This window comes from Rosa chinensis, chromosome 1 (assembly GCF_002994745.2).
Source record: "Rosa chinensis cultivar Old Blush chromosome 1, RchiOBHm-V2, whole genome shotgun sequence".
Classification (NCBI taxonomy): Eukaryota; Viridiplantae; Streptophyta; class Magnoliopsida; order Rosales; family Rosaceae; genus Rosa; species Rosa chinensis.
In genome coordinates this window covers 65,652,966-65,707,413 of record NC_037088.1, presented here as the reverse complement: position 1 = coordinate 65,707,413, position 54,448 = coordinate 65,652,966, and the positions used below count along the sequence as shown (strand labels likewise).

The window sequence follows — 54,448 nt, the reverse complement described above, 5'->3', positions numbered from 1 at the left end:
TTTCATTGCACTTTAAGCCCTTTTTTTTTTTTTTAACTAAGGATATATGTACAGGTCCACTTACCAAGGTGCATCCTCCTAAGCCTCTGAACACCATAGCCTTTTATGGGGCCTCTCTTGGTGGAGCTGCTATTATAGATGCTAGCCAAAGACTTCGTGATATCCGTCAACAAGCTGCTACCGCAGTTTGTGAACAAATTGAAGATATGATAATGAAGCACTCCTCGAAGAGCATTCTTTCTAGCAAAGGGGAACTTGACAAGCTGATAGCGGAGCTTAGCCTTTATGAGATTGATCCTTCATCCGTAAGGGACAAAGTCGAAGGATTGTTGACTAGTGCTGACCAATACAACTTAGCACGGCTTACTTGTTCACGTAAGGCTACTCCAGGCACACGCAATCAACGTCTCGCTGACACAGAATCAGAAATTGCAAAGGTGATTTCAATTCGTCAAGCTGACTCTTATCATCGCTAATCTGCACTCAAGTCTTTAGAGAAATTAAAAGATGAGCAACGAAAATTGGAGCAAACAGTGACTTTACTAGACGAGAAACTTCTACTACAGGAGAATAAGCTTGTCGACCTAGAAAAAGAGAAGACTAAAATCCAAGAGACCCCTGAGGTGACCACTGCAGAGCTTGAGACGACAGAATCATTGCGAGATACTTTTGAGAACCACCGCAATAGTTTCAAGGGTTTGACTTGGGTGTGAAGAGCTGTTCTCCGTTCATAACTTATGATGATTTTTTTGTTCATTTTCCTTTATCGCTTGTAATAAGTCAAACTTTGACAGTCATAAAAAATAAGTACTTTTCTACTTATTTACTTCATGAATAGTAAACAAACCCTTAATTTTTTATTTAATTTGACTGAACTTGAGATTGTTATTCCCAATCTGCCTACATATTCTTCCAATGAATGAATCAGTCCTCTTTTTTGACTTGACCACTAAATCGTTGACATAACATTCCACGTACTTGTGAAGCATGTCTCCGAAGATTTTCTGCATGACACGTTGATATGTTGCACCAGCATTTTTCAACCCGAATGACATGACTTTGTAGCAATAAATTTCTTTGGGAGTACGGAACGTAGTAAGCTCTTCATCTTCTAAGGCCATCCTAATTTGATTGTACCCAGATGACCCATCCATGAAGGAAAAAGCTTCATGCCTTGTTGTTGCATCCACCATGAGTTCAATGATGGGCAAAGGGAATTCATCTTTCAGACACACGTCATTTAAGTCGCAGAAGTCCACATATACAAGGAGTTGTCCTTTCTTCTTCTTGATAGGAACAATGTTTGTAATCCATTTAGGATATTGAACCTCTCTAATGAAACCCGCAGCAATCAACTTATCAACTTCAGCTTCAATTTGAGGAAGAAGTTCTGTCCGAAAGCGTTGTTGTGTTTGCTTGATCGGTCGAGCCTCATGTTTAACTGCGAGACGATGAACCGCTACCTTTGGGTCAAGACCAGGCATTTCTTTATACGTCCATGCAAAGACGTCTTTATATTAAAGCAGCATATCATAGTATTTCTTTTCTTCTTTAGGACTCAGCGAAGCGCTCACGAAGATAGGTCTTGCATCTTCCTTAGTTCCCAAATTGAGCTCTTTAAGCTCGTCGACAGTAGCTTGCCCCCCATCTTCAAGTTCTGGAGGAGCTTCATCTACTTCATCCTAGGAATGATCATGGTCATCTTCTTCGAAGGCCTCTGCTTCTGCTACCTTGATATGATAGGCAAACTGTACAATCTCATTTTCGCCATTGCCATCAACATTACGAGTTCCGACTTGGCCAGTGAGTACGATGGTGTGCTCCTTCACTTTCAGTTGTTCGCTTGAGCTCACCTCTAACATAGAGCGTCGCTTCATGCGTGACGGAATGAGACTTCGGATCTCTTTGTCGTTTCCTTAGTCGTCAATCCCCTTTCTCTTTCGCCTTTATTGCTCTTTGGGTGCTTGTATCTTCTCAAGTGCTGACTTTCGAGGGGCTGACTCAGATTTCTTATTTCCTTCATCGAAAGATGACAACCTATTGAACACAAAAGCTCGAGTGGTCGTTTGGGTGATGCGATTGAAAATTGAGACTCGGCTTGTTGAAGTGTTGACATGATCGAATACAGAGACTCGAGGTGCCAGCTCATCAACTTGTTCAGGCATCGCAGCTTGAGAATTAGGACGAATGCGATCAAGTGCAGAAATGCGAGGAACAAATTCAGATCCTTGAGTCTCTTCTTCTATTACTTCAACACTAATGTGTTGTGTGTTTGCCTTCACAACTTTTCTTCTTCCTGAAATTTTGATTGGTTTGCCTGGTACAAAACCAAGACCTGCTTTAGCAGGGTCAGGTGTGCATCCTTGCTCTCTCAACCTCCTTTGAGATTCATTAAGCTCATGCACCTTTTTACCAGAGATGACTTGGCCACCTTGCTTGCTTGACGAACCGAAGTCATATCCAGCCTTTGCTAGCAGCTTGTAAGCGTTAGGGTCAAATCCTTCCTTTGTCCTTTTGTTAGGAAGTGTCCCATGCTCTGTCTTGCCTTGAATCAGTTTGACAAACCCCTTTAGCGGCTGCTTAGTGGGAGTTGTGTTGCTTAACTTCGTCAACGGTATGGTTGATGTTTCTTTTAACAATTCTACGTCCTTCTTATCTAGCTTCTGCGGGCGTTCTTGCTCATTTGCCTCCACAAAATTATACTCCCCTTCTTTTCACCTATACCTTGGTACGTAACTAAGAACTGGAGCAGATGAGCTGATTTTGTTCTTTGAAGCTGTCACTTTAGTTTCCGACGAAACTTTATGTGGTTCCTCAGTGGAATTTCTTGCCACGCTAGATTCCACTTCCTTATTACACACTTATGCAATTTTCCTTGTAGAGGGTACTCTAATTGGGAGAACTTCCTTTACTATTTCATCATCCATGTAGAACTTGGAATCCGCAAAGTAAGATTCAGCTTCAGTTAATGGTTTAGTATCACCTGCTACTGTTTTTACTCCGCCATTGTAGAACTTGAAGCATTGATGAAGAGTGGAGGGTACAACACCATTTTCGTGAACCCACGGTCGTCCTAACAATAAAGTGTAGGAGGTATTTGCATCGATCACGAGAAATAGAGTATTCGACTTCATTTCTCTAATCATCATATCTACTCTGATCATCCCTATGGCTCTTTGTCCCCCTTGGTTGAAGCCTTGAATCATGAGACGACTTCGGGAAAACTCCTCCACGTTAATGGCAAGATGCTTCATAGTTGATATAGGCATGATGTTTACAGCGGACCCTCCGTCTACATGCATGCAGTTTATCTTTTGATCACACACATACCCTGACACGAAGAGAGGTCTATTATGCGGCTTAGAGCCTAACTGAAGATCTTCATCCGTAAAGTGGATGGCATCACAATCTGCAACACAAGTGACGCATTCCTTCGGTTTCACCTTGTTAATGTATGTGGAGTTCTTGCCCATGTCGATCAACACCTGTACCAAAGCACATCTTGTCAATTTTGGCAATTGTAGTAGATCAGAGATGCTAAAGTGCAATGGTAGGTCTTCTAGCTGCTTCAACACCTCGGTCTCCTTTGACGTTTGGTTCGTATTGACAGTGCTTGACTCAGCCTTGGCAGAATCCTTCGTACCAAATTCATAGCTTGTTGTCATATGGGCAGCTCTCACCTTTTCTTTTTTGTTGCCTTTCTTGGGAAAGGCTTTTGTTGATGAAGCCACACCATGGGGTCTTCGAACAAAAGGATTGCCCTTTTCTTTGACAAATCTTGTCTTATCTTTCTCGAGACACTGGCGATTTTCTTGTGACTGCTTATATTTTGCTTGAGTGATAGGTACACATGGCAATGAGCTCTTGCGTGCCTTCTTTCTAGTGACAAGTATCCATCCCTCGTCATCAACAACTGAGTCAACTTTAGGAGTAGCAACAGGCACGAGGCTCGCTTGCTGGATTGGCTTGACTTTCTCTAACTTTGACTTTATGCATGGCTTCTGGAAAGTTGATATGGTACTTTCATTGGAAGAGAAGGCAACGGGGCAGGTTCGAATGACCTAAACACGATGGTAGTGCAGTTTACCTCAGCAACATCGTCGACATCCAGCTCAATCCTTCCTTGCTTGGTGAGATTCATTATTAAATCTTTCAGAACGAAGCATTTCTCCACTGGGTGACTGACGATTCAATGGTACCTACAGTATTTCAGGTCCTTGACACGATGCATTTCATCGGGCAACTTGCATTCTGGGAGCTCTATCACATTCTTCTCAAGTAAATCTTCTAGCATGCCTGCCACGTCAGAATCTGGGAAGGGATATGTCTTTTGTTGTCATTCCTTCAACGAACGCTTTGTTCTGTAGTAGGTGCGAGTTGGCTCAGCTTTCTTAACCTCCTTATCTCATGTCGAGATTTTAACTGGGGCAATGTTAACGGTCATCGATTCTTTTGCAGATTTCTTCAGTGCCTTATCAATCTTGCTTTCGAAGACCTTGTCTTTCCTTTGGTCAACAATTGACTCCTTCTTCCCTTTATGGCTAGCTATACTCAACTCCATGTCGTGTGCTCGCGTAGCCAGCTCTTCAAACGTGCGGGGGCTTGATTCCCTATAGGATGTATAGCAAATCAAAGTGCATACCTTGGATGCACATTGCCACTGCAAATACTTCTGACAATCGATCTTTGCAATCAAGACCCAACGAATGCCACTTATTGATGTAATCAATTGCGCGTTCATCCTTCCATTGCTTGGCTCTAGTAAGTTCCATCATGCTCACGGTGCGTCTCGTGATATAGAAACTATTCAGAAACTCATGCTCCATCTGATCCCAACTGTCGATTGACTCAGGTTCCAGATCAGTGTACCATTTGAAGGCGTTGCCTTTTAATGAACATACAAACTGCTTAACAAGATGATCTCCTTCCGTTCCTGTATTGTTGCAAGTCTCGACAAAATGGGCAATATGTTGTTTTGGATTGTCCTTCCCCTCGAATTGCTGAAACTTGGGCGGCTGGTACCCATATGGCATCCTCAGGCTATCCATTCTTTTTGTGTATGGCTTGGAGTATGTGAGAGAATCACGAGAGGTACCTCCATATTGAGCTCTAATGGAGTTGTTGATCATGTCTTGCAGCTGTTGGACAGACAAAGGACCAAGTGGACTTTCATTGTCTTTGTCATTTGTCTTTGAAGTTTCTTCTTGTTTTTCTTTGTCATTCTTGTATGGAATCCTAGCAGAATCCTCATCATTTTGTTTCTCGAGCCTGCTCCAAAGCTGAGCAATCTGCATATCTTTTTTTTTTCGACAGTATTAGTGAGCTTTTGAACCTCCTTCATCAGATTAGCTACCTGCTCTTCGAGCATGGTTGCCCCAGTCATCATGACTTGCATTGCTGAGAGGTGAGATGCACTGTCTGACCGGATCCCAGAAGTGTTATTTTCTTTAGGATCAGGACTTCCATGGTATGATCCGGTGCTTGAATTGTCATAAGAGGCAGGTGAGAACGCCTGCTCCTTTTATTTTGTATTTGGAGCTTGTCTTTCTTCACTTCGAGGGACATGCTTCCCTGCCCCTAAACTTTCTAGGGTGATGATTGGTTGGCGAGGCTTAGAAGGCAAAGCCACAAATGTTGTAGGCTGAACCTTTGCCATGCTTCGAGTGACGTGACCTGATGAGCTGCTGCTCGATTTTGAGGTTATTGTCTTGGACTTGTTCTTCAGGATGACTTGAGTGTTCTTGGAAGCCATTGCTCGAATGGATTTGTTTGGAATCGTCTTACGGAGAAGGAGATGAGAGGTAAAGAGGTCTCACTGGGCGTGCCAATTTGTAGACACGAAAATCTGAAAACAAACAGGATGCAGACACGTGTACAAAAATAATTTTATTAATTTAAGGGCGGGTTACAATCTTTGGTAATCCTCTGATTCTATCTCCGACGATAAATTTCACTCAATGGCTTGACGCTTGATCTTAAGTTGTTCGATGGTCATGAGAGTCGACACGTGACGAATGTTTTGACTTGAGGTTGGTGAGGAACCGGCTATTTGGCAGCTTGAAGGTTCTTCACACGTGCTTGGGAGGCTTCAGGAATTTTGAGAGTATTTTCTTCTTCTTTTTTTGGCCGAAGTCTTTCTCTTGATTTGAGAACGGGTATTTATAGTGTCGGCGTCTCTGTTGATTTGGAATGCCTTGATGACACGTAATTAATTACATTTTCCTTAATAACATTATCAAATCAATCAGCGTTAATTAACTGATTTAATCACAATTATGAAGGAATTAGCCAATCAATTTGATGACTGATTTTAATTGTATTTCATTAATAGCATAATCAAATCAATCAGCTTTAATTAATTGATTTAATCATGACTATTAAGGAATCAGCCAATTAATTTGATAGCTGATTTTCATCTTGATTATCAATTTAAATAAATTGACCTTTAATCAATAGACGAAATTTAATACTTGATTTGACTCAAAATCAATTGATTTAATTTGATTGATCTGCTTTAATATCAGCTGATTAAGTCGGAACAAATTTATTTATTGCCGTTAGGCTTTTTGTATGCTGCCACGTGTCATTCCCTGAGTCTGTTTAGTCTTGCTTACTCATAAGCCACTTGCACATTTTGTGGGACCCACATGCCAACTAAGTTTGTTCGATCATAATTTTAAGTGTTGACCGAATAATTTAATGAATTTTATTTTCATTAAACTTTTGGTGTCTACACTCAGCTCATTTTCTTAATTAAGCTTACTATTGAGTTCAAACTCAACTCATGTATATATGCCGAAGGAGCTAAAAACGAGTTGAATACAAATCAAACTCGAGCTATATTGAGCTTATTTACAGCCTGATGAGTGAATAATAACAAACACGTTGTCTAAAGGCCGTTTTGATATCCGCCGTTGGATCATATTGTACGTTGGTGATTTGAAAACCGAAGTTAACCCGCCAAAGGCCGCATTCCCAATTTTCATTTTCCCACCAAAACGAAACCTCCACGACGTCGTTTTGCTTCACCCCCACACTTCTTCTTCTTCTTCTTCAACCCCCAAGTCAGTATAGCTCAGTGAGATTTGTGTTTCAGATTGCGATGGCGGCCGATTCAAATTCCGGCGATCCAATCTCCGACTACGGCCGAACCCACCGGATCGTGCTCCTAATCGACCTAAACCCACTCCTCCATCTCCAAGACCCAACCCCATTTCTCACCTCTCTCCTCTCCTCCATCAAAACCCTAACCTCCTTCCCTCCTCTCTCTTCCTCTCTCTTCGCCTTCAGACCCTTCTTCTCGTCTCTCTCTCCTCTTCTCTCCTCCTCCAAGCTCCCCGCTTCCTCTCTCTCCCTCTCCTTCAACCCCCGGACTCTACTTTCCTCTCGCTCTCTCAAACCCTAGCCTCTCTCTCCTTTGACCGGAACCCTAGCTTGACCGGATCCGACTCGCCGCGGGCTTCGTTCGTCGCGGCGGCGATGCGGCAACTCGTCCACGACTACGCTTGGGACGCGCCGATCTGCGATCCGGCGACCGGTACGTTTTCGAATTGTGGTGCTTTGAGGTCTAATTTGGTTGTTCTGTTTTCGCCGGTGTCGCCGGTGTGTGGGTCTTTGAAATTTGTGAGTGAGTTCTTGAATGTGGGAGTGGGTGATGAGTGTTTGGAAGATTTGAATGCGTTTTGTGAGAGATTTCGAAGGGTTTTCGAGAATGTGGACGAGGCATTTGGTAGTAGAGATATTCAATTGAGTTGGGTTGATGTGAGGTATGAATTGGAGTGTGGTGAGAATGAGGTTGGGTTGAAATGTGGGTTTTTCGAGAGGGGGATTAGGAGTTTAGGGTGGGGGTTTTGTTCCTCTGATTCGATTGTGCTTGGTTCGGCTCTTGTTCCGTTTGGTTTGATATATCCAGAGATTGGGGTTTCGTCGAAGATTTTTGGGGATCATAGTAAGAAGGTTAGAGGGCAATTGAGTCTTGGAATATCAGATGTTATGGGGATGCCTTTGGAGTGCAAGTTTTGTGATCTTGAGTTGGCTGAGTTGAAAATGTTGCCTAGAAGTAGAGCTGATGATGGCTTGTTTTCCGTGGAAAGCATGAAGTCGCAAACAAGAGGTCATGAGGTGAAGAGGCTGTTCTGGGGAAGTGTTGGCAATGGAGTGTCAAAGATTCAGGTTAAGGCTTTGCAAAAGGACAGTGAGTCTGTGAAATTCAAGGGGCGGTTATCGGATCCGATTCTTGTCTATGAAGTTTCGGGAAGAGATGGAAAAGAAGTTTGTGGTGGTTTTTTTGTAGATAAGGTTCTGGAAATGCTATCAGTGGAATTGGGTGAGTTTGTACCCAGGAAATTGGCGCCTGTTTGGCAGATTCTGTTGAGTTTTTTATACAGGGATGGTTGCTGGGCATTGGTGTCCATTTCAAATGATAGTGGTGTATTACATACTGGAATCCTTAAGCCTTTTACAGTTTCTTCAGCTCTTCTGTTTATTTTGGATGAAGGATTTCACCCTTACAAAAAAGTGCATGGCATTGGTGGGGTGAATGTGGGTCAATCTCGTCCAAAGATGAACAATGAGATATGCAAACCCGATGTTGATTTGAACAACTTGTGCGGGTCGCAAACTGGATCTAATAAGCATTCTGCAGAGATTGATGGAAAGAAGAAAAGTAGCAAAAGAAATTCACATTCACTCCAAGACCTCACCTGGTGTGCTTTCTGTAAGGCAGCATTTGAATATTCAGACTTACATTTGGAAGAGGTTTACTTTGCCAGGCAACGCAGCATCTCAAAAAAGTTGAAATTTCTGAAATGCTGGATGAAGCAGATAAAAAAAGTGAAGTATCCAATAATGGAGGAGTCCAAGACGCACCAGGAAAACCAAAAAGAGATGGGCAACAGGTTGGATGTGTTGCACCAAGAGAGCGAACAGCCGATGTCATCATCGGGTTCAGCTGGAGAAAATTCTTTGACAGTGGCTTTTGGAGTACAGGATGAAGCTGCTCAGGAATATAGATTAGAAACCTCGGAATCCTTTTTCAGTAATTTCTCCAATAAGATCCGACAAGGGCTTGAATCTGAAGCAGTAGACTTGGGGGCTTTCGCACATCGGCTTGTGAGTCAATCTATATCTTTGTTGAATCAAAAGCATAGCACAATAAGCCCTTCAGAGAATCAAACTCTTGTAAAATCTGACAATATTGATGATTTGGTTGCTGCCGAGCTGTTAAAACTTTTACTCAGAGATCCCAAGGATATGGTTGCAAGGCACAAAAGCTATGATCCATCTTTTCAAGCATCTGATCCAGGATCTGAAGGATTTACTTCAGAAATAATAGTTCGAGAGTATCCTTTCACATTTATCACTTAATCTTTTTCTTTTCTTTTATACTGTGCATAATCAATTCTTATGTTAATACTACGAACACTTTGTCTCTGGTTACTGTTACACTTTTCCTTCACTAGCACAAAGATATGAATTACAGATATTTTTCCGGATGGAGATTTTACAATCAGAAGTTGGAGCAAGAATCAAAGGTTCTGTGAAACAGAAGTTTGTGAAAAATATTTGCATGCTTTTGGAGGCCATTCGTGTTCGGTGTCATCTGGATGGAGGCTTCTTTGGTGACTGGACCCTAGAAAATTATGCTGGAAAGATTATAAAAAACAGGTAATATTTGTAAATGTAATTACCCATAAGTATTATTTTCTGATGAAATTAGTACTAGTGAGCACTGAAATGGTAGATATTCAGTTATTCACTATGAAAGTCCAATATCTATTTATGTTTTGCCTGTTAATGATATTTTTATCAGTAATTTGGATGAAACATGTAGTAGTAAAACAATGATGTGAATGTCTATTGGCTCTAGGTGATTGATTTGTAAGCCTTCCCCAAAGGTCTGTAGGGGTTTTAAGAAGAAGGGAGAAGTATCAGAAGTCAAAATGTTTATCTTCTTATTATAAGTACAAAAATTGATGACTCCTCATCAGGCCGTTGAACTAAGGCTGAGTTTACGGACAAAGAAAAGCTAAAATCCTCCTTTGCATAAAAGGATGGCAAATGCATAATCTTTGCTGACGATTATCAGGCCAGGGAATAAAGCTTGACTACCACTGTGTTCTTGATCGTTCAGTATGATGGAAAGAACCAAATAAAGCTGTCCATTTGTATGCTTCAGGTTCTCATTATCTCATATTTGTACATGAAACCATAATCTTTACCTTTAATTCCTACATGAATGGTTTGTTAAGATTTTCCCCTCTAAGTGGATGAGTGCTCTATGGAGACTTCATGGATTTCTCCGAAAGCCTAAACAATAATTCATTCAATCTACTGTTTACATCTCAACAAAGGCACATTCTGGTGCCAATTGTTCCACCTTCCTGGATAAAATGAGTCATTTAAAAATCATGTTATATTCGCATCTTTTTCATTGTGAAATTTAAGGGAATTGATTTCTATATTTTCAGATGACTTTAGCGACTTTCCTAATTAATCTAGATTTGCAGCCTTTTTTTTTCTGGCACTGTGTATATACATACAACTTTTGCAACAGTCTTCTGTATGTTTGTTGCAATGGTCAATTCCTTTATTTTTCTGACCAACTAAAATCTGCCTCAATTCATGTGAAAACACTGCATTTTTGTTTGAAGAAGTATTATTAGGCAGGTAGCTTAATGATTTGAATTCTGAAATTTTCAGGTACTGTCAGACTGTTGAAGATGTGGTTCATAAAATCTACACAAAAATGGATCTGTTGCTGTTTGATGATGAGGAAGAACTCTCTAATAATCTATTCAACAGTGAGGATAGCAATCAATCCTACAGAGAAAAACCAGGGAAAGATGAGGTGGGTGAAAATAGTAGAATCAAGGAATTAGTATCAGCAGAAGATGAATCCCCTGATCTGGGAAAACATTACAATGGAAGACCAAGTGCTCAAGTGGTTAAACAAGAGGAGCATGCTCGCAAGTTGATTGAAGCTCAAGAGAGTAGAGAGAGGGCTAGGAGATTTGCTTCTTTTACAAGTAGGGTAGCTGATTTGCAGCGAGTTTGGGCCCCAAAACAGCCTAAGGCGTTCAAGCCAAAATCAAATTCTCTTCCAAAGCCCGCTAAGAGGAAGGACCATACAGATTCCTATTATGAGAGAGTATTAGAAACCCCAATGACAGAAAATAAACGAATCCACATCAATGATGAAGATTACCAAGACTATGGAAGCCGTTCTGTTTCTAAATCATTGTTTCAGGATGACTAGTAAATGGAGCTGTAGCTTCTCCTTAGATGCAATAGCATGGAGCTTTTCTCAGGTATATGCCAAATAATCTCTGGAAGCTATTAGGATGCTTAACCAAAGTTGGCTAATCATAATCTTTACAAGTGTCTGATAAAGAAAAACTAAAAAAAACATGAAAAGTGTAATTCTCTGTCAACTCTAATTGTGTTACCAATTTGCTGTAAATGATACAAATTGAATTTTACTTTATTGTGATATTAACATGCTAGTGTTGCATTTCTCAGCTTGTTGATCATTTGCTCAGTCCATACATAATATACATCTGAAATCTGAGCAATAAAAATTAAGCAAAAGATACTACTTGCTCCTTTTTCCTGCTTGTTAATAGGAAAATTTTGGTTTTATAATGCATGGTGTTCAAGTGTCAGCAAATCATTATTCTCAGAGATTTCAGACTGCCGAGACATGAATGTGTGATTGTGTGTGTGTAATAAGGTTAACTCAGAGAGTGCTCATCATAGCTCAACGTACTGTATATGAGAGTTTTCAGACTACATAGCATATCCTCCTAGCTTGCTCATGGCTCATCGTGTTCATCTATTTTATATGCTGGTGATTGCCGTATTACTGCTATGCTTTGTTTTCATCATCCTCGTTGTTATTCTTCTCAACCCGTTGTCAGTTTTCTTACACTCAATGTATATATATCTTCAAAACATCCAGAACAAACATTGTTTATTCCATACTTGCCCTGTCAAACCTTTCAACATATTATAGATTGGAGTCATTGGACACACCAAGTAGCAATATTCATATTGTATATCCGATAAATTGTCACTTGAATATGCTGGGTTTTAAGAATTTATGGTTAATTGTTTTAGAACTGAGCAAATTATTTGTCAGTTTTATTACATTATCTTATGGCACGTAGCAACTTTCATTTGGTTATGATTTTCTTTCTTCTTTTGTAAATAGATTACCAAACGAGATGGATTGACCCTCCTATAATATCAGATGATTAGGGCTATTGAAAGCTACTGCGTTTGAAGAAGGTGATCTAGAGAGTCACAAATGCTCTCATTTGTTGAAGAAGTTTTGTCACATAGTGGACCGGCAAGATCAACGCCATGTGAATGGTCAAATCTTCAAGCCAGGGGGGGGGGGGGAACTCCAACCCTTACAAAAAAGAAGCAAACAGCTGCATGAATCATGAGCCTCGAACAAAAATGGCCACTTCTCTTCATGTATCACTCCTTGTCCCAATCTCATCGCTGGTTCTAATCAAACCCTCTCACACTGGCAGCGTACCCGTGTTCTCTGGGAAAAACCAGGTATGGAGGAACTCTAAGGCAAACTTGCGCCACCGGAAAATACTCTTATGTGAACAGCTTTCCTCAACGTATGCGGCTGCAGTCAAGTCCCACAACTGAACCTAGGCATCTGCAACCCAGCCTCCAATGCCCGGAAATCACATTCTGCCAAAGCCTAGGACTTAAGGTGTTCCTCTCCATTGGTGGCGGATATGGAAGGTACTCTGGTTTCTGCTGCTGATGCAAGATATGTAGCCAACTACCTTTGGAACAGTTTACTAGGCGGCACAGGAAATGGCAGAGACAACTTTGCTTCACGTCCCTTTTTGGACGGCATAGAGAGCATGGCACAACTCAATGCTGGAACCCCTTATCTCACGGCGTATAGCAGCCCAAGAAGAGACCTGTTTTGGAAAGCACGTAGGAAAGCAACCGAAGCACAGAGAACATCATCCCTCGATTCCAATTGGATAGGCTATAATCATACGAAGTCATCATGGTGGAATGGAAGATGACAAGAGTTATGTGGGCATCTCTTTTCTATAGAAACATTTTATTATAGATCAGATACACCAAGTAACAATCTTGATATGGTGTATTCAACAAACCGTCACTTGTGCCAGAGTGTTGAGAATTTAAGGTTGATTTAGAGTCAAGCTGACGTTGTTTATCATTTTGATAACATTGTCCTACTTACGGAAGCAAATTTCATTTCATTATGTCAGGGTTTTCTTCCTTCCTTTGTAAAGAGATTATCAAAACGAGAGGGAATGACCCACTTATAATATCAGATGGTTATGCCTATTAATAGTTTAATACCAGTGCTTTGGAAGAAAATTATCCACTCTAATATCAAATAGTTATGACTCTCATTTCTCGATGATGATAGCATCATGTATATGGACAAAGTGGATCAGCACCCCTCGTCTTTTGGCCAACCCCATATGAAAGCAAATCGTTTCATCTGTTGAACTAGGCACAGAGGGCGTAGCTGTTGTGCTGCTAAACTATATTTTTGGTCAGCAAACAGCACATATGTGCCACTACAGAGTAACAACCGTCCCTATTCAACTAATAAAAGCCACATGTGGTTAATGGGTTTGGCCTTAAGCCAGATCATCTGGTCAAATTTTCAAGCCTATGAGCAACTCCAAACCCCTATAAAAAAAGAAGCAACCACTATCATCATTCATCAACCTCAGCACAAATGGCCACGTCTTCTATTCTCTCACTCCTTGTCCTAATCTCATTTCTGGTCCTAATCCAACCCTCTCACGGTGGTGGCATAGCCATCTACTGGGGCCAAAACGGGAACGAAGGTACCCTAAAACAAACCTGCGCCACCGGAAAATACAAGTACGTGAACATAGCCTTCCTCAACGTCTTCGGCAGCGGCCAAACACCACAAATCAACCTAGCAGGCCACTGCAACCCAGTCTCAAATGGTTGCGCCACCGTCGGCCCCGAAGTCACATTCTGTCAGAGCCTAGGAGTCAAGGTGTTCCTCTCCCTCGGCGGCGGAATCGGAAACTACTCTCTATCTTCTGTTTCTGACGCAAAAGATGTAGCCAATTATCTATGGAACAGTTTCCTGGGGGGAAAAGGAAACGGCAGAGACAAGTCAGCTACTACACGTCCCTTCGGCGACGCCGTTTTGGATGGGATAGATTTCGACATAGAGCAAGGTGCAAATCCATATTGGGATGACCTTGCACGTTATCTCAAGGCGTATAGCAAACCAAGAAGAGCTGTGTACTTAGCTGCAGCTCCTCAGTGTCCATTTCCCGATGCGTTCGTCGGCGGTGCGATTAGTACAGGGCTTTTCGACTATGTTTGGGTTCAGTTCTACAACAATCCTCCATGCCAGTATAGCTCAGGTAACACTGACAATATTCTAAACTCGTGGAATAAATGGACTACGTCTATACAAGCAGGGAAGATATTCCTGGGGTTGCCGGCGGCTCCAGCGGCGGCTGGAAGTGGGTTCATTCCGGCTACGGTGCTGAATTCTAAGATACTTCCGGTGATAAAGAAGTCGTCGAAGTATGGTGGAGTGATGTTGTGGTCAAAGTATTATGATGATCAAAGTGGTTATGGTTCCTCCATTATCAAAAATGTATGACTTTTAATTAGTTCCTAAATAATGAGGATGAATAAATAAATTGGACGCTCTTATCTTTCCAATATGCTTCTTTTTTGTCAAAGTCAATGTTTTTTTTTGTTTTTTTGTGTTAGATGAGATGATCAACATCTTACACATTCTCTAACCCGGGCGGTTGCCAGAAGTCAGCATGGGCTTCTGGTTTGATTGTCATAAACAATGAGAAAGTCAACATTAAGACGGCAATTAATAATTGATAATTTGGTGTGTATTCATACATCTGTGTATAGTAGAGCTTTACCTTGAAGATTGCTCAAACAAATCATGAAATCAAGTAAGAATATATGCACATAGGAACACAATCACAGAGAACTGGATCAATGTTGAGATTACCTTTCACCTTATCTCAAGGAGTATAGCAAAAGCTCCTCAATCCATTTCCTAATGCTTTTGTCGGGATTATTAGTGGAGGGCTTTTCGACTATGTTTGTGTTTAGTTCCACAACAAGGGAATCCTTCATGATGCTAGTTAACTCAAATGAAAACATATAGTAAGAAAAAGAAAATTAAACTTCTATTAATTGTGATTTCCATTAATTGTATCTATATAAATTTGCATAGTGGAATAAATTAAGAAAATTTAAAATAAATTAAAAGACTTAAATGAAAAAAAAAGGTTGAAATAGAAACTAACAAATAAATAAAATAAAATAAAATAAAAACAAGAAATTTCGAAAATATTATTTTGCAACTAAGGCAACGCTATGCTTCAAAAAGTTGCAACTAAAGGCACTCGTTTTGTTTAGGATGTGGATTTGTAGGATTTTGAGACTGATGGAATTTGGTTTTGTACTTTTTAGGCCTTGGACAAAATTAGAGTCGAGAGCCTTACAGATAAGAACAAGCTTGATGCTCAACCGGAGCTTTTCATCAGGCTCGTCCCTGATAAGACCAACAATACCCTCTCCATCATTGATAGCGGTATCGGCATGACCAAAGCTGGTAACTACATTGAGTAATAACTTTCATCCTGCTGTTCTGTGTTTTACTAAGAAAATCCAAGTATTTGGTTACAAAAGATCATTAGCTGTTAGTTGTGTTGTAATCTTCTGTTGAAATTTTCCATTAACTATTTAAACAAGAGAGTTATGATTTGTGAAGTCTGTTGTTGAAATTGTCTATCAAATGATTAATCAAGAATAACTATATTTGATAATATAAGAAGTAAACAATTATCTAACTGTACAAACTAAATAACCTAGCTTTTGCGATTTATGAAGGTCATTGGGGGTTCGACCTAATTCAAATATACTCATGTATATGTAGATTTGGTGAACAACTTGGGTACAAGGTCGGGGACCAAGGAGTTAATGGAGGCATTGGCATCCGGAGCGTCTGATGTGAGCATGATTGGAAAGTTTGGTGTTGGCTTTTACTCGGCATATCTTGTTGCGGAGAAGGTCATTGTGACTACAAAGCACAATGACGATGAACAATACATTTGGGAATCCCATGCTGGTGGTTCCTTCACCGTGACGAGGGATGTCAATGGTGAGCAGCTTGGAAGGGGAAACAAGATTACCCTCTTTCTCAAGGAGGACCAGGTGAATATCTAAACCAATTTGTGGACGATGGTTCCATATGATTGAATGGTTTACTGATTGATTATTTGTTATGTTGTGGAACAGTTGGAATACTTGGAAGAGATGAGGATCAAAGACCTTGTGAAGAAGCATTCCGAATTCATCAGCTATCCCATCTACTTGTGGATTGAGGTCGAGGAAGCCAAGAAGGAAGAGGAAGGAGCTAGTGGGGAAGTTGACGAGGATAAGGAGAAAGAATAACAAGAAGATTAAGGAAGTTTCTCACGAATGGGAACTCATCAACAAGCAGAAACCCATCTGGCTGCGCAAGCCGGAGGAGATTACAAAGGATGAGTCTGCTTTATTCTACAAGAGCTTGACCTATGATTGGGAGGACTACCTTGCAGTGAAGCATTTCTCTGTTGAAGGCCAGCTGACTTCTAGTTGACCTGCAATGTTTCATGAATTTATTTCCTGATTTGAGGAAATCAAATGCCAGTTTATTGTGGTGCACACAAAACAAAGTTGAGTCCAAATTTTCAAGACACGGGATTTGAACTAATTTTAAGAATGGGTTGCTCAAACAAACCAATTAAGCAAATAGGCAATTAAGTAAGAGTGTTAATGTGTTAGACGTTTAATTCCAAACAAACATTCACTCATTGTGCTGCTAAAACATTATCACAATAAACTAAAAGGGGAAACAATAGGAGTAAAAAAATATAGCACATAAGAAAACAACCAAAGCACGAAGAACATCATCCGTGGATTCCAATGGAAATGCTATAATCTTCGTGGTGCACGGGCAGATAACAAAGTTATGTAGGCATCTCCTATCTCTGTAATCTAGACTTTGCGCACTTGAATATTGTGAGTGGACTGGAGCCGCCAAATGGGCTGTCTGCCACTCTGAACGAGTGCGACCTCTTCTCCTGCCTTTACCATTCCTTGATTCTGTATATAACATAAAAAGAAAATGAATAATGTGGTGTGGATCAATCAAACAGTTGACATGTAATCCATTTGTAAGGGCTTTTAGATGGTTGGCATTGCTAGGTTAGTTCAAAAGTACAGCATTGGCCTTGGCTAAAAGTAAAAAGTGTCTGCCAAGAATGACCCTAATATGAACATGCCCACTTGATAAACCCCAAAAGGTTGTACAAAGTTATTAACAAATACCAAGTTATAGTTTATGGCAAACGTATATCTAATCAATGTTCCATCTAAACCTTACCTGCAGTACGGCCAAGGCATTAGTGAAGCTTTTTTCAGCATCATCTGCAAACTCCATGTGTATGGGACATACACCTTCATACAGAGCCAGTCTCTGTTGTATCCTCTTACTGCATGGTCATCAAAGTACAGGTATTGTGATTAAGTCAAATATCAAATTCATATTCCTAACTACAGTAACGTATATGACAATATCACAAACAATGCCTTTTTGACGAATAACATAAAACTCACTCGTTTGTAAAAGCAAATATTGTCCCAGAAGGACGAAAATGGCTCAATAGAATAGCCATGAAACCAGATCTAGTGAACACGACGATTGAGGTTCCAAGAGTATTGGACATCATGGTTGCATGGTAAGCAAACATCTCGCTCATATGATTCTACAGTAATGAGAACAAATATATAAATATAAAAAAAGAAGAAGTTCAGATGGAGGACACTGCAGATAAAAAGCTGAAAGATGACATATATGTTGCCTAACCTTAAAAGCTTTGCCAAGATTGGCTGGCATTTGGCCATCTGTGACGGTTGCCTCTGTCCGCAGAGCAACAGTGTGCATAACTTTCACGGCTTTCAGCGGATACCTGCATGGATATGAAACCTGTATTGAATATCCCACACTCTAAAAATTACACTGTAATCCAAACCTTCCCCCTTAAGCATAATTCCCCAAGTCACGACAACTTACTTTCCATTAGCAGTTTCTCCCGACAGCATAACTGCATCAGCACCCTCCCGGACAGCAATGGCAATGTCTGATACCTCAGCTCTGGTTGGGGTTGGGTGAACAATCATGCTCTCAAGCATATTTGTTGCAACAATAACAGCCTTCCCCATGCTACGGCATAGCCTGATTATCTCTTCCTGCATTATGAGATAAAAAGTGGAGTTAAGGATGTAACATTCTATATCAACTTATTGCTATTATCAACCATATTTGTTTGCCATATGTTTGTCGTTAACTACCTGCAGAAGTGGGACCTCTTCAACAGGGAGTTCTGCACCTAGATCTCCTCTTGCAACCATGGCCTAAAGTAGACGAGCATATGTTAGATAAATCAGGTAAGTAAAGTGTCTATAACCGGGATCTATAAGTTAACTTGCTAACTATACTTATAGTTTTGCTCAAATTATATTCTATATGTAAGAGACAACGTCGATAATTTATTGATCCAAGTCTATAATGTTGTTCTTAATAAATCAGGATCCAGGACAACTAGCTTGCAAATAGTTTTCTGTGCAGGAAGTTTATACCCCATCAGATGCTGTGATAATCGAATGCAAATTTGGGATCGAGTCTGCACTTTCAATTTTTACAATAACATGTATATCCGCATTACAGCCTGCAACATTAAATGAAACATACAATTATTTGTAATAATTAAGTAAAGACTACGCTATTCAACTGTATTTTTTGAATGTATGATAATAATGTTGGAATAATTACTTCGCAGATAATTCTTCAATTCATGAACAACTTCTGCATCTTTAACAAACGAAACTGCATAGAAGTCAACTTTATTATCCACTCCAAATTTGATATCTTCCCAATCTTTCTCTGCAACAAATTAGTTTAGACAAAGGAAGTCTGTTAGCAAAATAGATAACTCCTGAACTTGCAAACTCTTAATAAATAAAAGGAAATAAACATATTATAGAAATATAAAGGAATGAGTTAGGAACCGAACCAGTGATAGAAGCCAATGTTGCACTTTTCCCTCGCACATTCAAGTGCCGCCTAGACTTAAGTTCTCCTCCATCGACAACTTCACATTTCACTGAGTCTGCCGTCTTGGACTTCACCAAAAATGACATCATACCACCTATAGAACAAGTCATGAATCAGTACTCAGAATGCAACCATGAACTTAAATGTTTAACAGAAAACTATGATTTTGCATACCATCAACCAGAAGCATGTCACCCACTTCCACATCATTAACAAAATCATCATAGTTCACACTAACACACTCTGCTGTTCCAACCCCTCTCTGAATTGTAAAAGTAAATTCCTGCCCAGGGGCCAAATTAATTGGCTGGGGCAGGTCACCACTCCTAACCTCAGGGCCCTGATACATAACAACACATTTCTTAGTGGAACAGCCCCAATAATTTCAAAAAGTAACACTTAATATGTTCAGTATAACCTAATAACAAAACAATACGCGAAAGTTCACCTTGGTATCAAGCATGATTGCAATGACATTGTCCTTGGATTGCTCATTATATTCCTTAACCAAGTCGATAACCTTCTGATGAGACGCATGATCTCCATGGGACATATTCATCCGCGCAACATTCATCCCCGCCTCAGCCAACTTCCAGATCATTTCGCGAGTGTTGGTGGAAGGACCAATTGTGCACACAATCTTGGTCTTACGTCTCACTGTTGGCTTTGACCACATCCCCACTGAAGTGTTCCCATTTTGCTGAATCGTCTGTAATTGCTGGAATTGCTCCTTTATCTGACCAAATAACAGAAATCTAATAAGCTATACATCCTATATCGCATTCACATTCAGCTCGAACAAGCTTAACATCTAGAGACCAGCTTATCCACTATCAATTTACCATTCCAAAACAAGAATTCACCCCTTTCCTCGGTTCTAACGCCACAATAAGAAACTAAGTTTAATTCCCTTCACTAATTACAGAGCTAAGAAGACAAAGCTATACATCCTAATTTGCATTCACATTCGGCTCAAACAAGCTTAACATCTACAGCTTATCTAATATAAATTCACCATTCAAAAACAAAAATTCACTTTTAAGTTTCAATTAGAGAGCTAAAAAGAGACTAGGGACTGAATAGCAGACGAACCTTGGGCAAGTCCTCGGGCGACATCGGAACGACCTCGGTCTGTAACGGCTGCTTGGCGGCGATCTCAGACCTCATCCTTCTGCTGCCGACCACTTTCCGGCTGGTGCTCTTCTTCTCCTCATTCGCCAGAACTCTGGAAGCGAAGCTCGGCGGCTTGAGCTTATCGGAGCTCCGTCCCTGGGTGGATCCGGACCCGGGGCACAGGATCGAGCTCTGAATCGCTCTCATAGCCACCACCTGAGCCATTTTTCTCGGTTTGGAAAAAAGTGTGAAAGGTATGGAGGTTTTGGAGAGAATGAGTGGAGTTAAAAAGCGAGGGGTGGTGTTGTAGAAGTCGCCGGAGAAAACTAGGCGGAGGTTTTGAGGGGGGCGGATAGTGAGAGCGGTTTGGGGGGGCTTTGGTCGTATCGAAGAAAAATGGAAATGTAGCGCTAAAGAAGAGATCTTTGGGACCCGTGACGGGGACGAGAAGCTGTCTGCTACTTGGCAATTTTTGGTTCAACCCTAATTTTTGAAGGAAGGATCAACTGTTTAACCGATAGTAACTACTGAAATATTTGAATACGGACGGAATGATATATAGCACCGACGTAGATTTGTACCGATAGAAACATTAAGTGTGGATTTTTTCTGCTTCTTGTACTTCGGATTGCTGGATCACTTATACTGGCGGTGCAATGGATAAATAGGAATGGGAGATCAATTCTAAAGCTAAAGAGTTAGTTATGTTGGTAAATTAATTGTCTCTATTACAGTGATCAGAGTTACAATTTTATAGCGTTTAAAAACCTTTTTTATTTTTTTAAATGTGTTTGTCGTGTGAACAAGTTTCGATAAAGTGTTATGATGATTCGAGTTCGTGATATTACAGTGGTGTGTTTAATTTGGAGTTGTTGCTAACTTATACTTAAAAATCTAAAATTAGCCACATACTTATTGTAGTAAATGTAAATGATTATGAATATCCGTGAGTAAATATGATTTTCTCAAATTTAAACTATAAATTTTTAAAAAGTAAAAAACTTTATTTTTAGTCGAAAATTGATGTTTGTCAATTGTACTTAGAATTTGACTAAATTTGTGTGTGACACACGTTTTTTTTTCATGAAAAATAAATTTTCTTCAATATTTTGATTTTATTAATAAATGAAAAAAGAAGAAGAAGGAAAATGCAAAATACTTAAGCTACTCCAGCAGTAGCAGATCCTAAACCACCAGAAGAGCGCGGGAAATTCATATCTATATTGGCGCCACTACGTGTACCCCCCCAAACCCTCTCTCTCTCAGATCTAATCGCCTCCCCCTAAATCCCTCATCTCTCTCACTCTATTCGCAAATCCCTGAACCCTAATCTCCGACAAGGTATGGATTTGCAAGGCTTATCGGTGATCTGCAACGGCCTCGGAATCGCCCTGGACGACGACGACGGAAACCGGATCGGTTACAGGAAGCACAAGTACTGCTTAGGTACGTTACCGATCTCTCCGATTACTCTCCGATTATCAATACTATAGAGTTCTCTTAGATTAAAGTGCCGATTGCTTCAGATTATTAGGGATTGTTTTTCTGAAATGAAATTTGATCTTCAGTTTTACTGTAATTGATTGTGCCTATTGATGTTTTAGTTACCGCTGCGAAGTTAATCTGCTGATCTATGTATAGTTAAGAGTTGCATTTCTGTGATTGAGTGATAGTAATTTGGCTTATTCTGCATTTTGGCTCAAATTGACAAGGAAATGGACTGGGTTGGGTGAATACTGAAGTTTCGATTTCTATTATGTTCGACAGATAATTTGAAGGATTTGCTGAGGTTCTTGAGGCGCGATGATCCGCAGAACCGGGATGTTTTCAAGGAAGTATGCAAGTGGAATATTGTATCCAAGGAGCTGATACCTATTATTGAGCACTGCCAAGATGATCGCAGCTTGGTTTTAAATGCAGGCAAGTTCTTGTAATGTGATTATTACCGCGTGAAGTTACTTCCGAATCGCATTGTTTAATTATTCATTTGCTTTGAATTTGCAGTGAAGGTTCTGGTGTTCCTGACTATGCCAGTGGAGGCTACATCAAATGACATTTTACAACAAATTGAATTTCTATGGGAGCTGAAGTCTTCAATTACGTCTAGTGACATTGTTGCGGTTATAGTTTCACTTCTGGAAAGTCCACTAGAAAATCTGGAAAGGTGAGGAAAAATTATACGTGTTTCTTATTTGGTATCATTGGTTCACTGGAAAGGTGACTAATACTATGCTACACAGTGATGTGTTCACAGAGGACGATTGGAAATTGGTACAGCTGGTACTTACTCTATTCCGAAACATTTTAGCCATTCAAGACATTTCATTGCAGCAGAAGTCTGGGGGTACTGCCAGTCAATTTCTATCACGCAGAGATAGCTTTCTGGAACTTTTGTTTCGTGAAAATGTGATGGACTTGGTTTTAGCCATAACACAGCATATTGGTGATCATCGTAGTTATCTCTCTCATGATAACTTGCTTCTATTGGAAATTTTCCATTATACATTTATAGGGCAAGAGCCAGAGTTGATTGCAAATGCATATTCAAAAGGTGCTAAGGTTGGTGTCCTTTCATATCTTTCTTATAAGTATATTTCTTGGTAGCTAGCATCGAAAGTGTAAATAAAGGTGATATGATTAATTTATCTTTCTTAAAAAGGTTTGATGTGTGACATAGAGCCACAAGAACCAAGTTTTTTTCTTCGTTGTTAATTAAAATAGTGTAACAAGTGCAAATTGAATTAACATTTTTCCTTTTCTTTCTTTATATTCCTAACTAGTTATGCAATAGGTAATTACTGTTTTCTGATATTCTAGTTATGACCTGTCTTACTAGGTGGAAGAAGATACTATAGATTCTGTAAATAGTCTCAAGTCTATTATGGAGGAAGAGAAAGAGAAAAAGAGACTAAAAGTTAGTCGTCATTCCAATTTTGGTGGGACATTTATTCGGCTTACCATGGTAGGTAGTTTCACTAAGGGCTGATGTTAAGCTAGAGTTTTTATTATATTCTTCTTTAATGCCAGCTATGCCTTGGCAGGATGGTTCAAAGGAAGTTGTCAAGGGAAGACCTACTTCTGCTTCTTGTAATACCCTACAGAAATCACAAAATCGTCGAGGTCCAATAAAAAAGATTGCTTGGGATCATGGGATATTACCTTCAACAGAGGATAAGATTTTGGAATTGCTTCATGATTTTGTTAACCAGTTTTTATCAGGGGGTTACAATGGTACATCTTTCTTAAATTTGGGTTCTATTACATGTTTTTGTTACTTAGTCTAGATCTATTGTCATGCTATTGTATTTTGACTAATTTATCCACATGTGTATCAGTTTTAATGCAGTCAATTCGCCAGGCTATTGAAAAGGAACACCACTCAATCCAGAAGAGTGATGTCATTATCTTCTTTCAGGTTGCTCAGTTTGTTACTTCTTGCCAATATCACAGGCATTCAATTTCTAAGGTGAGATATGATATCTAAGATGATTTTTTTAGGTTATTTCTAAATGGCCACTGTCTTTACCTTATTGGTTGCCATGAGTGCACAATATTCTCCAATGGTCTTGACTGAAAATGGGGTTTATTGTAACCAACAAAAGGATTTTCAAACTCCTTCCATTTTATGGTGATACTCCCAAGGTTCTTATCTATTTATAAATGCCTGTAGTTTAATTTTCGCAAGAACATATAGAATAATAAAGATGAAGATGTGACAGCCATTTTAATTTTTCACCTGTATCTTCTATGCTGTAACAGCCAAGCCTGAGCGCTGAAGCAGACACAATTGAAGTTCCCACTGGTAAAGAGGCTGATAGAACATTCTTTAGAGGTGATATATGTGGACCCATTGCAACCTCAATGAATGAGTCGATGTTCCAACTAGTCATTTCAAAGTGGCGTTATGCATTCGATGGGTTGAAGGAAACACATGACTACAAGTTTCTGTCTGCAGCTGGTTCTCTTATGAAAGAAATGGTGGGCACAATCTTTCACTAGCTTTGATGTTATAGGCAGATTCTTTGGTCAACTTAATAAATGAATGCTTTGATATTTAAAATTCACCAATCAGTAACACTTATGGTTGCCTAAGTTATATGTGCCTGTTTGTTAATTTACATTACTTTTCACCTGATTAACAACTTCAATATCTTACATTTGTTTCCTCAGTGTCTTAAAATAACATAAAACCAAACATATGGGAAGCATAGTTTAACACTCTTTGCATGCGAGGTTGGTGTACATGATGGAGAAACAAAATGAACTTTGAAAGGAAAAATTGCAGTTTGAGGTCCATTTGAATGACAAATTTTAAATTGCCACTCTAAAGCTTCTATGAAATTAATTGACACTTCTATGGAATTAATTGACACATGAAATCAGGTGGGCCTATAACTGTTCTATAATTATGCCCTGCAATATCCTTCTTAAACAACTTTTCTTGCTTGCAGATTCGCATGCTAGATTTGGTGCTTAAGTTATTGCCAGAAGACTCCAAGGAGCCTCAAACAGCTCGCATACTTCTGTACAAGTTATTTTATGATCAGACCGAGGAGGGGATGACCCATTTTCTCTTAGGGTTGCTGAAATCGTTTGACACTCACAAACAACCAAGAAGGTGATTTTCCTTTCACATCAACTACAACACTTTTTTTTCATGGTTGTTGCTTGTTTGGCATTAGTTTAGGAATCCCAGTTTAAAATGGGGAGATGATTCAGCTTTCTGTAGAGCATCCTGTTGACTGATCAGTCTGATCTGATCATCAAGATCAAAGCAATACTCGCCTTTAACATTAATGTACTAAAGTTAAAATACAGACTAGTGAAAAGATTTAAGATCCATTTTGGTCTTGATTGAGAACTTCTTCTAAAACTAATTTCAGTTTCTGACCTAAATGTTGTTGCCATCTTCACAAGTGTTCCTTATCAGTGATCTTGCAGATCTGGTAGAGATGGTTTATAAAGTTTTACGGCTCATGGAAAACCTTCAAGCATCTGGAACATTGAGGGTATGTCACATTGATAATTTTGGATGGCGAGTGTTTTTGTTTTTATATTACTTGAATGTCATTTTTGAAGTGTGAGGTTAGATATAATTATTATAGAGATATGTTCTGTTCATATTTCCTTGATTGGAGCCAGAAAGTCTGCCACAGTCTTTCAAATCGGATATTTGTAAAAGCATATGTATATGCTTTGTCTTTAGTAATCCAACTATCATATCTGTCCTCTGTAATTTGTCCGAAAATTACTAAATATTCTGCATTTGAACTTTTCTTTTTTCGATCATCTGAAATTTTTTAATGATTTATGGTTTATGTATTATTGATACTCAATTTAAGGATATGGTATGAACTTTTATTGTATCCTTAGTTCCTTACTGAAGCTATATTTCTTTCGTGGTTAAGGTTTCTAAGAAGTCAAGGAAGGGGAGGAAGAGGAGAAAACTGAGTGAAAAGGAAACAGAAAATAAGCTTTCCGGAGAGCATGATACGGTTCAGAAAGAGACTGACATATCCAATGGTGAACAATTAACAGATATGAGTGTAACCGAGAAAAGAAGCCTAGACACAAGTTCTAATGAGAAACAAGACATCAGCATCCCTGGCCAACCTGATGAAGGCAAAAACTCTTTGTTGAAGACAGAAAACTTCTCGAGCAGTCAGGCACAGTTAGATCACAAAAATTCTGGTGATGCAAAAGGTGATCTTTGTTATAGTACAGGTGACTCTTCTGGTGATGAGGAAGTAGCTGCAACTACTGAAGTCGATTTTAATGTGTCAAGTTTGATTTCTGCTTTTTCAAACAACAGCATCATCCAGAAATTGTGTTGGTTGCTTAAATTCTATAAGAGTAACTTGACCAGAACAAACCACTACATCGTATGCATGTTGAGAAGGATCAGTGAAGACCTGGAGCTCTCTCCAATGCTGTATCAGGTCAAACTTGAACATACTCATTTTTAGACAAATTTTGGTAGCCATTTACAGTTCTTTCCCCGTCTCATTCTATTCTTTTTTTTCTTTTTTTCTTTTTTTGCAGTTATCACTCCTCACTATATTCTATGATATCCTAGCTGAGCAGAATTCATCTCCTTGCAATGAATATGAAAACATTGTTGGTTTCTTGAAAAGTTTGGTCAGGAAAATGCTAAAAAAAATGAAACATCAACCCTTACTTTTTGTGGAAATTCTCTTCTGGAAGACTCGCAAAGAGTGTCATTACATTAATGCTGAATATTTATTGCATGAGCTTGGCCAATTGAGGAATGAAAGTAGAAACTGGGGAGATACTTTAGAGGATGGAGATATGGGTCGATCAATGGACAAGGGATGGACAGCTAGAAGTCTAGCAGATGCACTTGGTGAAGATGAAGCTGATGTTGTGCTCGACTTTGGACATAAGAAGTAAGAGATGCTTCTAAAACCAGAATCTTCACTTTGTCATCATTATGTTTTGATACTACCAGTTTTCTACTAAATTGGAAATATTGGTCGGTGTAAAAATTATTAAGCAAGTTAATGAGTTATAATGTCTGGCCTTGCTGGAAAGTGGTGGAGGGTTTATTTTTCTTATTCATATCTTACATTACTGGTTTACCCTGTTGCCAAAAATAAGAAGGCAAAGAAAGAGAAAGAACTTTTGTAAGTAAATAAAGATATGCTCATTTCTTTTCCTTTTTTTTCTCTACAGCAATAAAGAAAATCTTGGAAAAGTGAAAGGCGATGCTGCATCTACTTCAGATAATGAGATTGATGAAAGGTAAATCATGACAAGTACCTTCCTCATACTTACAACTCCTAATGAGCAGTATTATGCTATTAAAAAAAGAATATTGTACTTAGATAGTTAGATTTTATTGTATTGAAACCTTGGTGCATTTGGCTATTGCAGCGGGGGCCAGTCCATGAAAACTGAAACTGGAAGGGGTCCTCTAAAAAAGAAAAGACTAGTTATTGGAGAGGAACAGGAGATGAAAATTAAGGATCTGTATGAGAAGTATGTTGCTCTAATCCAACTCTTTTATTATGAAAAACCTTTTTTTATTTCTTTTTCTTTTTCTTTCTTGAGCCTTAAACATATGTAGTGGCTATGATGAGTGTTTTACCAGAATTTTGAGTTGTGCTTATACAGTTCAATAGCAGTGTAGCCCTACTTAATTTATCATCCACCTAACTGAATTTCATTAAAAATATGGCCAATTTAGATTCAAGGAGAACCACAATTGTAGTCTACTAATTGCTGAAGCTCTTGATCCTGATGGGAAAATTTCATCAACTCAAATTTCCAACAAGCTTAAACAGCTTGGACTCAAAGTTGCACGAAGGAGAAGATTGCGCCATGCACAGGAATCTGTTTCTGCTGAGCCTAGTCAAACTGATGGAGATGGAGAAGTAGAGGAAACAGTTATTACTCATCATGAATCAAAAACTCGGCCTTTGTAAGTACATTTTAATTTTTGAGTATTACAGTTCGATTACTTTTTACTATACATTTTAATTTTTGAGTATTACAGTTTGATTACTTTTTACTATACTCTAAAGTTTTAGATGCAGTAGTGAACTCACTGGCGCCATCTTTTAGTGTAAATTTTGTTATTCATTTACTCTTTTCATTTGGGAACAAGTCTTCATGCTTTCTGTCCTGTGTCGTTGCTGCACTGCTCTTCTTACTGTTGGTTAATTTTAACTTCAAATTTTTATAGGCACACAAGAAAAAGAGTCCGTGGCTTAAGCGAAGCACAGGAAGCTCGAATTAGATCTCTCTATGATCAGTGAGTGTTACTTGGTTGCTTGCTAGACATTTTTTAACATGATCCCCATTCACTTGACAGGTGTTTTGAAAAAAAAAAAAAAAACCAATGCTGTAGTCCATTATATACTAGTTTATAGTCCTAAAGAAAAGAATTATTCTTTGATCTACCCAGGTTTAAAGACCATAAAAGTTGCAACCACATGATTGCCAATGCAATGGATGAGGATGATAAATTGACAGCTCCTCAAGTTTCTCGTAAACTTAAGCAGCTTGGGTTATGTATTCCTCAGAGGAAGAGGTCTGGAGCTAACATGCCGATGAGGGATCAGGACCTAAATGATTCTGACACAAACAATGCCAATGCCTCTGATGATGAAACATTGTTATCATTAATGAACAGGTTATTTTCGTTCCTGTCTGTATGCCAATATTGTTGTCAACTGTTAGATTTTATTTCACTGCTACTAGTTTCTCTTGCTTATGTTGTCATTGTTGAGGCGCTTGGACAGCACCAGCACATGTCAAACTATAATTACTGTCCTTCTAAGATAATTTTTCAACATAAGGAAAACTCATTCAATCAGTTTGGTCTTTAGATCAACTCAGATTAGCCTTTTCAACCATTCATTGCAATTGAAGTCAACTATTATTCTCTCTTTTCTCTTATAATATAGGCAATCTTTATTTTGCATTACAAAACTGTTTACATATTATTATGTCATTTTTTCTTGTGATTAATCAACGAGAGATTCTTTAAGCTCTTGCAATTTTTAGGAAACATCCCCACTCATTTTTGTGGACGTTTACTTTGGACTTTGGATTATCTCCCATTGGACTATTGTCATAAAAAGTTTTGAGCGCTCATATGAATGCTCCCTCTCACAGCTACTCATCAATGCTGTGCATGTGATGTGGTTCTTGTGAGATAGGGTTGTGTATATGCCCCACCCATGAATATTTTCTCCTAGTATTACTAAATACTTCACATACGGTAGTAACTTCTTTCTCTTCTCTGATTCATTGTTGCTTTCTGCACTTACAATGTATAGATGCATAGAAACCTACCGAGTATGACAATACTTTTTGAACTTTTAGGGGCAAAAAGGATAATATCGGAATTAGTGAGGTACCAGAACAGATTACCAGAAGAGAAGTGTCAGAAGAGGAGTCTGATGATGAAATGCTAAGCTCTGTTCTTAAGTAAATCTCTTTTGCCATTAAGTATACGATTCTTATTGTTAAGACAACTATGTCTTTTTATTAATTTGCCTTTTGGATGCAGGAAAGCTAAGGGATCCCTTTCTAAATTAAAGGATCAAAACCTCACAGCCATATCGATTCAGGGAACAGCAAGAGGAAATGCTTTAGAAAATAAAGTTGAAGAAGCTGTTGTATCTTCTGGCAGGTAATTGAGCTTCATTCAACTTTCTCTAAGTTTTATGCTGAATATCTATACCCAAGTCTGGGAAGTGTTAAGTCTGGCCTTTCTCATGTGCTGAAAAATGAACTATTGGGAAAGGAGGGTGGTACCCAATCGTAATCTAAGTGCAAAAAGGTGTTATATATATTAACGAAATAGTTGCAGTAATAAGCCTTAATATACAATTGGTGCTTGGTTCCCTTCATTTCACCCACTAATAACTGTATAAAGAATGATATGATTATGCTTAGCAGTGCTTCAATAACCTTCCTTTCATCTCTTGTTTAGTCTTTTTTTAACTCAATGTACATTTCTTCTCAGGGATGTTAACGAGCAATCCTCTGGGTTGGGACATGCCGAAATTCACGATGTAGATACTTTCAATCATGCGAGTCCCAATGGCACTGCACAAGCTGAAGTCACAAGCACCGGCAGTGGTAATCTATTAGATGCTACACCTGTGAAAAATGTAGAGGATTTGGAACATCAGAAAATTGGCATTGACTTGGAAGATTCAGGGGATGAAGCAACTCATAGTGCATTAATACAGGGTGGTGCGAGTAGAAGGAAGATGAGGATGATGGTACTCGAAGATGAAGATGATGACTGAGGTCAGGGTTCGCTGTGCTGAAGGGTATGGAAAGGATGGTTTGGTCTCTGCTGGAGTTTTTGTATGTATAGCGTGATATATCGTTGCATCTCTCCTTGTCTGCAAGTGCTGAAGGAAGAAAGCAATTCATATTTCTTGAAACTGCAATTGAGAGATTATTGTGTAAGGGTACTCATCAGTAAGATTGTATACGTTTGGATAATTGTCCCCAGATGAAATATATACTCATAACGTCACTTATATGGCCATCAACAGTTTATTTAAAGTATTTTATCCAAATGTGCTGGACTGCTGGTGTGCTTAAGCCATAAGTAAACCAAAAAAGTTTGATCTTTATATGTGAAGGATCGATGATTATCAGTTCCGCATTAGGAATTGGAAACCAATGTTGAACATAATACAGCTTCTTGGGACTTTCTCGAAAACAAAGTGAATCATGTTTTCCGGTTTGGATTAGGAGAAGTCTGTAAGCCAAGCGTGTGCAGTGCACGTGAGTCCATTAGTTATCAGTTAATTAGGTTTAAACGTTAATTACATGCATTTTGGTTTGGTTAATTCTGGCCACTATCTGTTGCGCTATACCTCCGCTTTGTAACCCTTTCCTTGTCGTTGAATACGAGTCGTTATTTCTTTCTTCATTTGTATGCTATTGCTGAGGAATTTTCGTTGGCAAACTGACTATTTCGACAAATTTTCCTTGCCAAGACTGACTATAAAGAACAATGACTTTTTCCTTTGGTTTTGTTCTCGAGTCGTAAAGTAATCTTGATTCCCAGTCCGCACGACAAAGTTTATAAAGAAGATTAGCACGACACAGTTCACAGGTTCATTCACACTAGTCAAACTTGGATCAACAAATATAATAAACTGCAACTCAGTAGTCAACTTTCAGATGTAAACACAGAACAAAATGATATATAGCTAGCTACCCCTTCAAAGTTTACTTAGCCATCTCTTGCTTAATTTCAAGACCATACTTATATTCGTGCCATTCGTAGTTATGAGTGCTAGATCATCCATCCATTCTGGTTCTGTGTTGGCTCGGCTTCTATGGCTGGTCATCATTTCGTCTGCTGCTACCTGTTGTTGTTGTTCCAGTGCTGCTGGGAATATCAGTACTTCGAATGACGTCAATGTTCGGTGTATGGCGAGGGAAAAACATGCTCTTCTTCAGTTCAAACAAGGGTTGGTGGATGACTCAAATGATCTAGCCCCTTGGGAAATCATGGAAGATTGTTGCGAGTGGACAGGAATTGCATGCGATTTCCAAACAGGTCATGTCATCATGCTAGATCTCAGTAATACTCATTATTTTAGTTTAAGAGGTGAGATTGGTCCCTCACTACTTGAATTGCCATATCTATATTACTTGGACCTCGGTTCTAATTCTTTTAATGGAACGATTCCCAAGTTCTTAGGTTCTTTGAGTCGGTTGAAAGTACTCAAACTTGGATACAACAGGTTTAGCGGATTCATTCCTCCCCAACTTGGCAATCTATCCAATTTGCATACTCTTGATCTTTCATGGAACTATGTTACTTCTGATAATCTCAAGTGGGTATCTCGGCTTTCTTCCTTGAGATACTTGAACATGTCAGCTCTTAATTTCTCTAGTGCTGTAAATTGGGCCCAATCTATAAGCCAGCTCCCTTCACTGATATTGCTTCAGTTAGGTTCATGTGATCTTCCTGATGTTGATACGGCATCACTTTCCTTTATTAATTCTTCGACCTCTCTCCAAGTATTTGATCTCTCTTTCAATTTCCTCATCAGTTCTTCAGTATTTTATTGGATAGGCAGTGTCAGCAAGAACCCTGTTTCCATTGACCTATCTAATAGCAGGATTAAAGGTCCCATCCCAGATGCTTTCACAAACATGGATTCTCTGTTATCTCTTGACCTCTCTTCTAATCAACTTGAAGGTGGCATACCAAAATCCTTTCGAAGCCTATGCAGATTGGAAAAATTGTATTTATTGTCAAACAATTTTTCAGACAGACTTGAACAATCTATAGGCAACTTGTCTTGTGCACAGAATACCCTTAAGTCACTCAACTTGAGTGATAATCTGTGGTGGGGGCCATTTCCTGATGATCTTACAAGGTTTGTATCCTTGGAAGATTTGGACATTTACAATGCCACTATGAGCGGGTCACTCCCAATGAGCTTTCGGCAACTTTCCCAGCTAAGAACCTTAAGTCTAAGTCATAACCGGTTAAGTGGCTCATTCCCAGATGTTACAGGTCTTTCATTGTTATCATCGATAGATCTTTCCGATAATCAACTGAATGGCTCTCTACATGACAGTTTAGGTCAACTTTCCAGCCTTACACATTTAGATCTTTCTCGAAATTCTCTGAATGTTGTCTTAACTGAAGCCCACTTCTTGAACCTGTCTAAACTACAGTATGTGGATGTTTCTTATAATCCAACTTTTTCTTTCCATGTGAGCTCAAGTTGGAATCCACCTTTTCAGCTTACTATTTTAAAAATGGCATCTTGCAATGTCGGCCCTGCTTTTCCTAAATGGATACACACACAGAGACAACTTAGGCAACTTGAATTGTCTAATGCTGGGATATCAGATTCAATACCTGATAATTTTTGGGCTCTAGCTTGCAGCTTACCTCGGTTAAATCTCTCTTTCAACCAAATCCATGGAAGGTTTCCGGATCTATCATCATTTCCGAATCTACCATCAAGAAACTGCTTCATTGGTTTGATGGACTTGAGTTCCAATCGGTTTTCTGGTGCACTCCCACCATTTCATAAAGATTTAACTGGATTGTTGCTCTCCAAAAACAAGTTTTCAGGGGACCTATCTTCCATATGTTCAACTTGGGCTCCATATTTGTATATACTCGACCTTTCTAATAATCTGCTATCAGGGGAACTCCCTAATTGTTGGGTTCAATTTCAAGGACTGGCCGTGTTGAATATGGCGAACAATAGTTTGTCTGGGAAAATACCAAGCTCATTTGGTTCTCTCAAGTATCTTATGCAATTACAATTACAACGTAACAATTTTTCAGGTGAACTGCCTTCTCTGGAGAACTGTACGCAGTTAGTTTTGGTTGACCTCGGATTCAATAACATATCCGGAAAGATACAAGCATGGATAGGCAGCAGCCTTAAACAGTTGCGGGTTCTACAATTTAGGTCAAACCACTTCTCTGGATGCATTCCCTCACGTATATGTAGTCTGCCTCTCATTCGTGTTTTTGACCTCTCTCAAAACAATATATCTGGAGTATTGCCACATTGCCTCAACAATTTGACAGCATTCTCTTCGGTTTCTCCGGATGAGATGGATTATTTGCCAGCTCATTCTGATTTTGTCTTACAACTTATTTGGAAAGGGGCAGAGAGGGAGTATGGGGAAAACGTTAGGTATTTGAGGAGCATTGACATTTCAAGCAATAACTTAACTGGGGTGATTCCGGAAAACATAACATATATGCTTGGGTTGCGTTCTCTTAACCTTTCAAGAAACAGTTTGACCGGGGTGATTCCTGGAAAGTTTGGTCAGTTGGAGGTGCTAGAAGTTCTTGATTTGTCAAGAAACCACCTATCTGGTAGCATTCCTGATAGTTTTAGGAACTTGCATTCTATAGATGTGTTGGACTTATCGGTCAACAACTTGTCCGGAAGAATTCCAACGAGCCCCCAACTCATGACTTTTTGTGAATCTTCATTCACTGGAAATGTTGGACTTTACGGGCCGCAGCTAACAAGAAAATGCCCGGGAGATAGACAGAGTGAAGATCCAAAAGTCACTGGTGGTACTGAAAGTGCTGAGACTGAAAATGATGGTGATGGTTTCATAACACCAGGGTTTTATGCTGCCATAGGGATTGGATTCTTCATAGGATTTGTGGGAGTCTGCCTTGCTTTACCGCCTGAGACTTCTTGGAGATACGTACAGCAGTGTTTAAGGAAAAGATAAGGAGGGGAGTTCAACTGAAGATAAACGTAAGCTCTTCATTATTTGTGTTGTTGATTCCTTGCACTTACATTTTTGAAGGTTTTCAAAATAATAAACTAGCTCCAGAATATCTTGCTTGCTGGATAACATTACTTACTTTGTTTTGAATAATGATAGACGCTGCTGTCATGTGTGGAGATGAGCTTACCCGAGAACTTGGAAGTTTGATTATTCGGGCCTCTGATGCGGGTGGTTTCAGATCCAAAGTGTCTTTGCTTTCTCTTTCAGCAAGTCAAGGTCTCAGATGCTTGTTGGTTTGTATTACTATTCTGAATAATGGAGAACTGTCTGGGCCTGTAAGTGTAGTAGTCCTGGTCCAAGTATGTACAATAATGAAAGACGTACATGTTCTTTGATATGTATTCCTACTATTTTCCATAAGGTTTAACTAGCATTTTATTTTAGGATGTTGTTTGAGTGCTTATTGTACTTTGGATTCATGCTTTATTTCTTCCTATTCTAAAGCTCCATCTCCTTATGAATAGTGCTCCGATCAATTAGCATTTTCATGTTTGTCATATTTACCTTTCCATCCTAGCTTCTTTTCTGATCAGTTCCTACTCAAAGCAGTAGAGTGAGTGGATTAGGACTGAAGAAGAGAGAGATCAAATTCTGGTGGCGAAGAGAAGGAGATCGACCAAGTGGTGTAGAGTTCATCAAACACTGGACTCTTCATCGATAATCACTGTATATTGAATCCCATTTTCTCAACAACACAGCAAGCAACTCATGTCCATAACTTTTCCGATCGAGTTTTATCATAGCATCTCCTGTTCACTATCAACCTATTGTTTTCTTATTGCTGGCTTCTCTATATTGTAAGTAGCCAATTTCTTTGTTCTTCAATTTGAAATCTTTACTTGCTCGATATTTAACCCAGTACCGATTGATTGCTGATAAGTGTTTGTTGCTTGCGCCTGTAATCTCATCTGGGTTTTATCTGTTTTGGGTGTATGGGGCGTTAATTTGGGATTGGGTGTCTGTGATTTTGTTCTCCGTGGTTTGCAAATTTGGTTATTGGGTTTTGCTCTTGATAATTTCTGCACGGAGATTTTCTGTGGATCACCCGAAAGGTTGGAACTGGGTTCTTTGTCTGTATGCATTCCTGTATTGTTCTTTGTTTTCCCTAAATGCATGCAATGAAAATGAAATCGCAAAATAGGCAGTCCAAGGCCCTTGAAAATAAAGAAAGGCATAAAATGAAATTAAACATTTTAATGTTATTCTTTACGGTCATTTTCATTGCTAAGACTTGCAGATTTGGTCTTCGCATTGCAGAAAGACTCTGTCGTTATGGACTAAGCAATTGAGAGTTAGCTCTGGGAATGGGATGCCTCTTGAAGATGGCCATATCTGGAGAAAATATGGGTAGAAGAAAATTCTAGGAGCCAAACATCCCAGGTACATAAAGACTTTCCTTAAATCCTATTCTGCTACAATAAGCCATACATCCAATCATTACAGTTTTGCTAATTGATGGCATACCTTTTTAAAAGGCAAAGTATAATACATTAGATAAAATACAGTACTTGCTTACTATGTGTATCTTGAAAACTGACAAACCGTAGCTTTCAAAGGCATACTATCCCAGCTAGCTCCTTCACGTGGTTGAAATTGAATCAGTATTACACGTAACAACACCCAGCAGGCCAGCAATGTCCAAACTTTTTTCAATATTATGTAGATATATTGGGGAGAAAGTTGCTTAATATATTTTATTTTTTGTCTGCAAATGGCATTGGCTTTTCAAATGTTGATTGTTATTATGTGTGTGTGTGTAATTTGATGATCTATTCCCCTTTTTCTCTGCCACACTATGATCTATACATGTTATTACTAACTAATGTATTTCTCCCTTCTCTCTTTTGAAGAGACTTCTGATATTATTTTGGGACGTTTTCTGGATGTTTATTGTAATAAGTGGTTAGACTCAATATCCCCCTTATTCAACAGTTTTATTGATCGAGGCTTGAAGGCAGTGACACCAGCCCTTTATTCAAAAAAAAAAATTTAATTAATTATATACATAATGAGGTACTATTTGCATACGAGACATAATCTTTATAGAAGATTCATTTTTCTTGTTTTAATACATGGCTGCTATAAGACAATTACCCGATCAATGGCTATTAGCGTTTGCCAAGTGGAAGAAAAAAAACGCGTATTATTGGATTTTGTGGCTTACATTTTTGGCTTACGGAAGGAGATGCTCCACAAGCTAGGTTCTATATTAGCAAAGGTATTATTAAGACTAGTTTATTGGAAGCTCTACCTTAAGACAGACGGGAGACACCAAACATGAAACAACAGATTTAAAACTATGATTATTTAGTATATTTATCATGCATAATGCATAATGCCTGGCACACTCGTCAAACATGGATCGACATATATAATAAACTGCAACTCATGCATACTCAACTTTCAGATGTGGACATAGAACGGAAATGATATATAACTAGCTCTTCAAAGTCCAAAGTCATTGGCATCGATCTCAGCTTTCTTAGGTTCAAGACCATACTTATATTAATGCAGTTCGTAGTTATGAGTGGTAGATCATCCATACATTCTGGTTTTGTGTTGGCTTGGCTTCTAGTTCTATGGCTGGTCATCGTTTGGTCTGCCGCTATCTGTTGTTGTAGTTCCAGTGCTGCTAGGAATATCAGTCCTTCGAACGATGTTAATGTTCGGTGTATGGAGAGGGAAAAACATGCTCTTCTTCAGTTCAAGCAACGGTTGGTAGATGACTCAAATGCTCTAGCCTCTTGGGAAAGCAAGGAAGACTGTTGCAAGTGGAGAGGAATTGCTTGCGACAACCAAACAGGTCATGTCAATGTCATCAGGCTAGATTTCTACCATGATTCATCTGATTTTAACTATACTCCTTTAAGAGGTGAGATTAGTCCCTCACTACTTGAATTGCCATATCTATATTACTTGGACCTCGGTTTTAATGATTTTAGTGGAACGATTCCCAAGTTCATTGGTTCTTTGAGTCGGTTGAAAGTACTCGAACTTGGATCGAACAGTTTTAGCGGATCCATTCCTCCCCAACTTGGCAATCTATCCAATTTGCATACTCTTGATCTTTCATGGAACTTTGTTTTTACCTCTGAAAATATCGAGTGGGTATCTCAGCTTTCTTCCTTGAGATACTTGAACATGTCATTTCTTAATTTCTGCCGTGCTGTAAATTGGCCCCAATCTATAAGCCAGCTCCTTTCTCTGATAGAGCTTCGGTTAATTTCATGTGATCTCCCTGATGTTGATATGGCATCACTTTCCTTTACTAATTCTTCAACCTCTCTTCAAGTATTTCATCTCTCTGGTAATTTCCTGATCAGTTCTTCAATATTCTATTGGATAGGCAATGTCAGCAGAAACCTTGTTTCCATTGGCCTATCTTATAACAGGATTAAAGGTACTATCCCAGATGTTTTCACAAACATGGATTCTCTATTGACTCTTGACCTCTCTTCTAATCAACTTGAAGGTGGCATACCAAAATCCTTTCGAAGCCTATGCAGATTGGAAAACTTGTATTTATATTCAAACAATTTTTCTGACAGACTTGAACAATCTATAGGCAACTTGTCTTGTGCACAGGATACCCTTAAGTCACTCTACTTGCGTGATAATCTTTGGTGGGGGTCATTTCCTGATGATCTTACAAGGTTTGTATCCTTGGAAGAATTGCACATTGACAATGCCATAATGAGCGGGTCGCTCCCAGAGAGTTTTCAGCAACTTTCCCAGCTCAGAACCTTGAGTCTAGGTCATAACCGGTTAAGTGGCTCATTCCCAGATGTTACAGGTCTTGCGTTGTTATCATCAATAGATCTTTCCTATAATCAACTGAATGGCTCTCTACATGACAGTTTAGGTCAACTTTCCAGCCTTGCGCGAATCGATCTTTCTCGAAATTCTCTGAATGTTGTCTTAACTGAAGCCCACTTCTTGAACCTGTCTAAACTGCAGTATGTGGATGTTTCTTATAATCCAGCTTTTTCTTTCCATGTGAGCTTAAGTTGGAATCCTCCTTTTCAGCTTTATGATTTAAAGATGGCATCTTGCAAGGTCGGCCCTGCTTTTCCTAAATGGACTCTAACACAGAGAGAACTTTCTACACTTGATTTGTCTAACGCTGGGATATCAGATTCAATACCTGATAATTTTTGGGATCTAGCTTGCAGTTTACCTCTGTTAAATCTCTCTATCAACCAAATCCATGGAAAATTTCCGAATCTATCATCAAGAAACTGCAGCATTCCTTCTATTGACTTGAGGTCTAATCGTTTCTCTGGTGCAGTCCCACCATTTCACACAAATGTAGGCGCAGTGTGGCTCTCCAAAAACAAGTTTTCAGGGGACTTATCTTCCATATGTTCAACTCAGGCTCCAGAATTGCTTATACTCGACCTTTCTGATAATCTGCTATCAGGGGAACTCCCTAATTGTTGGGTTCAATTTCAAGGACTGGTCGCGTTGAATTTGGCGAACAATAGTTTCTCTGGGAAAATACCAAGCTCATTTGGTTCTTTAAAGTCTCTTTATCAATTACAATTACAACGTAACAATTTCTCAGGTGAACTGCCTTCTTTGGAGAACTGTACGGAGTTAGCTTTTGTTGACCTCGGATTCAATAACTTATCTGGAAAGATACAAGCATGGATAGGCAGCAGCCTTAAAAAGTTGTTGGTTCTACAATTAAGGTCAAACCATTTCTCTGGAAGCATTCCCACAAGTATATGCAGTCTACCGTTCATTCGTGTTTTGGACCTCTCTCAAAACAATATATCTGGAGCATTACCACATTGCCTCAACAATTTGACAGCTTTCTCTTCGGTTTCTCAGGAGGTGGATTATTTGTCATATCCTTCTGATTTTGTTTTACAACTTATTTGGAAAGGAGCAGAGACGGAGTATGGGAAGAACTTTAGGTATTTGAGGAGCATTGACATTTCAAGCAATAATTTAACTGGGGTGATTCCGGAAAACATAACATATATGCTTGGGTTGCGTTCTCTTAACCTTTCAAGAAACAGTTTGACTGGGGTCATTCCTGAAAAGTTTGGTCAATTGGAGGTGCTAGAAGTTCTTGATTTGTCAAGAAACCACCTATCTGGTAGTATTCCTGATAGTTTTAGGAACTTGCATTCTATAGCTGTCTTGAATTTATCGATCAACAACTTGTCAGGAAGAATTCCGTCCAGCACCCAACTTCTGACTTTTACTGAATCTTCATTCGCCGGAAATGTCGGACTTTGTGGGCCACAGCTAACAACAAAATGCCGGGGAGATAGATCAAGTGAAGATCCAAAAGTCACTGGTAGCACTGAAAGTGGTGAGAGTGAAAACGATAGTGATGGTTTCATAACACCAGGTTTTTATGTTGGCATAGGGATTGGATTCTTAATAGGATTTGTGGGAGTCTGCCTTGCTTTACCCCCTGAGACTTCTTGGAGATACGTGCAGCAGTGTTTAAGGCAAAGATAACGAGGGGAGTTCAACTGAAGATTAACGGTAAGCTCTTCATTATTTCTGATGCTGATTCCTTGTACTAACATTTTTGAAGCTTTTCAATATAATAAACTAGCTCCATATATAATATCCTGCTTGCTGGATAACATTACTTACTTTGTTTTGAATATTGATAGAAGCTGCTGTCATGTGTAGAGATGAGCTTCCTCGAGAACTTGGAAGTTTGATTATCCGGGCCTCTGATGTGGGTGGTTTCAGATCCAGGGTGTCTTTGCTCTCTCTTTCAACAAGTTGAGGTCTCAGATGCTTCTTGGTTTGTATTACTATTCTGAATAATGGAGAACTGTCTGGGGCTCTAAGTGAATACATGTTCTTTGTTATGTATTTCTACTATGTACTATTAAGGTTTAACTAGCATTTTATTTTAGGAGGTTCTCTGAGTGCTTATTGTAATTTGAGTTTCATGCTTTATTTCTTCTTATTGTATTCTATGGTTTCATTGATCAAGACTTAAGAGCATTTGCACTAGCTCATTTCAAAAAAAAAAAAATAAATAAATAAAATTGCATTTTATGAGCTTTGAGTTTGAACAATGCATTCCATCAGCTCAGATTGCAGTATGGACCAACTGACCAAGGGATTAACCACTATTAAACAACTGTTCAATGATTCATGTAAACCTATATAGGAAAATATCTAATTAGTCGAACCTGTTCTTGTTTTAATACATGGCAGCTATGAGCCTATGAGACAAAATTAAATCAAATAGTATTACTTGCATATGAGACATAATATTTATAGAACGTTACTAACTTGCGAGATATGGCTTACGGTGAGAAGGAAAAAACTAAAAGTCGATATATTCGCAGAATATTCTTTTTCCATAAGCCAAAACTGAATGGATTCTCGGCTTACGGGGACAGATAGCAAAGGTATTAAGACTAATTTATTCAAATCTCTAACATAAGACATTCAGGAGACACCAAACAAGAAACAACAGATTTATGGTAAGATTATTTATCATATTTATGATGCATAATGCCTTTCACACACTCGTCAAACTTGGATCTGACATATACAATAAACTGCAGTTCAATACACAACTTTCATATGTAATTAAACATGGATGGAAATGATATATAACTAGCTCTTCAAAGTTCAAAGTCATTGGCATCTCAGCGTTCTTAGGTTCAAAACCATACTTATATTCGTGCAGTTCGTAGTTATGAGTGGTAGATTATGTCTTGTTTTGACATAATCTTAGAAGCTGCTAGAGTGTGGGGAAAGGATCTTACTCGAGAGCTTGAAGTCCGAGCAGGCTCTAATGCGGGAGGTTTCAGTTTTTTTAAGTCAGGGTTTCTGAGGCTTGTTTGTTGTCTATGGTTCTGTATAATGGAGGCCTATTTTGGTTATCTATGTATCAAGAATCAAGATCAATGATAATAGCACCTCTGCAGGTCCTCAAATATTCCATGCTACTAATAATCTACTGAAAAACATGTTTATTTTAATTTGATTCTACCGTGGTTGAACAACATTATATAATTTTCTAGACTCAACAAACATTCCAACAGCTCAGACTATCATAAAGGCAAAGGCAATAATCACCAAGTCAAAGAATGGCTATGCTTTATTCAGTTATTTAAACAAGCATGAGAATACAGATGAGTGAGATGACTAAAACTGAACCTGTTCAGAGGAACCAGTAAGGAACCTCTTTCAACCTCAAGCACACCAAGAACAAAGAGACAGACTTTGATTCTGTTACTCGGACGGAGTCATCCTGTCAGAAAATTTGGCCAAGTCACAAGCATATATTAGCTGATCAAAGAGTTATTTCTTCAATTTGTATGTCTCCCAAATCTGGTGAGACAATAGTCAACATGTTTTTAAATATCCCAAGTTGATCTTCTGGAACTTTCAGGCATATGAACTTTTCCAAAATGGAGTTTCATTGCACCCGAAAAAGACAAGAAAAAGAAGAAAAAAAAAAAACAACTCTTATCCGGCAAAATCATGATGCTCCTCAGCTTATTCTGGAATCTTTTTTCTTTGAGATAAATAATGCAGTAAGGCAAGCACATTAAAATGTCGTTGAAAAATAACAACGATCATAAAGTTCCATAAAATGAATTTCTTGCAGGCAATAAAATGTGAAGAACAAATTTTTATACCTTGTGGACTGAAGAGGGTATTGGATTCCTGTCAAACTATAACTGATTTTTATTCATACATGGAAATGCCCATACTTTCAACAACATTCAGCTCACACTGCCACAATGGCATCAATCACTATGTCAAAGAATCGGTATCCTCTATAAAATAAAACTGTTCAATGATTTACACCCACATAATAATACAATGATCTGAACCTGTAATGGACTCATTCAGCCTCAGGAACATGAAGATATAATCAGAAGCTTTATAATATAGATGTTACTCGGACAGAGTTATCAGCAGATCCTGTTAAGAAAATGGGCAATGTCGGGTGCCAATCTACAGTAGTTATGGCAGCACTATGTGGGAGAGTTCTCAACCCATTTGTAGCATGACCTCTAACCTGAGCCAAGTTAAGAAAACAAAGTCTTGAATGAAAACATAAGCATTACCTACAACCTCAAAATATGGTAATCAGGTAAATCCAAGACCACTTTGACTTCAAAACCATAAACAAGTGCGATCCATATTGGATTGCAAGGTTCAAAATGTTTAGCACACTAGTTGAGTCCATCATACATGAAAAGCTATTATAATAATAGGGAGGAGGGGAAGAGAACAACCTGATAAATGGGTGCTCTTACTGAAGCAGAAGTTACCAACAGTCTCCCCCCATTAGCATCCAAAGCCATTTCATGTCTGCGATCTTTTGAGCTCTCAGGGCCACAGAACCTACAGTATGGAAAAAAGTAATGTTAGTGTATCCTGGTGTAAGCATATATTTTGTTGATGGGATCATAAGACACGTGTGTCACCAATATTCAAGTATTCAACTATTAACATTGTTGTGGCAAAGAATAAAGTTGTTGAAAGTAAATGCACATTGATCATCTAAAATAATCTACATCAATCTAGAGAAGTCTAGAGCAATCAAGAGAAGTCCAAGAGTTGCTAGATTGATCTAGAATTATCAAGTTTTCCCAAACTCTTGCTCCTAAAACTAAAGTCCTAAACACATTGTCCTAGCCCACTACTATCAAAAGCTTCCGCACCAAATTACAACAGTGGTATCAAAGCCACAAATTCTAACAAAAGTACCTGCTACAATTCCTTGACCAAAGGACTTGACCTTGGTTTTGCAAGCTCCATTCAAAAATCTGACAGTACAAAAGCAATAAGTGAGTTCAAATAATAAAGGAACAACACTTCAAATACACTGGTTAAACTTCATGCCCAAAATGACTTTTAAAGTCCTTGCCTTTCCATCCACTCCCAAACTGAAAATGCTAGTCTCATCAGGCCCAAAAAGAATGGAGCTTATAGCAGAGTCATGTGCAGGCCACCCAGTTATTTGCTGACCCGCAGACATATCTGTGGCTTGTTAAGGAGTTCATTATTATCATATATCTACAGTTCTACACTCATGTAGCGATGCAGGCAACCTCAGCTGTGCAAAAATTAGAGCACCCATGTACTAAGACAAAAAGCATTATCAGCTTAATGCCCTTGCAGAGGGTGCTTCAATCATCTTGGAAAAGTAAATGGAAACCCAGTAATGCAAAGTTGTCTAAAACAGGGATTTCAAATTCATGTAAAATCAATTAACAACCTACTTTCAGATGATTTAAATAAACCCCTAACGTAAGTGTGAGGATACCAAACATGTGAATCATTCCATCAGTTGCAGCGGCTGCTAAGATCTTCCCATTGTGATTGAAACTAAGAGATGTAATTGCAGGTGGATCTTTACCAAGAGGAAGGACTGTCTTCATGAAACCCATAAGGTTAACAAGGCCTATAAATATAGGGGAAGTTGCAAGCATATATGAGGTTTTGGTACAATCAAGAACATACCATAGCCTTCCATGTCCTCATGTTCCACACAGTTAACGAAGCAAAACCCAGACTATCAACATAACTCGTTCCCTGCCTACGAAGACAATAAAGTCCTGATTCAGATATTCATGAGGATATAGATCACCCAAAGACAAATATAAACACAACTATAAATGGGCATGAATTGTAAGGAGAGTCTTTCCGGTGACCAAACTATCCCATTTCAACACCACGTGCTCATATTTTAATAAGTTGAATAGAGCACTTCAGTCAAAACAGTGGTAAGATAAGATCAGGAAAAGAGCATACCCCTTGGATGCTGCAGCAGAAACAAAAATTGGCTCTACAGGGCTGCATTTTATATCCAACACACTGCAAGAGGAAAAGAAAAGGTAAACAGCAGCACCAAGAAGTATAGGCTTGTAACAGTGGTGATAGGAAGAACCTTGGAAATTCTTCACTTGTCTGAAGATCACAGACAACTCTCTTTGCATCGACATTCCATGCTTTAATGCCTCTATCAGCGGTGCCTATGAGAAGCTTTTGTCAAAAGAACAAAAAGCTTAAAAGTCCATAAATTCAATCTCAAATAATCAGATTATGATTCCAAAGACAAGCGATAAATGAATGACCATATAAATCTAATCTGCATACCAATCGGTCAGATTTACATTCCCAGTCAAGTGACATAATTTTGGCTCCACAATAAATGGTTGCATTTCTGGATGCTGGAGTTGATGAGTCATATGTCCATATCCTACATTAAGTCATTAAGTATTAATGAAAAAGTAAATACAGATTGTAAATTTAAATCAGCTAAAAGTTGAGAAGTTGAACAATATAGTAGCATACATGATGAGTATATATCATGAGTAACCAAAGGAGAGTAACCAAAGGAATGTAATACCTAGGCAGCTGCCAGATGTAGGAAATAAGTGGCGACAGTCAATAGGTCACCAGGAAATGGACATATGATATAGTGATACATATGAAACACAAACTAAAAAACTTGGACACCCCCACACTATAAAGTTTATGTTTACAAACTTTAACTGCTGTACCCAGACATACCTCACTGTACCATCGTCAGATGCACTGGCTATATTGTTTCCAGATGCAGAGAACCGGCAGCAACTGATCGGACTTGTGTGGCCCAAAAATGTCTCCTGGAAACCATGGTCATCTGAAAGTTATAGAGTCTCCAATAAAAGATAAACTAGTGAAAGTAATGGAAAATCAGTTATGACTATCAGGAACCAGTCATGCTTTAAGAAATTTACCTGAAAGTCAACTTCAACTTCAGGGAAATCTTCTACACTGCTTTCTGTGGCATTTTCTGCCACATCACATTCACTTGTTATACAAACGATAATCTACAAAACAGCTACAACAGTGTCTATATGCACAAAGGAGAAAGAAGTCACGTATAGAAGTTAACTACCATTATAGGAACCATCCTGGAACAGTTGAATGGTATCACCAGTTCCACCAACTCCCACATGAAGACTCGATGAATAATTTAAATCATTAATGGACTTGGATATTTTTAATTCTGGTTGAATTCCAATGGATCCAGCACCCTGATCTCGACCAAACTCTGCTTCCCCGATTTGAAAAGTAGCAAGAGGGCTAGTTTCCTGAGCATCTTTAGATGGAAGACGATTTTCCTCGGGCACTTCACTTGACGAGCTCTTGGTTCGTTCGATGCTTTCATCCACTACTGATGAAGCGTTACTGAGTTCCAAAAAAATATCAGAAAAATAAATAAGCCTGCACCAAATCTATACAAATTACTGAAACAAGGACTCTCAAGAGAGTATAACTATGAAAACTATTACCTTCTTAACTGGTATATCTGACCATCTTTTTCCTCCAACAAAGCTTGAAGTTCTGACAACTTGAGATTCAGTTGCTTGATGTCTCTTTTTAAACGGTTGACAGTAGTCTTCTCTGAGCTAATTTTCAACAAGGCTGGCATACGTGGTTTAGTTAAGGGCATTTTCTACATACCTTAGTCATAATGTGCCATCAAAAGCAATGAACCAATGAAAAACTGACCAACAGCAATTCATCTAAACAATACTGGTTTTGATATGGGAGTTGGGAAGTTCTGATAATATTTAACATATATGGAATTTGTCGACATATGAACACAGAAACATAAGTAGCCTGCTCTCAGATGACAAGAAACATATATATATATATATATACACATAACAGAAATACTATATTGAAGGATATGAGTACCATTGAAGATCTCACTAAAAAAATTCCTCACAGATAAACGCAATGCATCATACCATTCCTTTGAGAAATATATACGAAACTCAGGATCAGCGCTCGGTTTCTTTACATATGGAATGGCTGCACCACACAGACAAGAATATAACTCTATGACAAAAGTAGTTCACTAAACTGAAACAAACAAATGATAGACAAACCTACCAAACCATGGAGTCCAATCCTGGCTCCTTTGCAACAAATCATTCCCCTTCATACCAAAGAACTCCAAAACCTTATCCCTCCTCCCTGCATTTACGGCATTTACAACATAGTACCGCAAAATAGAGACCTCCATCTTCGATAAAGTAGCCAAAAGCACAGTCTCCGACGATGAAGAGAGACACTGCTTGAAAAAACTCAACAACCCAACTAACTTCTCCGCCTGAAACTTCGGTACATACACCGAGAAAATCAACTCCATTATCTTCTCCACTTGAAACCCGTTGCCAATATCCGTCGACAACTCGGAATCAAAAGCTTTCAAAGTGCTAGTGAACCCCCTAAACACTAGAAACTCCCTCACAAGCTCCTCAGCATACTGCATATTCTCCATCTTGCCCCTACTACACCATCAAAAACCAAATGTTCACCTTCTCCAAATCTACACTAAAATCGTAAATTTCATCACTAAATCACAAAATTGATGATCAAGCTCTGTATGACATAATTGAAGAAAAAAAATTGCAGAAAATCTCAAGTTGCTTTAGTTTTAGCTCACATTTAGAAACAAACAAGTATGATAAGTTGCGAGGCTCCATAAAGCATTGATCTTGAAGACAATTCAATACAAAGTTCGAAGCTTTAAGGGTTTAAAGAGATCTAGGGTTTACAGTGATTGAGATTTGAGGAATTGGGAATGATAGAGAATCGTACCTTGTGGAATTGCAGTTGGGTATTTCGGGATTGCAGCGAACTGTTAATTTTGTTGTTCCGGGTATAGGAAATTGAGAACTTACCTAACTTTTACGATGGAAACTGGGTTTCGTTTAGCCTTGTGGAGTGAGAGATACAAAGTAAAAAATTGGATTGGCGCTTAAATTTTTACTTTGGTAAGTATTCTTTTACCGGACTTATATACCCTTTTTGCCTTTTTTGTTCTCTGACATTTTGGGAACATCTGTGATTTTTTTTTCAGAAGAATTTAAAAATAAAAAAATGGTTCTATAAGGATATTCAACCAATTAATGTTGTTGGGTGTGGGTCTTTACCTTTTGTTAAGTTACAGATAGCGGTTTGGATGGTCAATTGTGGTCTTTGTTTTGTCTCGTGTCTGGTGTTGAGTTTTTTAAGTGATATAGTCAATAGCATTTTCTCTCTTTAAGGCAATGATGACAGGATATTAACGGTGGTAGAAGATGAAGGGAGTTTCTGATAACATATTCCTGGTAAGGACTAAGGACGCGTTATATATCACTGAGTCCAGAGTTAAGTGTTATGTGATTATCAGACGTTCCGCGACCATTCATTTATAATCATTAATGATGTATATACTCGTATGAACGTTTCACTGACAATAAATGCACGATCACAAAGAGAATATTAACGATGAAATGATTAGACGTCAAAGTTAGAAAAATATATTAAAAAACTTCAACCACTAATACTCAGCAAGATTGAACAATACCTTGAAAGTCACGACGGTTAAAAATAGTAAACTTTCTGCTATAATTTTCGCTAATCTCGTTACCAATTCAAACCGATGAAATGAGAAACCCAAACCTACTTGTCATCACTATTTTCCCTTATTACAAATCTTCCTTGCCTCAATGAACTATCCTAAATAACCCCTAAAAAGGCAAAAGACTTGATTGCCACCCAGGCCTGCACCTGAAAAGAAGAAAAATACACAACCCAAGAGGCCAAGACAGACCGGCCCAAGGCACCCATTATTCCTTTCCCTTTATTTAGACCAAAAATGGAAATAAAGGTCCACTCTTGCTGACACTTTAAGATTTATACCCCCTCTTTTTGCAATTGGAGGACATTCCCACTACTACAGAATCTCTAGCGAAAGCGAACCTTCACCACCCAACACGACGTCGTCTCGCCTCCGTTTGGATCCCCCCCCCCCCCCCCCCAGAACGGTTCTCAGGTCAGGTCCCCCTCTCTCTCTGTTCATTTCTTCAAATTGGGATTTGGGAATGCGATTCCTTCCCTTTCCTTGTAGGAAAGATTGTTCCTTTTTTCTTGTGCATTGTGAATTTGAGACTCTAAAACCCATGAAGAGCAGGAAAAGCCCCAATTTCCCAATCCCTATAGTAATAGGATTCTTTGATTGATCAATCTATATTAAAGCCAACAAATTTGGTGTTAGGAGTTCAATTCGCATCCGGGTTTTGGAAATTGTATACCAATTTGTGTTCTTTCGCAAATTTGGGTTTTGCTGCAGTTTAGGGTTTTTGTAGATGGATTCGGATTTGGAAGGAATTGAGGCTAGGGAGAGTAGGCTGCGCAATGCTTATGAGAGTGCTCATGCTCAAGCTTCGTCGATTTTGCGGTTCACGGTGCAATGGAAGGAGCTTGAGGAGCATATTGAGTACACTAAGGGGTTGTTTAAGGCCCGATTTGAGGAGGTTCGGAACCGGGAGAGGGAGATTGGGGTGAAGGAGAAGGAGATGGCGGAGGAAGAGGTGAAGTTTAAGGCGGAGAGGGACTCGAAAGCGAAGGATTTGCATAGGATTCAGAGGATGGTTGAGGAGAAGCAGAAGGAGATTGATGGGATGGAGAAGCGGTTTTCAGAGGTGGAGGATTTGGTTAGGGAGAAGGAGCTGGATTGTAAGTTGGTTCGGAAATGTATTGAAGAGGGGCAGAGGAAGTTGGGTTCGGTGGAAGAGCAGATTCGGGTGAAGGGGATGCAGTTGAAGTATGTTCAGGGGTTGGTTGAGAAGCAATGGAAGGAGCATGATTTGAAAGAGGAGAAGATTCGGGCAATGGAGAAGAAAGAGAAGGATTTCAGTTTGCTTGAGAAGTCGATGGAGGAGTGGGCCGGTAGACATGAGGCAAAGGAGATGGAGCTTCGGAGATGGGTTGAGAAGCTTGAAGGACAGGAGAGAGAGGTTGGCTCTAAGATTGATGAAGTGAATTTGATTGATAAGAAGGTCCATGAATGCCTGAAAGAGGTTCAGTTGAAAGAACAGAAATTGTATTCCCTTGAAAAGTCACTACATGTACAATCGTGTGGACTTCAAAAGAAAGAGAGGGAGCTTGAAATCAAGCAAGAACAAGTTGATTTGGATGTGGTTCGAAAATCCACGAAAGTACACAGCCAGACTTTGAAATCGAAGGAGAATTCTCATCAATTGGAAGTTGAGGAATCAGAAGATACTATTCCTTCTGCTAACAATGGGAATCGGGATGGCAGAGGCTTGCAATTGTTAATGAACCAGCATTTGAGGAGGAATGATTTGATGCTTAAAGAAATCGACGATACTCTTCAAAGGTCATCAGATCCAGCTAAACTGTTGTTGGATGCAATGCATGGTTTTTACCCTTCATATTCGGCTGTGGAAAACAACAAGTTTGAGTTGACAGTTATTAGGAGGAGTTGTAATTTTTTGTTGAGGGAGTTAAAAAGAGTCTCTCCAAATATTACTCCTCAATTGAGAGGAGAAGCTATGACGTTAGCAGCTGAGTGGAAAGCTAAGATGCATACTGACAACTGGTTGGAGGTATTGGGTCTTTTGCTGCTTCTTGCTGCTTATGATTTGAGCTCTACTTATGATGTGAAGGAGCTTGAAAGTCTGGTTGGTATAGTTGCTCAGCACAACTATGACACAGCTGAATTATGCCTGGCTCTTGGTATTGGAGATAAGGCACCTGATCAGGACACACAGGGTCAAAGCACTTCAAAAAGAAATACAAGCAGCAACAATTGTTCCCCTGATAATAAAATTGAGAAACGTGCAGATTCTCCACTGGCCAATATTCAACAGACTACCACCACAAATACAGATTTACCGAATCTGCAGGTGTTACCAAATGAGCATTTGAGTACTGGGAATCCTTTGATGATTCCAGCTGTTACAGATGGTTCCTGTCAGTCATTAGTTGGTTTAGCAGGTAAAGTGGTTGCAGCAGGTTTGGTTCAGGAGCTTATTGCAAACAAGCAACTGCTTCAGGCCGTTGTGTTTAGTTGCACCCTCAAGTTAACTGACATGTTTCCCCCTGTGCCACTGTTAAAAGAATGTGCAGAGGGTGCGATAAGGAATGGCTCAAAGGCAGTAAAGGACCTGAAAGATGTGATTAGATGCATCAAAGATTACAACCTAGAGTCCGAATACCCATCCAAGGACATTGAATTGCAACTTCAGAAGCTGGAGAGCCTAATAGTGGATCGGGAAGCTGCATGTCTTGACGCCAAGCCAGTTAAACAACAAGCTAAGAAGAAAAGATGGAGGAAACGTGATAGCAGCACTTATGTCTCCGATTTTCAACCACCACAATCAGCGAAGAAGAAACACATCAAGTGTTACCATTGCAATGAGCTAGGGCATGTTCAGAGCAACTGTCCCCAAAGATGCTGAAGGCTTATGAATTGGTGGTAGTTTTGTTGTAAGTTTGCTCAGCATTTCAGGACAGAGAGTTTTGGAATCTTTTATGTACAGGACTGGTTCTTTATGTAATTATCATGATGGTTTTTCCTTAAATTTTCTTACTGTTTATAGATGCATATTGGTGTCTCTTTCCTTCTTTGCTACCTAGTTCATTTGTTCTTGCAAGAAGTTTAGTTCCACAAACACTTGATGATCTTGACTTTAGATTGACCAAGATCTACATATCTATGGCAGACAAGATATTTACACCTTTCCAAGGCTTCTCTCTTTTTGTTACATACATGCCTCTGCTTATGGAAAATGTGGTTTACACCTTTTGCAGATACGAATATGATAAATATATTTGTTTCAAATCTGTTGTGCAACCTTCACCTTATATAGAACAAGCGGCAAGCGTATAACTGAATTTCGGTGAAAGCGAACAAACCCAGAGCTGTAAAGTAAATATATAAACCTTGCGTTTGAAGAGCTGAAAGACATCAGGTCTTGCAATTTCATGCTATGTAGGCACTTCTTGTTCATGACCACTGCACTTTTCTATCTTGATGGAATGACTGAGCTTATAACTAGCTGCAGGTGGGTGTTTGGCTTCTTGTATCTTCTTGAATATGAGGTCCTGCTCCATATAGTTCATATCTAGATGGTACTGGGTCCTATAAAACATAGTCACAGCATCTAGGAAAGCCATGAAGAAGATTACAGATGAAACTAGTATCATGGAGAAGGGAACCCACCATTGATTTCTGGGAGTACTAGACGGTGGTGACGACGAGGAAAGTACAATCCCTATGGAAAACAAGCCTTGCAGCAGAACATAAGCGATTGTTAAGTTCTGAGCTCTCGTCTCGTGGTACCATACACGTTTTTCTTGCTTTTCGTTGATGATTCTCAGTTCCTTGAAGCTTTCCTCGAGCTCTTTTAAGTTCATGATGAGCTGCTCTCAGGAGCACTATTGCTAGTGATCACCAGCTTAGGAAGCAAGAAGCAAACTAGACCGACACTTGATGGCATGATTAGGTTTGAAGTTTTTCAATATATAGAACCAGACAGTTTATATTTTAATTTAGTGCCTTTCGATTCAGGTTCATAGTAATTACCAGGAAATTATCAACTTGGTCTACGCGGCTTTGTGCCTTCCGACTCCGCTTCGTTCACACAGAAGTCGTTGCTGAACATATGACTTTTTCAAACCATGGCACAGCCGGACATTTTATATAACGTAACTTTCATATGAATTCTGAGGATAATGGGAACTAACTGAATTTGTACTTTGTTCAAGAGTATGGAAATGTCACTCACAGCATTCAAATTCTAAAAAAATTAGACACCATACCTTGGAAGTAATACAAATATTATATACTGAAAGTACATAAATCGCGCGTTTATATTGTTCTAGAGTTTAAATATATATCTCACTACATGCAAATTCCAACCAAAATACTATTCAAAAGCTTTGTAAAGTATACAAATTAATCTTAACACTTTCAGTTGTAGAGATTATTGCTTTGAAAACTCACTGAAACAATTAAAAAAATGTAACGACTACTTCGATCACCACGATATAAAGAATGAAACATATACTTCACAATCTTTTGATCCTCTGGGAAGTTCCAAAATGTACTTTCGGAAGTTTTCTTCGTCTCCGGTCAATGAACCGGTCCAATAGAATGAAATAATCATTACTTGAATGCATTTTCCGAAGAAATTATTTCATTTCCATACACACGAAACTCTATGTTCTTCAAATGTGACAGACACAAAGGCAGTGGTTCTATATCAAAGGGTAGATAAATTCCCTGAGTGGATCATTAGAAAATAGATTAGACACACATGATAGGCAAGATTCATATCAGATAAGTGAGATAACATTAGTAGAGCGAGGCTCACTTAGTACACGGCACAACACCCGGGATAAGTCCATAGCCTCTTATCTAGACATCGCCTTCTATTAAGGTGAGCCTAGCTAGGTTTGAAAAGTGATGAACTAATACGTTACAAAGGTGAAATCCCGATCCAATTTACTTAAAAGGGAATAGGAATCCATCTTTGAGTATTGTTTAACACTCAACCTTTCAGTAGCTCCTCATGAATCAATTCAATTGGATGAGCCTAGTTGTGAAAAGTGAATAAACTCAACAGTACAAATATAACTCCTACTTCACAAGTTCTAATAAAAAAAACACTAAACAGACAATAACAAAAAAAAAAAGGTGTTATCTTGTGAAGTAGAAAATCGGGTCATTGTTTGTTTAGTGTTTCTCGGTGGTTCATCGCATTTGTCTATATTCAAATTTGCTTCAATGTGAAAGCTTTGGACCTTGTTTTCTTATTGTTTGATGAACTGGTGCAATAAACAAAAATCTTGGCTCAACTATTGTTCTCAATGTTGATTTGGGACTTAGAAGTGAGTTGTACATCTTAAAAGAGTAGTTCATGAGTCATTCGAATGGCTTCATCCTAGCATCTTGGTTTGAAGAAAATGAACACCTTTCAGCCATCGGAAGAGTCAATGGCACGAGAATTGGAGGTCGGGTGGTAGTAGAGCATTTGTGTTGTTTCGAGTCGTGTGGTTTTTGAGTTTTTATTGAATAGCTATGAACCATAATTGAACATGAAAATAATTGCAACAACACTATGCATTCAACCTGCTTGTGATGGAAGGTCTACATTAAGGATTAACAGTGCTTCAAATTTAATTTAATAGTTGACAGTTAAATATCATGCGGTAAAAGACCATATGTGTACATTTCAACAACAAAAGAGATAGCTTCCAACATAACAAACTTATCAAAGAAAATAACTACATCTTTCATAAATAACAATGCAGCCAGTTGCACAAATTGGGGAATGATCTATTCACTTCATTGTAAGGGCATGCATAATCTCTTGATTTGTCATGCACACCAAGATTCCTGAGAAACCTAATGAGATCAAATATGTTGTTCGAATTGTATGAGACCTCTTTCTACCTTATATCTCGCCAACAACAGGCACTCAACCAAGGAGTTTATTTTTCAATCCAATCTCGATACATTTTGAACTCACTTCCTTCTGCTACAATTTCAAAAGTACTATATCTGCATAGCGTTTTTGCTACTAACAATGTATGATCAAACATAATGAGATACTTCATTCGTTTGGCCGATTTCATTAAATACAGGTGACTTAAGAGTTGTCTAACAAATATATCATACGTCCTAAAAACAAAGAAAACAAAATAAGCAAATAAATAACAAACATGACATTGAGTCATAATGCCAATATGTACATCATCTATTAAATAATGAAGATATCATACCTGAAATTGCCTTCAGTATAATAAAAAAACGCCAAGAATGAATTTGTCTCATCTGATTCTACCAAAGACTTCAAAACAAAATCCTTGAGAACACCTCTACAGCCAGTCCAATCTCTTCAATTCATAAAAACCATAATTGTTTAGGTATCCATCAGTCCCATTAAACGTAGATATCGTGCTTTTGTTGCAATATCAAAAGCACGATATCTACATAGTTTTTTTGCTACTAGCAATGTATGATCAAACATAATGAGTTACTTTATTCGTTTGGCCAATTTCATTAAATACGGATGACTTAAGAGTTGTTTAACAAATATATCATACTTCTTAAAAACAAAGAAAACAAAATAAGCAAATAAAAAACAAACTTGTCATTGAGTCATAATGCCAATATGTACATCATATATTAAATAATGAATATATCATACCTGAAAACGCCTTTAGTATAATCAACAAACGCCAAGAATGAATTTGTCTGATATGATTTTCCCAAAGACTTCAAAACAAAATCCTTGAGAACACCTCTACAGTCGGTCCAATCTTTCAATCTCTTCAATCCATAAAAACCAGAATTGTTTAAGTATCCATCCCTTTAAACGTAGATATCGTGCTTTTGCTGCAATTTCAAAAGCACGATATCTACATAGCGTTTTTGCTACTAGCAATGTATGATCAAACATAATGAGATACTTCATTCGTTTGGCCGATTTCATTAAATACGGATGATTTAAGAGTTGTCTAACAAATAAATCATACGCCCTA

At 38.7% G+C, this 54,448-nt stretch overlaps 9 protein-coding genes and 1 pseudogene across 14 annotated transcripts; 8 read left to right on the top strand and 2 right to left on the bottom strand.

Annotated features, from left to right (window-relative positions):
- Window positions 1-7,019: 7,019 nt before the first annotated feature.
- LOC112186166 lies at window positions 7,020-12,153 on the top strand (annotated as a pseudogene).
- A 1,574-nt stretch (window positions 12,154-13,727) lies between these two features.
- LOC112173693 (hevamine-A) lies at window positions 13,728-16,170 on the top strand. 2 transcript variants are annotated; one of them, XM_040512453.1, is made up of 3 exons: window positions 13,728-14,662; window positions 15,508-15,649; window positions 15,928-16,170. In XM_040512453.1, exons 1-3 carry the CDS (start codon window positions 13,754-13,756, stop codon window positions 16,044-16,046), a joined length of 1,170 nt encoding a protein of 389 aa, XP_040368387.1. In that variant the 5' UTR covers window positions 13,728-13,753; the 3' UTR covers window positions 16,047-16,170. The 2 variants fall into 2 exon arrangements, with proteins under 2 accessions (XP_040368387.1, XP_024167143.2); XM_024311375.2 differs by lacking the exon at window positions 15,508-15,649 and having other exon boundaries at window positions 15,928-15,963.
- Window positions 16,054-16,491, top strand: LOC112172441 (heat shock protein 83-like). The gene is made up of 2 exons (XM_040508376.1): window positions 16,054-16,251; window positions 16,336-16,491. The coding sequence occupies exons 1-2, from the start codon at window positions 16,054-16,056 to the stop codon at window positions 16,489-16,491; spliced, it is 354 nt and encodes a 117-aa protein (XP_040364310.1).
- A 298-nt stretch (window positions 16,492-16,789) lies between these two features.
- Window positions 16,790-20,724, bottom strand: LOC112182414 (plastidial pyruvate kinase 2). Its single transcript, XM_024320914.2, has 12 exons — window positions 20,288-20,724; window positions 19,644-19,931; window positions 19,370-19,535; window positions 19,155-19,289; window positions 18,914-19,024; window positions 18,721-18,809; window positions 18,433-18,495; window positions 18,155-18,330; window positions 17,948-18,050; window positions 17,698-17,846; window positions 17,465-17,573; window positions 16,790-17,184 (listed from the first exon to the last, which is right to left on the bottom strand). Exons 1-12 carry the CDS (start codon window positions 20,531-20,533, stop codon window positions 17,077-17,079), a joined length of 1,743 nt encoding a protein of 580 aa, XP_024176682.1. The 5' UTR covers window positions 20,534-20,724; the 3' UTR covers window positions 16,790-17,076.
- A 794-nt stretch (window positions 20,725-21,518) lies between these two features.
- On the top strand, window positions 21,519-30,372 carry LOC112182422 (protein timeless homolog). The gene is made up of 20 exons (XM_024320922.2): window positions 21,519-21,754; window positions 22,076-22,228; window positions 22,313-22,472; window positions 22,549-22,867; window positions 23,145-23,270; window positions 23,350-23,539; window positions 23,644-23,774; window positions 24,068-24,286; window positions 24,760-24,926; window positions 25,239-25,317; window positions 25,717-26,247; window positions 26,351-26,715; window positions 27,002-27,070; window positions 27,203-27,307; window positions 27,516-27,749; window positions 28,014-28,082; window positions 28,236-28,463; window positions 29,159-29,263; window positions 29,346-29,468; window positions 29,805-30,372. The coding sequence occupies exons 1-20, from the start codon at window positions 21,652-21,654 to the stop codon at window positions 30,091-30,093; spliced, it is 3,765 nt and encodes a 1,254-aa protein (XP_024176690.1). The 5' UTR covers window positions 21,519-21,651; the 3' UTR covers window positions 30,094-30,372.
- A 721-nt stretch (window positions 30,373-31,093) lies between these two features.
- LOC121049920 (receptor-like protein EIX1) lies at window positions 31,094-32,373 on the top strand. The gene is made up of 2 exons (XM_040508375.1): window positions 31,094-32,196; window positions 32,328-32,373. Exons 1-2 carry the CDS (start codon window positions 31,094-31,096, stop codon window positions 32,371-32,373), a joined length of 1,149 nt encoding a protein of 382 aa, XP_040364309.1.
- A 478-nt stretch (window positions 32,374-32,851) lies between these two features.
- On the top strand, window positions 32,852-35,176 carry LOC112181560 (receptor-like protein EIX2). The gene is made up of 2 exons (XM_040514685.1): window positions 32,852-34,065; window positions 34,196-35,176. Exon 1 carries the CDS (start codon window positions 33,032-33,034, stop codon window positions 34,037-34,039), a length of 1,008 nt encoding a protein of 335 aa, XP_040370619.1. The 5' UTR covers window positions 32,852-33,031; the 3' UTR covers window positions 34,040-34,065; window positions 34,196-35,176.
- Window positions 35,177-36,622: 1,446 nt separating this feature from the next.
- Window positions 36,623-39,574, top strand: LOC112172431 (receptor-like protein EIX2). The gene has a single exon (XM_024309778.1). It carries the CDS (start codon window positions 36,623-36,625, stop codon window positions 39,572-39,574), a length of 2,952 nt encoding a protein of 983 aa, XP_024165546.1.
- A 2,132-nt stretch (window positions 39,575-41,706) lies between these two features.
- LOC112182356 (WD repeat-containing protein 91) lies at window positions 41,707-46,856 on the bottom strand. 4 transcript variants are annotated; one of them, XM_024320844.2, is made up of 16 exons: window positions 46,709-46,856; window positions 45,998-46,436; window positions 45,794-45,916; window positions 45,391-45,532; window positions 44,994-45,286; window positions 44,833-44,888; window positions 44,624-44,718; window positions 44,207-44,309; window positions 43,998-44,092; window positions 43,862-43,924; window positions 43,571-43,646; window positions 43,374-43,482; window positions 42,975-43,087; window positions 42,815-42,873; window positions 42,340-42,448; window positions 41,707-42,119 (listed from the first exon to the last, which is right to left on the bottom strand). In XM_024320844.2, the coding sequence occupies exons 2-16, from the start codon at window positions 46,386-46,388 to the stop codon at window positions 41,982-41,984; spliced, it is 1,965 nt and encodes a 654-aa protein (XP_024176612.1). In that variant the 5' UTR covers window positions 46,389-46,436; window positions 46,709-46,856; the 3' UTR covers window positions 41,707-41,981. The 4 variants fall into 4 exon arrangements, with proteins under 4 accessions (XP_024176612.1, XP_024176625.1, XP_024176634.1 ...); XM_024320857.2 differs by having other exon boundaries at window positions 45,998-46,398; window positions 46,709-46,835; XM_024320866.2 differs by having other exon boundaries at window positions 45,998-46,395; window positions 46,709-46,824.
- A 1,036-nt stretch (window positions 46,857-47,892) lies between these two features.
- Window positions 47,893-51,125, top strand: LOC112172423 (FRIGIDA-like protein 2). Of its 2 annotated transcripts, none has more exons than XM_024309766.2 (2): window positions 47,893-50,386; window positions 50,711-51,125. In XM_024309766.2, the coding sequence occupies exon 1, from the start codon at window positions 48,241-48,243 to the stop codon at window positions 50,356-50,358; it is 2,118 nt and encodes a 705-aa protein (XP_024165534.1). In that variant the 5' UTR covers window positions 47,893-48,240; the 3' UTR covers window positions 50,359-50,386; window positions 50,711-51,125. The 2 variants fall into 2 exon arrangements, with proteins under 2 accessions (XP_024165534.1, XP_040368386.1); XM_040512452.1 differs by lacking the exon at window positions 50,711-51,125 and having other exon boundaries at window positions 47,893-49,894; window positions 50,018-50,504.
- Window positions 51,126-54,448: the final 3,323 nt, after the last annotated feature.

What these genes read in the sequence shown, in the direction of transcription:
- LOC112172423 (XM_024309766.2), top strand. Translation starts at nt 48,241, where the DNA reads ATGGATTCGGATTTGGAAGGAATTGAGGCTAGGGAGAGTAGGCTGCGC.
- LOC112182356 (XM_024320844.2), bottom strand. Translation starts at nt 46,388, where the DNA reads ATGGAGAATATGCAGTATGCTGAGGAGCTTGTGAGGGAGTTTCTAGTG. An exon ending in CCAGGATGGTTCCTATAATG is followed by an intron (nt 44,889 to 44,993) that starts GTAGTTAACTTC and finishes GTGATGTGGCAG; the next exon opens with AAAATGCCACAGAAAGCAGT. An exon ending in AAGTTGAAGTTGACTTTCAG is followed by an intron (nt 44,719 to 44,832) that starts GTAAATTTCTTA and finishes CATGGTTTCCAG; the next exon opens with GAGACATTTTTGGGCCACAC.
- LOC112173693 (XM_040512453.1), top strand. Translation starts at nt 13,754, where the DNA reads ATGGCCACGTCTTCTATTCTCTCACTCCTTGTCCTAATCTCATTTCTG. An exon ending in GTTCCTCCATTATCAAAAAT is followed by an intron (nt 14,663 to 15,507) that starts GTATGACTTTTA and finishes TGTACTTTTTAG; the next exon opens with GCCTTGGACAAAATTAGAGT. An exon ending in TATCGGCATGACCAAAGCTG is followed by an intron (nt 15,650 to 15,927) that starts GTAACTACATTG and finishes CGATTTATGAAG; the next exon opens with GTCATTGGGGGTTCGACCTA.
- LOC112172431 (XM_024309778.1), top strand. Translation starts at nt 36,623, where the DNA reads ATGAGTGGTAGATCATCCATACATTCTGGTTTTGTGTTGGCTTGGCTT.
- LOC112172441 (XM_040508376.1), top strand. Translation starts at nt 16,054, where the DNA reads ATGATTGGAAAGTTTGGTGTTGGCTTTTACTCGGCATATCTTGTTGCG. An exon ending in TCTTTCTCAAGGAGGACCAG is followed by an intron (nt 16,252 to 16,335) that starts GTGAATATCTAA and finishes GTTGTGGAACAG; the next exon opens with TTGGAATACTTGGAAGAGAT.
- LOC112182422 (XM_024320922.2), top strand. Translation starts at nt 21,652, where the DNA reads ATGGATTTGCAAGGCTTATCGGTGATCTGCAACGGCCTCGGAATCGCC. An exon ending in ATTAAGGATCTGTATGAGAA is followed by an intron (nt 27,308 to 27,515) that starts GTATGTTGCTCT and finishes TGGCCAATTTAG; the next exon opens with ATTCAAGGAGAACCACAATT. An exon ending in GAATCAAAAACTCGGCCTTT is followed by an intron (nt 27,750 to 28,013) that starts GTAAGTACATTT and finishes AAATTTTTATAG; the next exon opens with GCACACAAGAAAAAGAGTCC.
- LOC121049920 (XM_040508375.1), top strand. Translation starts at nt 31,094, where the DNA reads ATGAGTGCTAGATCATCCATCCATTCTGGTTCTGTGTTGGCTCGGCTT. An exon ending in TTTCCTGATGATCTTACAAG is followed by an intron (nt 32,197 to 32,327) that starts GTTTGTATCCTT and finishes GCTCATTCCCAG; the next exon opens with ATGTTACAGGTCTTTCATTG.
- LOC112182414 (XM_024320914.2), bottom strand. Translation starts at nt 20,533, where the DNA reads ATGGCTCAGGTGGTGGCTATGAGAGCGATTCAGAGCTCGATCCTGTGC. An exon ending in ATTGAAGAATTATCTGCGAA is followed by an intron (nt 18,810 to 18,913) that starts GTAATTATTCCA and finishes TTAATGTTGCAG; the next exon opens with GCTGTAATGCGGATATACAT. An exon ending in GGAGAAACTGCTAATGGAAA is followed by an intron (nt 18,051 to 18,154) that starts GTAAGTTGTCGT and finishes ATATCCATGCAG; the next exon opens with GTATCCGCTGAAAGCCGTGA.
- LOC112181560 (XM_040514685.1), top strand. Translation starts at nt 33,032, where the DNA reads ATGGCGAACAATAGTTTGTCTGGGAAAATACCAAGCTCATTTGGTTCT.